Genomic DNA, 72089 nt, shown 5'->3' on the forward strand with positions numbered 1-72089 from the left:
GGATGTATGACCCAGCGCCCATCGTATTCACCTCTATTCATAGACTTTAGTGCAATTCAAATCGAATGACTGATAAGGTATTCATCATCAACACCAGAAACAATTACAAAGATTCTTCTCTCTCCACATGAAAGTTAAGACGAGAGTTACATGCCACGAGCCTTAAGTGGTAAAGAAGGAATGAGACTGAAGCTTTCCTACACTCATTCTGGAAATCTTTGGGAGCGAGAGGTTTTCCTCGTTGCTTATCGTATCCATCTTTACTCATAGACTTTAGTGTGATTCTTATCTGATAACTATAAAGTCTATTCCACTCTCTCATTCCATAATTCTATCATTCTTTTGCCTCCAAACATCCTTACTTTCAGCCCTAGTGGGCTGAACTACGAAAGCTATGATTTTCTCATTGCACAATGAGGGTACATAGGAAGGAGAATTTAGATTCTTCATGAGCTATCTTATCTATTCCTATCTTATTTATTGATCAATCATTCTTCATTCATTCAATCTATACTATCTTTTGAGGTCAATCATACTTCTCCTTGGACTCCTTGTCTATCCTTTTAGGACTTCTTAACAACAGTTTGTCTCCTCGATCGAGAGTTATTTGGGATACAACCTCAAACACTTAATTCAATCTTTATTTTTGGATTTACCTTATAGTGCGGCCTACTAGTCCATGTATTGGTAAATGCCTACCTTGCTCTTCAATTAAGAGTCTGTATCCTTCTTGGATCCAAGAATCTATTCTTATTTGATCTTGAACTATTTGTCTCCCCAATAAGTGATACCATCCAGTACTTCAATCATGCCTTGAAGTGGTGTTTGTCTTGTGAGCCCCCGTTGCTTAGACAAATCTCTCGCTTTCTCTCTCTCTCTCTCTCTCTCTCTCTCTCTCTCTCTCTCTATTCTCGTAGTTCCAAACTACGATTTCTCTGACTTTCTCATTGCACAATGAGAATATGTTGGCACGAGGATGTAAATCCCTGGGGAGCATACTTCTAATTATTCCTTATTCCGCCTTAGGGCACCATTCATACCTTTCACTATTCATTATCTACCTTCGATCATAAATTGTTCACCCAGTGACATACTATTCCTTTTACATCGAAATACACCTCCTTTGGGATTCCATACATACCCTTTTAGGACACCTAATGTAGTCCGCCTTTCTTCCTAGAGTTGTTTGGGCTACAACCTTAAACATTCAATTCCTTCCTTTTTAGGCTAAGAAAATCCCTCTGCTGGTCCACGTATCGGTTAGAGTTGTTTCCCTCTATGGTAGAAATCTCATTTCTCTTATGGATTCCAATACACTTTCAACTTATATTTCAAACCATACTTTTTTAGTCACTTATCACTAGATACCCAATTCTCTGACTTCGGTCACTTCCTTCCATTCATCTCCATGATAGATTATTATTCTACCTTCATTCACTCGATGTGATATATGAGTTATCTTCGAGCCAAACACACTCTTTGTGCTCCTTCTTGCGTCACCTTGTGAACCAATAGATGTTTGGGCTACAACCTCAAACATTTAATTCCTTCTTTTTCGGTTTTACCTAATAGTGGCGGCCTACTAGTCCGCGTATTGGTAATATCCAACTTACTCTTGGGTTCATCTTTTCACCCTTGTTGGAGTTCAAAACACTATTCTTTGGTTCAGACCATACTTCTATCACACTTCTTTCTGCCTCCCGCCACTAGTTCCTTGAACTACAAAGCTTTGAATTCCTTATTGCACTATGAGGATACGTAGGCATGAGGGCCCCAATCCTCACCGAGCACTTTATCTATTTCTCTTTCCTCTTCCCATTCTTTTGCAAGTATCTTTAGATATAACACATATTCGAGCGGGAAGAATCAAAACGGTTCCTATGGAGTACCATGGATGTTTGGGGTGCTAATACCTTCCCCTTGCATAACCGACTTCCTTACCCATCATATCTCTTTTCCCCCAGGTTTTATCGATGTTTTCCCTTCCCTTTGGGGATAAATAAAGTTTGATGGTGACTTTGTTGTATGTTCGAGCATGCGATACGTTCGGGTATATTTCTGCTAGCTTCACATGTCAAGGATAAACTCAAAGGAATAATATTTGTCATCGGTTTGGGTGAACATATCAAGGATAAACCACCTGGGGAAAGAGGAAGACTATCAGTTACCTATTAAGGTAAACATATCAAGGATAAACTCTTGGGGAGAAATAGAAATTACAAATATCGGTTACTAGGTAGAAGACCAAAGATAGAGAATATATGTCATCGATTAGGATGAACATATCAAGGATAGACTCAGTAGAGGAAATGGAATTTACAACCATCGATTACCGGGCAGAAGACCATAGAAAAAGAGAGAAACAGTCACTAGTTAGAATGAACATATCAAGGATTAACTCAGAGGGGAAAGTAGGATTTATATCTACCATTTTCCGGGCAGAAGACCATAAATAGGAGAAAATCTGTCACCGGTTAGAGTGAACATATCAAGGCTAAACTCTCTGGGGAATAAAAATAAGGATTACGACTACCTTTTTACTGGGTACAAAACCAAAAGGGAAGAATATCTGTCACCGATTAGGATAAACATATCAATGATAGACTTACTGGGGAAACGTGAAAATGAATCCGCTGGGGAAAATTGAGGAAGTAGATTACATTTTACCAGGTATTGGGTAACAATAATATAGTCAACAGCGAGAAGAATATTACCAGTTACTGGGTAATAGACTCTCGGAGACCAAAAGATCTATCTGGGTAAAAACTAGAAAGAAACGGTCAATGAAAGACTCAACCCAATGAGGATATAACTAAGGGGAAGTGGTTCCATCCAGATAATAAACTGGGGAGGAAACTGAAATAATTATCATCCACGAGGAAATAACTCAATAGGGAATGAGAAAGGATAAACTCTTTATGCTTAAGGAGTTGACACTCTACAATTTAAGGAGGAGAGACACACCAAATCTGCATGGAAAATAATATCACCAAAGCAGGGGATCAGAAGAAAAATTAATGCGATAAAATGCATTATGCTCCTGTGGCCTTTCAGTCTCTCCGGATTCTTTTCCTCTGGGGAAACTATATTCCCCATAAAGATTATTTTAACATTCATATCATATGCATCATGAGGTCTCTTAGGGACCAAAATTTGTTTCTTGATGTTGTTATTTAAGTCCATTCTACTGAGTTGATACAAATATTTTAACCTTCACATCCTCAGCTAGAATGTCCTTAAATAGGGGCAGCTGTAAGACCCTAATTTTGACCCTAAGATCCCTCATGATATCCCATCATTTGCATTGGCTTTGGGATCACACCTTGACATCCTCCTTACCCCTTATTCATGGGGTTTTCATTGGGAGAGATCACCAAGCACATTTGATTGTATCATAATTTATTTTCTTTTGTTTACTAACCAAAATTACAAAAATATGTCCATGTATAACTTTGTTTCTTCTGTAGGTAGTGTGTGCATCCACCTATGCCCTATCAAGCTCACAACTAGGGTTTGAGACCCTCATAGCAAGAGATCAATCAAGGAATGGTCCAGTATTGGTTCTAAGAAAAATATATGGATCCCCATGTTCATTATTTGTCATTTTGATCAAGAATTTGAAGTTGTTTAGCCTTGGAAACCCTAATTCATCTACGTATCTTGTGTGACTTCCTCAACAAGTTTCTTCAATAATTGGTAAAATATATCAAGGTATACTTCATTATACATCATCTTAAGCATATTTTATCCTCCATGAGTTCTAAAGATCAAGATAACTTCAAGTTCGCAAAGTGGTTCAAAAAGGTTGACCAGAGAAAGTCAACTGGTCAAAAGTGGCGTTCCCTAGACCGTATCTCCTACAATTTTGTCGTATGAAAATGATTCCAAGAGAACATTTACTCTTTATGGCATTCCAAACAACTTTCATGTTGAAATTAAGATCTAGTTTTTCTTGTAAAGTCATTTTTTAGGGTGAAACATTATAGGTCATTTTGTATGTGCCCTAGTTACGAGGTCAAATTCCAAGGACCATAACTTGCTCAATTTTTATGACATGAATTCCATCCAAGTTTCATTATCAATTTCAAGGTAACTTATTAAACTTTGATTCTTTGAGTAATGTCAAATTCAACTTTTAAGGGCATGTGCCAAGAGGAAACATTATAGGTCATTTTAGGCCATCACCATTGAACAAGCAATTTTCTTCAACTTCTAAAATGCATAACTCCCTCATGAAAAATCAAAATGATGTCAAATTTGTGACCAAACTGAAGAGGAATGAAAGAGATACAACTTTGGTGAAGAAACCATTTGCATTTGGAGCTCATAACAAAAGTTATTCAAGATGGAAGAAGTGGTCATTTGACTTTGTAAGAAAATTTTCAACTATGTTTGATTTCTCCAACTTCCACCTCAAAATTCATCATGATCCAAGCTCCAAATGGAAAAGTACTCAACATTAAAGTTGTTCCCCTTGATGTCACCTTTCCAAAACGTCCAAGATCATAGCATTTAGAGCATTTTTCAAGGACTTGTGCATGGTAAATGTTTATGGTCCCTTTTGGATGAATCACATGCCCATTTCTCAAATACAATTGCATGGCCTCATGTTAAGCTTTCAACATCATTCATGAACAATTTTGAACCTTTTCCAATCATTTCATGAGCCTATCACACGCCCATGCAAGGATGCACTAACATTTCTATTTTGGACCAAATTTGGAAAGTGTGTGAAAAGCAATGCAAAATCCTATAAATACATTGCCGTTGTGATTAGAATAAGGACCCCCATTGCCCAAGCTTTAAACTGCATCTTCCATAACCTCTATTGATAGGAGAACCTTGATGATTTCACTTGAAATCAAGCTTCAATTCCACTTCATTTTTGGGATTAAAACTCCAAGGATCCAAGCCTTTTGATCATCCTTTTTATCTCCTGCAAGCAAGTAGAAGCAAGCCCAAGCCAGTTGAGATCCAAATCGAGCTTCATCACTGCAAACAGAAGGCGAATTTTGTGAAACATTCTCTCTTTGATTCTCTCTCAATTCTCCATTGTTTCAAGTAATTTTTGGTTGGCTACAGTCCTACCAATGTAGGCAAAAACATTGAGTTGCTTTAAGGTCAAACTGAAGAAACTCAGACCATGCACCTCAAACTTAAAGTCCACGTATCTTTCAATATACTTGGATTTGGGTGAAATTGAGGCTAGATTTGAGCTCTTGAGATTTTTCTTCAAATTAGTGTATTCACTTTTTATTTTAATGGTGGTTGGTGGTGGACCAGTACGGTGAGGTCCACCGGAGAGGATGACCAGAGTTAGGGCCCCAGTGGTGCGTTGGCATCTTCCCAACCATCTGATCAATTTGAAATGTTTTAATCTTGGCCCTTGGTTCTGATTACCACGCGTGTGATGCATTAACTTAGGTTCATCATGGAACGCGTGCGCTTGGCCATCAGATCTGCCATCTCGATTAATAAGGGAGATCTGATGGCCCTTGTTTTTTTGTATTTTCTGAATTCCCGTCTAATCCACTTATTTTATTTTATTCGTAGAAATTTCATTTTTAATCCAAAAAATATGGGACTTTCACCAAAAATCATTAAATATTTTTCCCTTCCATATTATGAACTAAAATTATATTTTTGGATTAATTTTGGTATTTTTCATGAATTATGTGTTTTTGTGCATATTTTTAATTGTTTAAAAATCCTTCTGACTTTCTAATAATCATGAAATTTTTTGTCTAAGGTCCTTTGACCTTGTTTGACCTAGGATAAATCCCTTGGCCATTTATTTGGTGTTTTGAAGGGATTTTAGGTCTTGTCCAAATTAAAATGTATTTTAATTCATTTTGAATGTGATTTTTAATTGATTAAAAGTTTAAAAAAAAATTTATCCATTTTTATGGTCTTGTGATTTTTGACTTTCTGTTTGGGCCTTGGTCATGGTTGATTTGACTATTGTTTGATCAAAACCATTGTATTTAGGGGATTGATGAAATGTACATTTCATCTCCCAAAATGAATGGATGGTATTAATCAAATGAATTTCCTCTCATGATCAATTTGTATTTCTATTTCCCCTTCCCTCTTCATCTTCATCCCTATTCTTCCCCATTCCCTTATTTGACCAATAAAATCTCTATTGTCTAAATGCTAATTGGTTCATCAATGACCTTGTGTCAGATGAATCAATACAAGTCTGACTGAGATAGGTCCTTCCCATTTTCTTTTAGTGTGTCGTATGTTTTAGGAGTTTGGTTCTTCGTATCAAATCTCTAACATGCATTAACATTATATTTGTATTGCCCGACCTCAGATAGTTGTAACTTCTATATAAGTCCAATTACGATTGCTTAACATATAGCTAAATTTGACCCTCAAAGCATAAAATTCTAGTAAGTGAGATTGTAAGTCTCCCATTCTTCATTGTATTGTGTGGAAACTTGAATTATTTTCCTTTCATGAGAGCTAGTGGCATACTTGTTGAACTATCCAAGTTGGAGCCCTTCTCATGAAAGATGACTTGGTTTAAGGATTCATACTTGTGAATGAATGGTTGAGTATTCTCCAAAGAATGACTTAATCAATTAAATTCAACACTAACATTTGACTAACCGTTGACTAACTCTAATTCATTTTGCTTTTATTTTCAAGTCATTTACTTTATGCAATTTAAATTTCAGTCATTTATCATTCATTGTCATTTACATTTCATGCAACTTGTTTATGTTTAAGTCCTTTTTCACTTTGCTCATTTGAGCCATATCTTGTGATTGTATATATTTGCTTGTGTGTACTGATTTCGTTTGTGGTCTTAGGACCCTAAAACACCTAATAACAACAAAAACCCTAAAAAACATTTGGTGGGATGTTAGATTTGATCTGAGATTTTGGACTTAGAATTAGACAACCTTCCCTATGCTAAAAGACTTGGCCAATGCCAACATCTGAGACGGAGCTACCTTTGAATGTGCATTCATCTGATACAAGACTTTTGAGTGCCCCTGATTCATCTACTAGTCTATATTTGTGCTTAATTTTTATCTTGCTATTACTATCTATGTCTGATATTTTGTTCTGAGTTGATCAAAGAATATTTCATCTGATACATTGGAAGACACTGAAGACTGCTAGCTATTAGAGTGCTTGCTTGGATGTGGCTATCTTTGTTTGATTCCTTGGTATTTATGATGTCTATATATTGCTCATTGCTTATTGTTTATTGCTTGATCAAAGTCCAAAGGAAAATGAGTTTCTATATAAATTTCTTGTCTGTTGCATTGCATCCCATTGGTCAGATCTTTTCAACTCTGAAACCTTTACATTTTGCTTAGGGTAGTCTCTTCATCTCTTCCCACTTATTAAATTTCAAAATCTCTCCATCTATTAAAAAACTTCCTTTTCTTGTGATTTCAAACTTATACATGTTTTAATGATTAGAAACTTTGACCTTAGGCCACTAAATTTTCAAACTTTTCTTAAATCAAAATTGTAAATAAACTTAACCATATTGACTAAAATTTCAAAAAGACAAAAAGAACTAACAACCCCAATAAAATTTTTGGTCTTTTGTTCCCTTTTACTTAAACTTTTGTTAAAATCAAATCATCGACTTCTTTGAAACTTTTACCACAACCTATGGGGTTTTGATCCCTCCTTTTTATGTTGGTACACATGCATAAGACCGAAAGTCTTGTCAAACACAAAAAGATAATCAATGAATTCTTTTCTCATCCCCACACCCTTTATTTTATCAAACATCATTTATACCCAAAAGCATATGCACACAAAAAAGGGCTCCCTAGGAGTACCTAGGACATTTTGGGTGCTAACACCTTCCCTTTATGTAACCAACCCCCTGACCTGTAATCTATGGCATTTTATTAGTTTTGATTTGAAAACTTCTTATCTTTGGGTTTTGTTCATACTTTTCCCTTTTCCTTTAGAAACAATAAAAGTGCGGTGATGACTCTACTGAGGGCAAGTTTATCCATAGCTTGATGGTCACGAATTTACCGTTATAGAAATTAAGTGGAAATTCTACTGGGGAGTAGTCCTCAGGGGGTTTAGCTTACTTTTTTATGTGTATATATTTGTATATTTGATGTTTGTATATACTGTTTGTATGATATAATATGTTTTTTATGCTTGGTGATCTCTGTGTGGTGAGATAAGTTCTAGCCCAAACTTGAGTGCAATTAAGATTGGAGGATGGTATAGTCGTATTCAACTTGTGTGGAGTATTCCTTAACAAGTTGGCTTGAGATCTATCTAATCAGTGGAGACCTCGTTAGAGTTACTGATGCCACATAATTTATTTATGGATATGCATTACTTTCTCTGATTTGGGGTCCGAGAAGCTAAGGACCATAGAACATTTAACCCAATTATGCCTATTTATGATGTAGTACAGAGATTGTTCAAGTGTAGACTTGATAACAATTGTTACGTGATACTACACATAGACGAGTTTCTCTTGAGAATATTATGGGTTGATGAGTCATCCATCCTAACCTATAATATCTGATAGACGAGATTAAGACTCTGAGCACTTTTATAGAACATGATCTATAGGTTTTTATCCTTAGTATACTCCTTTGGGATGGTTCTTCACCTGACTTCATGCTCGTGACTCACAACAAACCCTTTGATTCTCGATTGATCCGATCAAGTCTAATCATTATCAATGGAACTTCGGTGTTGATAAGGTGCAAACCATAATCCACCAAAATGGATGATTGATCTTGATGATGACTTGATCCATCCCTTGACCTTTATTTGTGTTTTCCTTGTGTGTGATCCCTTGTTTGCGATTGTTGTATTCATGCATACATGCACATCATAAAATTCATCACAAAAAAATAAATTTCAAGGAAACTAAGGTCTTAATTGCAAATATTTTCAGACCATGGATTATGGACGAAGGAACACTAAGAAGTACAGTTTCATATGTCCTGACTTGAAAGAGCTAAGGAAGTTCTCATCCTTTATATTAGATCCCTCGGGCTTCAAGCAACATCACAGGAAGCTCTTATATGTGTTATCTATTGATGTGGTTGAAGGACTTCTGAGTGTTTTGGTTCAGTTCTATGATCCTCTCTATCGGTGCTTCACTTTTCCAGATTATCAGCTTATGCCTATGTTGGAGGAGTATGCTCATCTCTTAGGTATACAAGTATCTAACAAAGTACCTTTTAATGGATTGGAGGAGACCCCGAGATCTAATGTCATAGTTGAAGATTTTCATCTAAAGAAATATGAGGTTGATTTCATTTGGTGAAAAATGAGGAATCATGGGGTTGACTTCTGAGTTTCTCATTGGTAGAGCTATTGTTTTTGCTCAAGCCGGTAGCATGATATCTTTTGAATCTATATTGGTATTTCTCATTTATGGCTTTGTTTTGTTCCCTAACATTGGCGATTTTATTGATGTTAACGCCATTAGAGTTATCTAACATGCCTCTCATTGGTACACAAGGAGGAATCAACTACAACCCTTCTTTGGCCTGTCATCAACTTGGGTTCCCCTTGAGATATAAGCCTAATAACGTTCAGTTAGAGGGTCTATTCTATCAGGAGGGTAAAGATCCCAAACTTTTGAAGAAAAGGATGATACATGCTTAGCATAATGTGCATAGGAAAGGAAGATCCGAGCTTGGTCCACGTAACTGTGTAGCCTTGGAATCTTACACTATTTGGATGAAGAAGTGAGCATTGGAGCTAAAGATGTCGTACGCTTATGAAAGACCTATGTATTTGGTTGTGGATGAGCCATCGACTCTCCCTAACGAAGATGTAGAGGAGTTGGAAGACGCACTTGCCAAGATGAAGCAAGAGAGGGATTTGTGGGAAGAGTGGTTCCATGCTTTGAGCCGAAAGCATGAACAATCACAGCTTCCGGTGCTTGGAAGAAGATACTTGATCAGCTTGTCCTCAAGAAGGCTCAGATGAAGACATCCTTTGAGTCCGAGATTAGACACATCGGCAGAAAATACACTCCTTTAGCCAGATCATCTGACGTAGTTGCTAAGGATCCTTAGGATGATAGTTTCATTTTTTCTCTTGTATTTGTACTTTGGTTTCTGAAGTTGTACTCAGTGTAATCCTTCCAAATTTTATGAATAAAAGGAGATTTTATGGTCAATTGAATTATTAATGTTCATTATTATTATTATTTGCAAATAAGGCTTCATATATTCTTTTAAACTAAAAACAATCAAAAACATTGCATATCATGCATCATTTTGCATAACAAGTTTCTTCCGCCAGATGTCTTATCAATTCTTCTTTTGTGCATCAGGCAAGCTGACTCACCGTTATAACACTTGTGCTAATCAACTACGAAGAATGGAGCACCTAGAGCAAGAGAATAGAGAGTTAAGGATGATATCTCTAGACTTATGATGATGATGGAGTCAGTCTTTGCTGCTCAGAACCAGCCATCACCATCTCCTGCAACTCCTCCTCTACAGAGGAATGTTATTTCCGAGATTGCTTCGCTGTCTGTAACTGTGACAGCTACCAGCCAGCCCATTCTTGTTATGCCTGCTGGATTCCCTTTGGGAATGCCACCAAAATTTCGTGCCAGAAGGGTATGCACCTACGTTTGTTTCTCTGCCAGCATCTAGCCCGGTCATGTCAGTGCCTCCTCCAACTGTTCATACTCTTCCTCGTGTTGAGGAGACTATCTACCACTCTGATCCGTATGAAGATCCAAATGTCTATGAGAAGATGAATGAAATGAATGATCAATTTCTTGAGTTGTACAAAGAATTGAAAACCCTGAGAGGGAAAGACTTGTTTGGGAAAAGTGTTGTTGAACTGTTTTTGGTTCCCAATGCTAAAATACCGGTGAAATTCAAGGTCCCAGACTTTCAAAAAATACAAAGGGAATACATGTCCGTTGAGCCATCCTATTATGTATGCCAGGAAAATGTCTACTCAAACTGATAATGATCAGCTGCTGATTCACTACTTCCAAGACTTTTTAACTGGAGCTGCCCTTAGATGGTATATGGGCATGGATAGTGCTAGCATCCGTACTTTCAATGACTTAGATGAGGCCTTTGTCAAGAAGTATAAGTACAACGTTGCTATGGCACCAGATAGAGACCAGTTGAGGTCTATATCTCAGAAGGATAAAGAGACATTCAAAGAATATGCTTAGAGATACAGAGAATTAGCTGCTCAGATTAGTCTGCCTCTTGAAGAGAATGAGATGACCAAGAGCTTCTTGTAAATACTAAGTTCGTTTTACTACGAATGCATGATTGCTAGTGCCCCCAATGATTTTACCGAAATGGTAAACATGGGGATGAGACTAGAGGAAGGAGTCCGTGAAGGATGCATGTCTAAAGAAGAAGCGTCAGCTAACAAAAAGTATGGATGGAGTTTTTCTAAGAAGAAGGAAGGAGAGACTAATGCAGTATCAACAGGTAGGCAGAGGAGGCCTCATGTAAGGAAAAGTTCTCAATCTCGTCAACATCAACACCAAGTTTCTTCAGTAATTCTAGGTTTTTCTAACCATTCCAACAATCAATCAGTTCCAATTCAACAACAACATCATCAACAACATCATCAACAACCACAACATCATACCAACTACAACAACAACAATCATCAGCAGCAGCAAAATTTTGAGAAGAAGAAGGTCTCCTTTGACCCTATTCCTATGACATATGCAGAGTTGTACCCGTCTCTAGTACTCAAGAATCTTATTTCGACGAGACACCCTCTGTAGATTCCTGAGCCACTACCATGGTGGTTCAAGCCTAATCTTCGTTGTGATTTTCACCAGGGAACCCCTAGTCATGATATAGAGAATCGATATTCGTTAAAATATGAAGTTCAAACACTTGTGAAGAGTGGTATGGTGTCCTTCGAGGACAGATCGCCAAATTTGTTGCTTGCTCATGGTAACACTTTTGTCAACATGGTGGACGACTGCCCAGGGAATTTCATAGTTTTTGACATACGATTTATCCGGAGATCTCTGGTGGAAATGCATAAAACTTTGTGTTTAATTAGTGATTGTGAACATGACCATGATGGTTGTGTCATTTGCAGTGTTAACCCCCTGGGGGTGTATGATTGTCAAAAGGGATATCTAGAAGTTGATGGATGAGAATGTAATCTAGATTCAACAGTCGAGGGGTATGGGAAATGATGTGAACATCATAGTGTTAGTATTCAAGACCCCTGAGTGAGTAGTCATTCAGTTTGATAGCAGTGACAACAATAATGTCAACAGATCAATATCGCCGTTGGTTATACAGTTAGTGGGCCTTGTCCCCTATGCATCCGATAAAGTTGTGCCATACCAGTATAATGCCACAATGATTGGAAATGGCCAAGAGGTTCCTCTCCCAGTTGCAGATTTAGTGGTAAATGTTGCAGATATTGCAAAGGTGACCCGTAGTGGTCGTGTGTTCAGTTCGATATTCTCGAAAGTTGTGGAAGATGTGTTAGTGTGTAAGAAGGAAGAGAGTCCTGCAGTGAATCCAGCTAGTACTCCAATGTTTCAGTCTGGTGAATCCAACAAATTGAAGGCTAACAAGGATGATGAAGTATTACGATCGATAAAAAGAAGTGAATTTAACATTGTGGAGTAGCTGCTCCAAACACCGTCAAAAATCTCTGTGTTGTCATTGTTGATGAATTATGAGGCACACAGAGAAGAATTACTGTAAGATCCCTCATGCAATTTCATCATATGCATTGGCATTGGGATCATACCTTGGCATCCTCCTTACCCCTCTTTCATTGGATTTGTTTTGGGAGAGATCACTAAGCCCCATGTGATTGTATCATACTTGTATATTATTATTTAACTAACCAAAATACAAAAATATGTCTTTGCATTTGCCTAACTCTTTTGTAAGTAGGGCATGATCTCCATTGATTCACCAAGTTCATGTCTAGGGTTTGAGACCCTCATGACAAAGAGCACAACCATGAATTGATCCAAGAATGGTTATGAGAATCATATATGAGTTATAGTAATTCCTACATGTTATATTGATCAAGTTTTCTTCAAGGGTTTGTGGATGATTTGCCTTGGAAACCCTAGTTTGACTAGGTATCTTGAGTAACTTCTCCAACAAGCTATCTCACCAATTGATCAATTTTTTTACAGGACACTTAAAAATTAATAAATTTATGCATATATGAACTACCATGAGCCAAGAAAGTCCAAAGAATTGAAGGTTAGCAAGTTGGTTGATAGTGGTTGGCCATATGAATTCATCTGATCAAAACTAGGTCTCCCTATCTCCTATCTCCTACACTTTTCACCATATGAAAATGATTCCAAGAGCAACGTTACTCTGAATGACATTCCAAACAACTTTCATGTTGAGACCTAGAGCAAGTTTTGCTTGGAAAATCATTTTCTATGTGGAAACATTATAGGTCATTTTGTCTAAACCCTAATTTGAAAGTCAACTTCCCAAGGCCATAACTTGCTCAATTTTGATGAGATGAAATATTTCAAAGTTTAAAAATCAAATTCAAGGTGTCTAATTCAACTTTTATGTTTGGAGTTAGAGCTAATTCAACTTTTATGAGCATATGATATGAGGTTACATTATAGAGCTAATTCAACTATTCAAGGTGTCTAATTCAAAGTGATTTTTCCAAACTTCAAAAAGGAATAACTCTATCATTTCAAATCCAAATGACATGCAATTGGTGACCATTTTGAAGGTCTTTGAAAGAGATACAACTTTGATGAAGACACTTTTCTCATTTGAAGCACATCAATGTGGAATATTGAGATATATGGTTTGACACTTAGAAAAATTTTCAACATGTTGAAATTTCCAAACTTCCATCTCAAGATTCTCCATGATCCAAGCTCCAAATGAAAAAGTATTAAAAATGAAAGTTGTTCCTCTTGATCTGACCTTTCCAAAAAGTCCAATTTCATCCATTTTGGACAAGATTTGCTAGGGCCGTGTATGGCTGGAACATTGCCTCATCATTTGGCAAAAATCAAACTTTAAGCTTCCATTTACAATTGCCTAGCACTCCAATTTGATTTCTGACTTGTTCACACTCAATATTGGATCAAATGGAATGATCTCATGGGCCTGTACACTCCCATGCACACATGCATCACTCATTGCCAATTTTGGAAAGTCATTTGGAAGGTGCGCAAATATCACATGATCCAGCTATAAATAGAGCTTCATATGCTCAAAATTGAGGACCCCTTCGCGCCAGCTTTGATCCCAAACACCAAACCCTTCCATTTTAGAGGATAATCCTGAGAATTTCCATTGGAAATTGAGTTGGAATCTCACTATTTTGAGATTCAAAACTCCAGGGATCCAAGACCTTTTGTGCATTCTAAGCTACTTCTGCAAGCATCCTGAGCAAGATCAAGCACGAGCCAAAGCAAGAACAAGTGAATCCAGACCTGCATTGAAGGTATTTTCCAGAAAATTTCATATCTTCGATTCTCTCTCAATTGCACTCAATTCTCTTGGATCTTTGGTTGTCTGAAGTCCTACCAATGTAGGCAAGAAAATTGAGTTTCTTAGAGGTCAAATCGAAGCAACTCAGTTGACACACCTCAAAGTTCAACTCCTCATATTTTTTTATATATGTGGAGTTAGTTAAAATTGAGGTCAAATTCGTGTTTTACGCCATTTTTTCTTTCAGATCATGTCCTTCTTTTTCATTTATGATGTGGTGATGAATGGACCAGTCTCGCCAAGGTCGCCTGAGAAGACGAACGACGCTTTGCTCCGGCAATGATGTGGCACGGTCAAGAGCCATTAGATGGATTCAAAATGTTTTAATCATAAGCGTGCATATTGATTACCAAACGTGTGGATGTTTGACTCAGGCGCATCATGGAACGCACGCGCTCAACCACTTGATCTAGCACCTCAATTAATGAGGAAGATCAAGTGGTCCACGTTTTTTTGTTATTTTCTGTTTTTCTTTTATTCCTTGTATTTTCATTAATTCATATTAATTTTAATATTGATCCAAAAAATTTGAGAGTTTCACCAAAAAAATTCAAATAATATCCTATTTCATATTCTGAATTAAAATTATTTTTTGGATCATTATTAATATTTTTCAAGATTTAATTGATTTTTCATTTGTTTTTAATTGTTTAAAAATACTTTTAAGTCTTTAAAAATTCTGAAATTTTTTCTTCAAGGTCCTTTGACCTTGTTTGACCTATGATAAATCTCATGGCCATTTATTTGGTGTTTTGATGAGGTTTTAAGAATTTAACAAACCATATTAAATTTAAATGCCTTATGACAGTATTTTTAATTTGAATAAATGCCAAATAATTTTGTTGACCAATTGTGATGACTTGTTTGTGTTTGACTCTTGTTGTTGGGCCTTGGTCAAGGTTGATTTGACTTTGTCGTGTTAATATCATTGGATTTATGGGATTGATGGAATGTACATTCCATCTCCCAAAATGAATGGATGATATTAATTTGGTAAAAGTCCTTCTTTGACCAATTTGAGTTTTGATCCATTCCCCTCCCTCTTCATCTCATTCCCCTTCTTTATGCATTCATCTCATTTAACCTATGATATCTCAAAGTCCTAAAGCTAGTTGATTGAAAAATTAACATGAGTATGGATGAGATTAGGCCACCTCTTTTGCATATTCTTTTTGTGTGTGGTATGTTTCATGAGCATAGTCCATTATACTATGTCTCTAACATGCATTAACATCAAAATTCTATTGCCCAACCTCAAATAGTTGTGTATTCTACATAAATCCAATTATGATTGCTTAACATAACGCTAAATTTGTGACATAAAAGGCATAACATTCTAGTTAGTAAGATTGTAAGTCTCCCCTCTTTCGTGGTATTTGTAAGACCCCAATTTTGGCCCTAAGATCCCTCATGGCATCATAACATTGCATTTGCATAGCCTCAAGGATCATAAGCATCTTGGTCCCCTTTGCCTTTGGGTGGGACTTCTTGAGAGTGGTTTGAGATCACCAAGCATGCTTGAATTGTATATTATTGCTTTTCTCATTTTTGTTTACTAACCAATAGCATAAAAATATGTCACTAACATCTTTTGTTTGTAGCTTGAGCAATCACAAGGTTCAAAGCTTCTAAGAGATCATTGATGCAAAGATATGGCCAAGTGAAGAGGAAAGCAACCACGATAATGGTTCCCAAAGCTCTCATCCATCAAGTATGCCTCCCTAGCATCTCAACTCATCATTTTTATCAAATCAAGTCAAAGGGTTTGAGGTCTTCTTCTTCAAGGAAACCCTAATTCATCTATGTACAACAATGCCTTGCTCAAGAATCAATCTCATCCCATGGTCAAAAATAATCAAGGGAAGTTCTTTAATTCATCATTCCAGGCATATTTGAACTTATTTGAATGCCGTTAACCATCAATTCATCAGGATATGAGTTGTGAACTTGAGAAGTTGATCAGTCAATTCATCTGACTATTTTGAAATGTACTGAGACCTAACTTTTTATGTGTTGGTCAAATGGAAATGATTCCAAAAGAAAAAATGTTATTAAGGACAATATGAACAACTTTCATGTTCATAAAAAATTTATTTGAAGCTTGGAAGGTCATCATCTGTTCCAAGACATTATAGGTCATTTTGACTGAAACCCTAATTTTGGGTCAACTTCACAAGGACACAACTTATTCATTTTTTATTATTTTGAGGTGGGATCAAGTGAATTGGAAAGCTTGCGATGTCTAATTCAAATGTTATGTTGAACAAAATTTTAAAATCTCAAAGGAAATACATGTGATAATGCAAAACATTATAGGTCACTTTGGACCAAATGCATTGAAAGGCAAAAAAATCCAACTTCAAGTGCCCATAACTCTTTCATCAAAAATCCAAATGATGCAAAATTTAAGTCCATTTTGATTATCTTGAGAAGATCTACAACTTTGATGTTGGAGGTCTTTTAATTGGAGGCATATATCATTGAAACAGAGGGGCTTGGACATTGGCCAAATTTAGAAACTTTGCCTTTACATGTTTTGCACATTACACTTTAAACTCAAAATTCACTAATTTGCACACTTCAAATGGATTTTTTCCCAACATAACAATTGTTCCTTACATCAAAACCTTTCCAACCATTACTCGCATGACCATATTTGATTTTGCAATTGGTATTTTCGAAGAGGAGAAGCTTTTGGTTCAATTATGCATAACACTTCAAAATTCCATGCACAAGCCAATTCCCTCCAAGTTGCACGTCCATTTCACTTTGGTATGATTTCAGATTGCATTTGGAATTGATTTTGGGCCCTGTGGATGATCATGCAAGCCCATGCAATGGAATGTCCAACTTCATGCACACGGATTGAATCACCCTCTCCTTGCCATTCCCTCTATAAATAGAAGCTCTATTCCATTCAAAATTCACCCTAGAATCAACCTGAATTGCTGCAGAAATCAAAACCCAACCTCTCACTAAAGAAGCTATTTCACCTTTCTTCAAATTTTTAGATCTAAAATTCAACTACATCTGGTTGAATCTTTGGATCTAAAGCTTCTAAACCTTCATCATTTAGCTCATTGATCTTCTTTTTTGGAAGAGGAAGCAAGGAAGCAAGCTCAATTCTCCATAATCCAAGTTTATTCTTCAACTGGTATTTTCTTCGAATCTCATCATCCATTGACCTATTTGCTTGGATCTTGTGTTGGCTGAAGTCCTGTCAATAGAGGCATCATGACTGTGCATTTAATTTTTGAAATCCATTAAGTTCATGATGAACACCACAGAACTTCCATCTCTAATTTCTCTCAATATAGAGATCTAGAGTGGAATTGAGTGGCACAGGGATGATGTACATCATCCCAACTTTCCAAAGATGTATAGATCGTGTATTTTGGTTAAGGTTGGGTTGTCTGCAATTTGGCCGGAAAACACAAGCTCACCGGAGAAGAAGGTGGCTCCGGTGGCCGTCCCATTTCCAGTTTGATTGTGGATCGTTGGATTGAGTTTTCCAGATCTAATCCTGGCCCTCGCTTGTTATGACTCATTTTAAATCATTGGGTAGCGCATTGACTTTGGTCTATGGTGGAAGCGTGCATCTGGAGCGCATGATCTGCCAGCTCAATTAATGAGCTCAGATCTAACGCTCCTGGTTTTTTTGAATTTCCAATTTTCTGATTTAATTTCTTTTATTCCAATAATTTTCAAAAATCAATATCTTCTTCATTTTTAATCCAAAAAATATGGGACCAATTGCATTAGTCTCCAAATAATTTCTAGTTTTTTAATTTGATATTTAATATTTTTTATTTTGTCATTTGATATTTTTTGTGTATTTTCTCTTTTCTGTTCGTTTTTGAAATTCTAGTTATCAGACTTTGGATGTCACACTGGTTGTTATGACATCCAATTCTGCACAGACAGGGATTATGCAGAACTTAATTGTAAGTGCAGTAAATAACACAAGTAATTGTTCACCCAGTTCAGTCCAACATGACCTACATCTGGGGGCTACCAAGCCAGGGAGGAAATCCACTATTAGTAGTATCAATTCAAAGCTAAACTCACCCGTTTACAACTTATCACTTAATCCCTACCCAATGCAATTTCAATCTTGATCTAAGATCAGAGTTCCTACTCACTCCCCCTCAATCACCTCAGTGATATTAAAAACACTTTGAAGTCACACTTCAAAAACAACTCTTGGTTATGCTTCACAGCTTAAACCAAGATACACAGCACTCACGCTTAAAAGCTTCGAGTGACACAACACTTACAACTCAATGAACACCCTATGCCAAAGCAATCATCTACTTGATAATGACTTGGCTTACAAGATACGTCTAATTCTAGACTCACAAAAATACAGCAGTGAAGTAAGATGGACACACTAAATCTTCACGCCTCAAAATCCCTGAAACTGAATGGAGGAATGCCTTCCTTTTTATATTGCAGCACCTGGGCTTTTGCACCTGTATTTTCCTGAATTTTAGGTCACATACGTACCCTCAAATTCAATATTTAGGTTGCTAACAAATAGGCTATTTGTTAGGTTCATTGAATGTAGCTTGGTTGTTGATTTCCTGGATTTTCTCTAAGCTGTTGACTTCCTAAAGAATAGCCTGAGAAAGCTGTAACAGAAAACTGAACAACCTACAATTTAGCATATGCTGTCAGGAATGAATGTCACGACATTCATCTTGACATCAAGGTCCATATGCTGAGTCTGTTTTCCCAGAAAACAGACTGTACAAATCTGCTGACCTGTACATGATCAATATGACCATATTACAGTACCAGCTTACATTAGTAAATGTCAAAGTGTCCAACTTAACATTTACACACTTGGCCTTAAGTTAGTTCTGTTATTCTCTTGAAGAACAAACTAAGTAAAATGCTGAAGTATAGCAGAACACCACTCTGCCCAATCTTCAGTAGCTGCTGTTAATGATGAATGTCACAACATCCAGTTTGACATTCAATCAGTAGGCCTTATGCCAGGTCTGGTTCTTCCTTGATAACCAGACTGCAAGTGAATACTAAGTTCTAACAGAACTCCTGATGTTCTATTCCTTAGTATCTGTTGACAGGTATGAATGTCACAACGTCCAGTTTGACATTCAATAAATCCTGTGTTAGCTAGTTCTGCAGTAACTACAATGTAGTCACATATGCATGTCATGACATCAGTCAAGACATTAGTGTTTTACCATATAATGCAGCCAATTAAACACCTACAAACTCCCCCTTTGGCAAATTTTTGGCTAAAACACTTTGATCCCCATAACAGAGTTCATAGCAGCGGAAACACTAGCAGGAAATAATACTAGCTAAAAACACTCAGAGTGGCAGCACACTCACACACATGGAAGTTAAATGAAAACTTCACATAGCAGCACACACATGTTAGAAGTTGCACCTAAACTTCAACATCAGCTGCAGGGGAGGTTCTTCAGATCTGTCATGAGAGTCTGTTGTAGAGACCTACTCTGTTTGTAAGGGATTGATGGTTATTACTCCCCCTTTTTGTCACAAATGTTGCCAAAGCCAACAACATAGTCAGAGCACAATGACAGAGTTCCAGACTTGGTTTTACTTCACAGTTTCAACCAAGTTAACATCCACTTGATCTTGCTTCACAGCTTCGATCAAGTGATCACCCACTTTTGCTTAACAGTAGGTACCACCATATCAGATGCCATGATGTTGTTTCTGACATCCAGAACCACTCCTGCATGGACAGCATCCTTGAACTCCTGCAGGTACAGTGCCCTTCTCTCTGTAGGGTGTCTCCTTACCCTCTTGTATTCACCCTTGTTGCACGCAGCATAGCTATGATATGTTGACCAATCATAGTCTTGTACAAATTGTTTAATAGGCAGTGATATTAAACAATTTACCCCAAACATCAGTGGTTGCTATAATGTCTCAGAGAGACATATTCCCAGTTTGCTCCTTAAGTTTTCAAACTGAGTAGCATCCAGAGCCTTTGTAAATATGTCATCCAGTTGAAGATCCGTGGCTACATGTTCCAAAGTGATCACCTTGTCTTCCACCAGATCTCTGATGAAGTGGTGCCTAATGTCAATATGTTTGGTCCTGCTGTGTTGGATGGGATTCTTGGAGATGTTGATGGCACTGAGATTATCACAGAATAATGTCATGACATTTTGAGTGACATTGTACTCAGTGAGCATTTGTTTCATCCACACCAATTGGGAGCAGCTGCTTCCAGCAGCTATGTATTCAGCCTCTGCAGTGGACAGAGAGACACAGTTCTGCTTCTTGCTGAACCATGATATGAGGTTTTCTCCTAAGAAGAAACATCCACCTGATGTGCTTTTTCTGTCATCAGCACTTCCAGCCCAATCAGCATCACAGTACCCAGTTAGGACAGGCTCAGACCCATGTGAGTACAGCATCCCATAGTCACATGTCCCATTGATGTACTTGAGAATCCTTTTGACTTGATTCAAGTGACTCACCTTGGGCTCTGCTTGGTATCTGGCACACACTCCAACTGCGTAAGAGATATCAGGTCTACTAGCAGTTAGATACAGCAGACTACCTATCATGCTCCTGTACAGGCCTTGATCCACACTAGGCCCTCCATCATCTTTGGTTAACTTCAGATGAGTAGGAGCTGGAGTTCTCTTGTGCCTGGCATGATCCATACCAAACTTCTTAACTATGTTCTTGGCATACTTGCTTTGGGAGAGAAACATAGAGTCCTCCATTTGGTTTACTTGCATTCCAAGGAAATAGGTCAGTTCTCCCACTAGACTCATTTCAAACTCAGATTGCATCTGGTGAACAAATTTTTTAACCATTTGTTCTGACATTCCACCAAAGACTATATCATCAACATAGATTTGAGCTATCATGATTTTGCCTTCTTCATCCTTCACAAACAAGGTTTTATCTATGCCACCCTTTCTGTATCCATTTGAGGTCAGAAATTCGATTAGCCTTTCATACCAAGCTCTGGGTGCTTGCTTCAACCCATACAAGGCTTTCTTCAACTTGTATACATGCTCAGGTTGGTTAGGATCACAGAACCCTTTGGGTTGTTCCACATAGACTTCTTCATTCAGGTAGCCATTCAAGAATGCACTCTTCACATCCATTTGGAATAGCTTAAACTTTAGGATGCATGCTACCCCTAACAGCAATCTGATGGACTCAAGTCTAGCCACAGGAGCAAATGTCTCATCAAAGTCTACTCCTTCAACTTGAGTGTATCCTTGAGCTACTAGTCTTGCTTTATTTCTAGTAATTACTCCTTTCTCATCAGATTTGTTTTTGTAGATCCATTTGGTGCCAATGATGTTGGACCCTTCAGGTCTTGGAACCAGCTCCCATACTTCATGCCTTGTGAACTGCTCGAGTTCCTCTTGCATGGCAATGATCCAGTATTCATCTGTCAGGGCTTCTTTCACATTCTTTGGTTCAACCTTGGAAACAAAGCAGGAATTTGAGTTTATTCCTCTTGACCTGGTGGTTACACCACTGGTGGGATCCCCTATGATAAGATCCTTAGGGTGGTCTTTCTGAATTCTGATAGATGGCACTTTGGTGGTTGCCTCTGCTTCACATTCAGGAGGAGGTTCCTGTACTTCTTCAGACTTGACTGGACTGTCAGTTTGACTGTCGAGGAATGTTTCAACATCCTCCATGACATCGGTTCCTTCCTCTTTATCATCCACAATGACATTTATGGACTCCATCAGGACATTGGTCCTGTAGTTGAACACTCTATAGGCTCTGCTGTTAGTGGAGTATCCCAGAAATACGCCTTCATCACTTTTGGGATCTAGCTTCCTTCTCTGTTCACGATCTGTGAGGATGTAGCATTTACTTCCAAAAATATGAAAGTACTTCACAGTGGGTTTTCTACCCTTCCATATTTCATACAGAGTGGAGGAGGTTCCTTTTCTCAAGGTAACTCTGTTGTGAACATAGCACGCGGTATTCATTGCTTCAGCCCAAAAGTGCATAGGGAGCTTCTTTGCATGAATCATTGCTCTGGCAGATTCTTGAATAGTTCTATTTTTTCTTTCAACTATTCCATTCTGCTGAGGAGTTATAGGTGAGGAGAACTCATGGCTTATTCCTTCAGACGAGCAGAACTCATCAAACTTGGAATTCTTGAATTCAGTGCCATGATCACTTCTAATCCGGACCACACTACTGTCCTTTTCCCTTTGAAGTCTTAGGCACAGATCTTTGAAGACATCAAATGCATCTGACTTCTCTCTGATGAAGCTTATCCACGTGTATCTGGAATGGTCATCAACCACCACGTAGGCATACTTCTTCCCACCAAGACTTTCAACCTGCATAGGTCCCATTAGGTCCATGTGCAGCAGTTCCAGAACTCTGGAGGTTGTGGAATGTCCCAGCTTTGGGTGTGACATCTTGGTCTGCTTGCCCACTTGGCATTCTCCACAGACTCTTCCTTCATCAATCAGAAGCTTTGGCATTCCTCTGACTGCTTCCTTGGATATAATCTTCTTCATTCCCCGTAAGTGGAGATGTCCAAGTCTTCTATGCCACAGCTTCACCTCTTGTTCTTCCTTGGCTGAGGGGCATGTTGTGGAAAAGTTAGAGAGATCAGGTTCCCACAGGTAACAGTTGTCTTTGGACCTGGTTCCTCTCATAACTTCCTGATTGTCACCATTTGTCACAATGCACAGCTCCTTAGTAAACTGAACACCAAAACCTTGATCACACAGCTGACTTATGCTGATAAGGTTTGCAGTTAGTCCTCTTACTAACAGCACATTGTTCAGTTTTGGCACTCCAGAACAGTCCAGTTTGCCCACACCTCTTATTTCTCCTTTGGCACCATCACCAAAAGTCACAGAGCTGGTGGTGTGAGGTTGAATGTCTACCAGTAGATTTTCCATACCAGTCATATGTCTTGAGCATCCACTGTCAAAGTACCAGTCTTCTCTGGAAGAAACCCTTAGGGCAGTGTGTGCTATCCTAGCATACCATTGTTGCTTCTTAATGGGAACACATCGCTTACGTGTGTTATGCTTAGGTCTGACATGTGAGGGTCTGTTAGGGAATCCATGAATCCAGTAGCAGAAGGCTTTTATATGCCCAAGCCTGCCACAGTGGTGACACCTCCAATTCTGGTATATTCTCTTCTGATGATCATTCATCCTAGCTCCTCGATGTTGAGACATTGGCTTTGACATCTGCTTTAACTTCTGAACTCTAGCCTTTGGGCGTTTGTGTTCAGCTCTTTTTCCAAATCCTAGCCCAGATTTGGTTCCAGACTGCTGTCCCACTTTTAGTATTTCTTCCAGGGTGTCAGTTCCCTTATTCATCATTCTGATGGATTTGGTCATCTGGTTCAGCTTAGAGGTCAGCAGGGCTATCTCATCATTTAGCCCCTCTATGGCAGACAGTTGTTTCTGTCTCTCATCTTCCAGTTCCTTGATGAGTTTCTTCTGCTTTTCTCCTTGTGCACGCACCTCTGCACTGGTGGTACACAGCTTCTTGTATGCTGCAGAAAGTTCATCAAATGTCAGCTCATCTGCACTTGTGTCATCTTCAGAGACACACACACTGGTTAGTGCAGTGACATGTTTGGCAGATTCTCCTTCAGTTTCACTTTCAGAATCTCCTTCAGACCATGTGATAGCTAGCCCCTTACTTTGCAGTTTGAGGTAAGTGGGGCATTCAGCTCTGACGTGTCCATACCCTTCACAGCCATGACACTGGATTCCCTTCCCATGGTTGAACTTCTCATCAGAAGTTGATCTTTTCCTAATGTCAGACGGGATGTTCTTGACATTAGGTCTACCTCTTTGATCAATCTTCTTCATGACCTTGTTGAATTGCCTCCCAAGCATGGCTAAGGCTTCTGATATACTTTCATCACCTCCTGTATATCCTTCTTCTGACTCCTCTTCAGCATTTGTTATAAAGACTATGCTTTTCTTCTTCTCAGCATACTCACCTAAGCCCATTTCAAAGGTTTGGAGAGAACCAATGAGCTCATCTACCTTCATATTGCTGATGTCCTGAGCCTCCTCTATGGCAGTGACCTTCATAGCAAACCTCTTAGGCAAGGACCTGAGAATCTTTCTTACAAGTTTCTCTTCAGTCATTTTCTCACCTAGTCCACCAGAGGTGTTTGCAATCTCAAGAATATTCATGTGAAATTCATGAATAGTCTCTTCCTCTTTCATCCTCAGATTTTCAAACTTGGTTGTCAACATCTGAAGTTTGGACATCTTCACCTTGGAAGTACCTTCATGAGTTACCTTGAGGGTATCCCAAACTTCCTTAGCTAGTTCACAATGGTGCACTAGTCTGAAGATGTTCTTGCTGATTCCATTGAACAATGCATTCAAGGCCTTGGAATTTCCAAGAGCTAGTGCCTCTTGCTCCTTGTCCCACTCTTCTTCAGGAATCTGCACACTGACTCCATCTTCACCTGTCCTCATTGGATGTTCCCATCCTTTGTTGACAGCTCTCCAGACTTTGCTGTCTAGAGACCTTAAGAAGGCTATCATACGAGGCTTCCAGTCATCATAATTAGAGCCATCCAACATGGGTGGTCTATTTGAGTGTCCTAAATCCTTGTCCATGGTACTAGAAAGTAACTTCCCTAGATCTCACCCAGAACTTCACAGGCAGGGTGCCTACTCTGATGCCAATTGAAATTCTAGTTATCAGACTTTGGATGTCACACTGGTTGTTATGACATCCAATTCTGCACAGACAGGGATTATGCAGAACTTAATTGTAAGTGCAGTAAATAACACAAGTAATTGTTCACCCAGTTCAGTCCAACATGACCTACATCTGGGGGCTACCAAGCCAGGGAGGAAATCCACTATTAGTAGTATCAATTCAAAGCTAAACTCACCCGTTTACAACTTATCACTTAATCCCTACCCAATGCAATTTCAATCTTGATCTAAGATCAGAGTTCCTACTCACTCCCCCTCAATCACCTCAGTGATATTAAAAACACTTTGAAGTCACACTTCAAAAACAACTCTTGGTTATGCTTCACAGCTTAAACCAAGATACACAGCACTCACGCTTAAAAGCTTCGAGTGACACAACACTTACAACTCAATGAACACCCTATGCCAAAGCAATCATCTACTTGATAATGACTTGGCTTACAAGATACGTCTAATTCTAGACTCACAAAAATACAGCAGTGAAGTAAGATGGACACACTAAATCTTCACGCCTCAAAATCCCTGAAACTGAATGGAGGAATGCCTTCCTTTTTATATTGCAGCACCTGGGCTTTTGCACCTGTATTTTCCTGAATTTTAGGTCACATACGTTCCCTCAAATTCAATATTTAGGTTGCTAACAAATAGGCTATTTGTTAGGTTCATTGAATGTAGCTTGGTTGTTGATTTCCTGGATTTTCTCTAAGCTGTTGACTTCCTAAAGAATAGCCTGAGAAAGCTGTAACAGAAAACTGAACAACCTACAATTTAGCATATGCTGTCAGGAATGAATGTCACGACATTCATCTTGACATCAAGGTCCATATGCTGAGTCTGTTTTCCCAGAAAACAGACTGTACAAATCTGCTGACCTGTACATGATCAATATGACCATATTACAGTACCAGCTTACATTAGTAAATGTCAAAGTGTCCAACTTAACATTTACACACTTGGCCTTAAGTTAGTTCTGTTATTCTCTTGAAGAACAAACTAAGTAAAATGCTGAAGTATAGCAGAACACCACTCTGCCCAATCTTCAGTAGCTGCTGTTAATGATGAATGTCACAACATCCAGTTTGACATTCAATCAGTAGGCCTTATGCCAGGTCTGGTTCTTCCTTGATAACCAGACTGCAAGTGAATACTAAGTTCTAACAGAACTCCTGATGTTTTATTCCTTAGTATCTGTTGACAGGTATGAATGTCACAACGTCCAGTTTGACATTCAATAAATCCTGTGTTAGCTAGTCCTGCAGTAACTACAATGTAGTCACATATGCATGTCATGACATCAGTCAAGACATTAGTGTTTTACCATATAATGCAGCCAATTAAACACCTACAGTTTTTAATTCATTTTAAATAGTTTTTGATATTCAAAAAATACAAAAATATTTTTCTAACCTATTTGAATGACGATGAATCTATGAAAAGTATTCTCATCAATTTTTTAATTGATTTGAGATTTATTTGAGATTTTAGTTCAATTAGGTTATTATTATCCATTTTTAATTGATTAAAAATAGTTTTTGGCTTTTAAAAATGCTAAAAAAAATTGTCAAATTTTGTTTGACCTTGTTGAACTTGAGATAAATGACTTGGACCTTTCAAGGTTGATTTGAAGTGATTTTGAAGTTTGACCTTTCTTTTCTTTTTAATTCAAGTTTAATTTTAAATATTAAAAAATGCCAAAAATATTTTGTTCATTTCTTGACTTCCAATCTTCATCTCACTTCTGTTTTTGATTGTTTGACTTTGACTTTCAATGTTATTGGTCAACATATGATGATTGGTACATTTTATTTCATTTAATGCATTTTGTATTCTTGCCATTTTTATTTTCATTATTCATTTCTTCTTTTTTTTTTCTTCTTTTTGATCAATGAGTTGAAGGTTGATAAGTTAGCATTGATTAGAGAGACTTAACCTTCCTTGATCCAAATCTAATTCATCTTGATCAATTGATCAAGTGAATGGCTTTGCATTAAGGATAGGTTGTTTCCTAAATCATGCAAAAGGCTTAAACCAATACAAGATCATTTCTCTTTTTCTTTTTGGCATGGCAAGTTGTTGGAACTTGGTTCACTAATCAAGACTTTTAACTTGTGTTGTTGCCTACATTATTATTGACCGGCCTTAGATAGTTGTGACATCTACATAAGTCCAATTACGATTGCTTAACATAGCGCTAAATTTTGCCTTATGGCACACTAACTATTAACCACTAACAATTAACATTTTTTTTAACTTTACTTTTATGCAATTTACTATTATTGCACATATTATTCATTTGCTTTTTCCTTTTCTCATTGGAGCACATGTTTATGTTAATGCCATTTGCCTTTTACCCACTTGGGTATATAATTGTGTATATATCTCTTGTGCTTGTGTTTGTTTGTTTGTTGTGAACCAAATGCCAAGAATTGGACAAAATGGACTTAGATTTTAGGACCCTACCTAAGGAAATGGAATGTGAAGAGAAACTAGGCCTCATGCCTTTAGAGTTCTTAAATGTCAAAGAGCAACTAGGCCTCCTGCCTTTAGAATGCTTAAAGCTTGAGGATGAGCATTGAAAGGACCTTATTCTAAACTCCCTCTTGTCCATTCTTTGATTGATTATAGAACTTTTTTATGTGTGTTTTATTGTGCTAGGAGTTCCAACTTGAGCTTGATTGAAGAACCATTGCCATGGGATTCTAAGAGAGAGATCCAAGAGACCTTGAAGTCCTCCAAGAATTTACTGATTGTTGATTGCTTGAGTTTATGTTTGTGATTGCTTATTCCAAAGGATGGGAGCTACTTGGATCATCAATATGATCTCAAGAGAGGAACTCCTTTTGTGGTTTTGTTTCTTATCTCTTACCTCTTGTATGCTTAGGACTCTAGCCATTCTTCTTCTTCTCTCCACTCTAACCCAAGTCAAAACTTTTGTGAAAACCTTTAACCTTTGTTTTCAACATTAGAAACCTAAGCCTTATGCTTTTGATTTTAAAACTTTCTTTTCATTATACTTATTTTGAATTGAACCTTTAAATCAACTTTGACTATTTTGTATACACTTATAATTGGTAAATATAACCCATTCAAATGTCTTTTTGTGGTTTCAATGGCCACTCTCTTAATTAAACTTTTTCATAACCTTTAGCTATTAGGTTTGAATTATCCTTGTGGTAGATATAATGCTCACCTTTATCCTTAGTGATGGACAGTGAGTCTTCCATGCTTATTTTAGGGTTAACCCCTCACTAGCATGTTGAAGATATCCTCACATGGTAGATTTATGGTTTTAGGTTTAGTTTTGTCCCTTGGATAACAAAAGACCTTAAGGCTTTTGGCCAATCAATTCACCAACTTGTTTTGAGATTTTTACCCCGAACTACGAGGTTTTGATCCTAATCTTTTTAAAGATGGTACGTAGGCAATGGGTTCATCCATTTAAACACAAAATGTAAATAACTTGTATATTCTTTTCTCATCCCTTCAATCATGTTTTCACAAAAAAAATTTCACAAAATACCAACCTTACAACAAATATGAAAAGGGCTCCCTAGGAGTACCTAGGATGTTTTGGGTGCCTAACACCTTCCCATTGCATAACCAACCCCCTTACCCAGATCTCTGACATTTTTACTAGTTTTTGATTCGATAAAACTTTTAGGGTTTTGTTCGCTTTCTAACCATTCCTTTGGATAAATAGAAGTGCGGTGGCGACTCGACTTGTATGGTTTACCTTAGATTTAGTCAATATCTCTAATGGTAACGAATACCCCGCTACAGTATTGTGTGGAACCTTGGCCTTCTTTCCTTCCTTTGGAAGATGTCTTGGCTTAAGGATCCATGCTTGTGATAAGTGGGTTGAGTGTTCTCCAAAGAATGCCTTAAAATTAAAAGCAAAAGCAAAATAATACTAACTTCTAACTCATTAACAACTAACTTTTAATTTCAAGCCATTTAATTTAATGTCATTTAATTTTAGTCCTTATTCATTTTCCATTTTTCTTATCATTCTAATTTTTTATCTTAATGCAATTTTCACTTTGTCCACTTTGACCATATTGTGTGATATATCTTGTTTGTATATACTTTGCTTGTTTGTGTGGTCTTTGACCATTAATGCACATAATAACAAGAAAAACCCTAAAAATACTTGTGTGTAGACTGTTGGCTTGATCTTGGACAAATGGACTTAGAACTTAGGCAACATTCCTACGCTAAAGGATTTGGCCAATGCCAACTTATTGAGAAACCAAGTGCTTGCAATTTAGAACTTCATTTGATACATCATTCAAGATCCCTCTGAGTTCATCTGCAACATGATCATTGTGAAGCTATTATTTTGAACCTGTGACATATGGAATTCATCTGCTACATGGGCTAATTTGAAGAAGATCATGAAGTGGCTAAAGCTTGGACGTGGCTATCTTTATTTGATGCCTTTTCTCTTTAAGATAATAAAATTGTGCATTTGTGTGTCGCTTGTTTCTAAGTGTCCAAGGGAATTTTAGGTTTCTATTGACATTCTTGTCTATTGGATTACTACCCATTTGGTCAGATCTTTTCAACTCTTAACTTTTAATTTTGTGCATAGGATTAGTCTCTTCATCTTCTCCCTATTTCTTTAATTTCAAAATCTCTCCCTCCCTTTTCAAAATCTTCTTTGATTGAACTCGATTTGTCCTAAACCATTTTTAGGCCTTCGTGCATTTCAAAATTAATTTTTAGTAAAAGCAATGCATCCACTTTGAAATTTGTATCACGAACTACGAGGTTTTGATCCCTCATTTTTATGTTGGTACTTAGGCACAAGTCCGAAGGGCTTGTCAAACACAAAAATATAATTAATGAATTCTTTTCTCATCCCCCCATTCTATTTGTTTGTAAACATCATTTTGTACAAAATACATATGCACACAAAAAAGGCTTCCTAGGAGTACCTAGGGCACTTTGGATGTTAACACCTTCCCTCTGTGTAACCAACCCCCTTACCTGTAATCTCTGAGATTTTATTAGTTTTGATTTGAAAACTTCTTACTTTTGGGTTTTGTTTGTACTTTTTTCCTTTTCCCTTGGAAACAATAAAAGCACGGTGGCGACTCTTGTTATTTGATTTCTAGCTTACCCATAGCTTGACGATCATGAATTTACTGCTACAATTACAGAGAGTGTTGGAACAGGCTTATGTTGAACACGATGTTACTGTGGATCAGTTTAACCACATTGTTTACAATATCACTTCTTGTAACAATCTAAGTTTTTATGATGAAGAGCTTCCCGAGGAAGGCAGAAATCATAATTTAGCGTTGCACATTTCGATGAATTACAAGGAGGACATGTTTTGGTTGATACCAAATCATAATTGGATGTATTTCAAAAGTAAACTCTGTCAAGACTCTCCTATCACGGTGCCCCGATGAGGTACATCGACATAGTTGTTAAAGCGTTTGGCGGTTCTTGTAAAACTGTTATTGGAGAGGTGGACCTTCCTGTTAATATAGGTCCGAGTGATTTCCAAATAACTTTCCAGGTAATGGATATCCACCTGGCCTATAGATGCTTGTTGGGGAGACCATGGATTCATTAAGTTGGAGCTGTGATGTCTACTTTACACCAAAAGCTAAAATTTATGAAGAATGGCAAGATTGTCGTTGTTGTTGGAGAGAAGGCAATGTTTGTGAGCCATTTGTCATCTTTCACATATGTTGATGCCAAGATGGAAGTTGGAATGTTGTTCCAAGCTTTGTCCATTACTGATAAATTGAAGAAAGCTGGGGGCACCCATGTCTTCTTTAAAGGATGCACATGAGGCTATTCAAGTTGGCATCATTGATAAATGGGTCCATGTTGTGGAAGTCACAGAGAACAAGAATAGAGCAGGACTTGGATTTCAACCAAGGGCATTCAACACCAATGTCAAGGTTATGTAACTTGTATTCCTTAGTGGAGGGTTCATTATTGAGAATGATCAACACCCAACTGCCATTATTGAGGACATAGGTGATAAAGACCAAGCTTGCGCCAACTTTGTGACGCATGGCCAGAATTGCAACAATTGGGTTTCTATTGATGTTCCGACTGTCAGTCACCGTTCTATGTAATTTTTATTTTTATTTTAGAAAAAAATTCCTTCTCCTATTCCTAATGGAGAAGTGAACATTGTTGGGCATTTTCCTTATTATCATCAATGAAATACAATTTTATTCATCCACATATATGATGTTTTATTTTTACTTTTTGCTTTTTATGAAAATGTTAATCAAAAAAGACCATAAAATAATAATAATCTTTCCATCTGCATAATATTTGTTTGCACTCTACTTTTCTAAAATCAAAATAGCAAATAATTATGCAGGTTGGATCTCAAACCCATTAAATACAATGATCTTACTCCTTCTCCAAACTTTAATTTCCCTATGTTTGAAGCTGACGAAGAGAATGATGATTAAGAAATATCTGATGAGTTATCTCGTTTTGAGCACGTAGAAAAAACATTCAGTTGTTCGAAGAGCAAATTGAATTAGTCAACTTAGGTTCCGATGATGATGTGAAAGAAGTCAAGGTTAGGTCTCAACTGTGTCCAGAGGCTAAGAAGGGGTTTGTTGATCTTATTCGAGATTATTCAGATGTGTTTGCTTGGTCCTATCAAGACATGCCTGGTTTGGATTCCAATATTGTTGAGCATAGATTGTCATTGAAGACAGAATGCTCTCCAGTCAAGCAGAAGTTGAAAAGAACCCATCCTGATATGGCAGTAAAAATCAAAGAGGAAGTGAAGAAGCAGATTGATCTTGGTTTCCTTATTACCTCCGAGTATCTGCAGTGAGTGGTCAATATTGTGCATATTCCAAATAAAGATGGAAAAGTCCTCATGTGTGTTGATTACAGAGATTTGAACAAAGTCAGTCTAAAAGATGATTTTCCTCTATCACACATTGATATGTTGGTAGACAATATAGCTAAACTAAAAAAAAAATCGTTTATCGATGGATTTTCCGGTTATAATCAGATCAAGATGGCACTCGAAGATATGGAGAAGACCATATTGATTACACCCTAGGGAACATTCTGCTATAGAGTGATGTCTTTCGGTTTAAAGAATGTTGGTGCGATGTACCAAAGAGCTATGATCACTCTTTTTCATGATATGATGCACAGAGAGATTGAGGTTTATGTTGATGATATGATTTCTAAATCATATGATGAAGAAGAACAAGTTGAGCATTTGTTGAAATTATTCCAGCGTTTGAGGAAATACAAACTTCGTTTGTGTAGCGGTAAATTCGTGATCATCAAGCTATGTATAAGCTAGAGATCAAATAACAAGAGTCGCCACCGCGCTTTTATTGTTTCCAAGGGAAAAAGGAAAAAGTACGGAACAAAACCCAAAAAGGTAAGAAGTTTTCAAATCAAAACTAATAAAATGTCAGAGATTACAAGTAAGGGGGTTGGTTACACAGAGGGAAGGTGTTAGCACCCAAAGTGTCCTATGTACTCCTAGGGAGCCCTTTTTGTGTGCATATGTATTTGGTACAAAGTGATATTTACAAACAAATAGAATGGGGGGATGAGAAAAGAATTCATTAATTGTATTTTTGTGTTTGACAAGACCTTCGGTTTTGTGCGTACGTACCAACATAAAAATGGGGGATCAAAACCTCGTAGTTCGTGATACAAGAATATCAATAGAAACCCAGAATTCCCTTGGACTTTTTAGAATCAAACAACACACAAATGCACAATTATATTATCTTGAAGAGAAAGGAATCAAATAAAGATGGCCACATCCAAGCTTTTCCATTCCATGATCTTCTTCAAATTAGCCCATGTAGCAGATGAATTCCACAAGTCACAGGTTCAAAATAACAGCTTCACAATGATCATGTTGCAGATGAACTCAGAGGGATCTTGAATGATGTATCAGGTGAAGTTCCAAATTGTAAGCACTTGGTTTCTCAATAAGTTGGCATTGGCCAAATCCTTTACCATGGGAATGTTGCCTAAGTTCTAAGTCCATTTGTTCAAGATCAAGCCAACAGTCCACACAAAAGTTTTTTTAGGGTTTTTGTTGTTATTATGTGCATTAATGGTCAAAGACCACACAAACAAGCAAAGTATATACAAACAAGATATATCACACAATATGGTCCAAGTGGACAAAGTGAAAATTGCATTAACATAAACAATTAGAATGATATGAACAATTACAAATGTATAAAAGCTAGAATTAAATGACATTAAAGTAAAGGGTTTGAAATTAAAAGTTAGTAGTTAATAGGTTAGAAGTTAGTATTGTTTTGTTTTTGCTTTTCTTTCTTAGACATTATTTGGAGAACACTCAACCCACTTATCAGAAGCATGAATCCTTGAGCCAAAACATCTTCCAAAGGAAGGAAAGAAGGCCAAGTTCCCACACAATACCATGAAAGAGGGTAATTATGCCTTTTCTGTCACAAATTTAGCGATATGTTAAGCAATCGTAATTGGAATTATGTAGAAGTCACAACTATTTGAGGCCGGGAAATAGAATTTTGGTGTTAATGCATGTTAGAGACATAGTATTATGAACTATGCTCATGAAACATACCACACACAAAAAGAATATGCAAAAGGTGTGGCTTAATCTCATCCATACTCATGTTAATTTTTCAATCAACTAGCTTTAGGACTTTGAGATATCATAGGGCAAATGAGATGAATGCATAAAGAAGGGGAATGAGATGAAGATGGAGGAGAATGGATCAAAACTCAAATTGATCAAAGGAGGACTTTTACCAAATTAATATCATTCATTCATTTTGGGAGATGGAATGTACATTCCATCAATCCCCTAAATCCAATGATATTAACACGACAAAGTCAAATCAACCTTGATCAAGGCCCAACAACAAGAGTCAAACACCAACAAGTCATCACAATTGGTCAACAAATATATTTGGCATTTATTCAATTTAAAAATACCAAAATAAGGCATTTAAATTAAATATGGTTTGTCAAATTCCTAAATCCTCAACAAAACACCAAATAAATGGCCATGAGATTTATCATAGGTCAAACAAGGTCAAAGGACCTTGGAGAAAAAAAATTCATAATTTTAAACGACTTAAAAGTATTTTTAAACAATTAAAAACAAATGAAAAATCAATTAAATCATGATAATTATTAATAATGATCCAAAAAATAATTTTAATTCAGAATATGAAAGAGAAAACATTTTGAATTTTTTTGGTGAAACTCTCATATTTTTTGGATTAATATAAAAATTTATATGAATTAATGAAAATAAAGCAATTAAAATGAAATTCAAATAACCAGAAAAAATGTGGACCACTTGATCTCCCTCATTAATTGAGGTGGAAGATCAAGTGGCCACTAGCGTGCATTCCATTGTGGGTCTCGAGTCAATGCGCGACAGGAAAGGTAATTATAATGCACGCTTGTGATTAAAACAATTCAAATGAGATAAATGGCTCAGAACCAAGCCAACACACCACCGGCATCCAAAGATCGATCGTCTTCTCCGGCGACCCTGGCCGGACTGGTTCACTCATCACCATAAAAAAATGAAAAATGAGGACATGATCTTAAAAAAAATGGCGTAGAGCACGAATCTGACATCAATTCATCCTAACTCCAAGTATATTGAGAGATACATGGAGTTGAAATTTAAGGTAGATGAACTGAGTTGCTCCGATTTAGCCTCAAACTAACTCAATCTTCTTGCCTACATTGTAGGACTCCAGACAACCAAAGAATCAAGAGAATTGAGCAAGATTGAGAGAGAATCGAAGAGATGAAACTTTTTGGAAAATACCTTCAATGTAGGTCTGGATTCAATTGTTCTTGCCTTGGATTGTGCTTGATCTCACTCAGAATGCTTGCAGAATGGGAATAGAATGCACAAAAGGTCTTGGATCCTTGGAGTTTTGAATCTCAAAACAGTGAGAATTCTAACTCAATTTCAAGTGAAATTCTCAGGATTATCCTTTGGAATGAAAGGGTTAGAGGTTTGGGATCAAAGCTGGCGCGAATGTGTGTTCAATTCTAAGCGGAAGGGGCTCTATTTATAGCTACAACAAGTGATAATTGCACCTTCAAATTCACTTTCCAAAATTGGCAATTGATGATGCATGGGTGCATGGGCACGTACAAGCCCATGAGATCAATGCTAAAGGTCCACAAATGAATGTAAGTGAGTCACAAATCAACTTGGATTGCAAGGCAAGTGTGTGTGAAGATTTGAAGTTTGATCCTTGCCGAATTATGATACCTTGTTTATGCCATACGCAACCCTAGAAATTCTAGTCAAAAATGGATGAACTTGGACTTTTTGGAAAGGTTGGATCAAGAGGAACAACATTCAAGTTAAACACTTTTCCATTTGAATCTTGTATCATGATAAATTTTAAGGTGGAAGTTTGGAAATTTCAACATGTTGAAATTTTTTCTAAGTGTCAAGCCATATATCTCAATATTCCACCTTGTTTAACTTTTTATGTAAGCTTCAAATGAGAAAAGTGTCTTCAAAAAAGTTGTCGATATTTCAAATACCTTCAAAATGGTCACCGATTTCATGTCATTTGGATTTGAAATGATAGAGTTATGCATTCTTGAAATTTGGAAAAATCATTTATTCAACGGTATAGGTCAAAAGTGACCTACAATTTAGCCTCATATCACATGCTCATAAAAATTGAATTAGCTCTCACTTCAAACATCAAAGTTTAAGTATACATCTTTAATTTGATTGTGCAACTTGGAAATATTTCATATCATAGTAATTGTGCAAGTTAGGGCGTTGGAAAGTTGACTTTCAAATTAGGGTTTTGACAAAATGACCTATAATGTTTCAACATAGAAAATGATTTTCCAAGCAAAACGAGATCTAGGTATCAACATGAAAGTTGTTTGGAATGTCATTTATAGTAAGTTTTATCTTGGAATCCTTTTAATATGGTGAAAATTGTAGGAGATAGGTTCTAGAGAGACCCAGTTTTGATCAGATGAATTCATCTGGCCAACCACCATCAACCAACTTGCTAACCTTCAATTCTCTTGACTTTATAGGCTCATGGTAGATCATATATGCATAAGATGATGAAATTTTAAGTGTCCCTTGAGAGATTTGATCAATTGGTGAGATAGCTTGTTGGAGAAGTTACTCAAGATACCCAGTCAAACTAGGGTTTCCAAGGCAAATCACCCTCAAACTCTTGAAGAAAACTTAATCAATATAACATGTAGAAACCATTGGAACTCATATATGATGCTCATAACCATTCTTGGATCAATTCATTGTTGTGCTCATTGTCATGATAGTCTCAAACCCTAGATATGAACTTGATAGATCAATGGAGATCATGCCCTACCTACAAAAGAGTTAGGCAAATGCAAAGACATATTTTTGGTATTTTGGTTAGTAAAATGATAAAAATACAAGTATGATACAATTACAAAGTACTTGGTGATCTCTCCCAAAACAAACCCAATGAAAGAGGGGTAAGGAGGATGCCAAGGTATGATCCCAATGCTAATGCTTATGATGAAATTGCATGAGGGGTTTTAGGGTCAAAATTGGGGTCTTACAGCTGCCCCTATTTAAGGACATTATAACTAAGGAGGCGAAGGTTAAAATCTTCATGTCGACTCAGTAGAATGGGCTTAAATAAAAACATATAGAAACAAATTTTGGTCTCTAAGAGACCTTATGATGCATATGATATGAAACAAATTTTGGTCTCTCAGAGAGACCGAAGGTCCGCAGGAGTATGATGCATTCCGTAAGGAAAACTCACTGGGGAGACAGATGCTCTGGGGGATAAAAGAGTTATGCGCAGGCCAGGCTACGACTAAAAACTACTTAGGGAACTCGAGGGATTCCATGCAAACATGGAAAAGACTCAGCCGGGAAGCTAAGAACATCTGCTGGGATGCGAGTAAGTCAGGATAAAACTGAAATACTTGAATAATGCAGGGAAAAGCAATCTTACTAAGGAAATACGCACTTAACTCAACTGGGGATAAATAAATTCAACGCAGGAGGAGAAGAAATCTATTATCTACTACCTATTACTGGGTAAGGAGATAATAAAAAACTGATAGAGAGGACATCCGTCATCGATTAGGATGAACATATCAAGAATGACTCGCTGGGAAACAGCGAAAGGGAATACTCATTACCTGTTACTGGGTAAGAATAGCCTTGCTGGGGAAAATTGCAAAAAAATATGATTTATAACTACCAGTTATTGGGAAGAAGACCAAGGGAGAGAGTATCCGACATCGGTTAAGATGAACGTATCAAGGATAAACTCAACAGGGAAGAAAATCCGTCATCGGTTAGGACAAACATATCAAGGATAGACTTGTCTGGGATTGTCAAGGAGGATACCCGTCATTGGTTAAGATGAACATATCAAGGATAAACCAACTGAACAAAAAGTAGGAATTACATCTATCGAATGCTGGATAGAATACCGTTAAAGAGAAAATTCGTCACCGGTTAGGATGAACATATCAATGATAGACTCTGTGAGGAGATAAAAAAAGGAATTACATCTACCAGTTACTAGATAGAATACCACGGGAGAGTATCTATAACTGGTTAAAGTGAACATATCAAGGATAGACTCTGCGGGAGAAATTAGGGTTTATAACTACCGGTTACTGGGTAGAATACCGAAAAGAGAAGGGAACCTATCATCGGTTAGGATGAACATATCGATGATTAACTCTCTAGGAAACAAGAATGGGGATTACAAATAACTTTTTAATGGGTAGAATACCGCAAAGAGAATATTTGTCATCGTTTCGGATGAACATATCAAGGATAGACTCAAGCAGGGGAGAGAGAGAGATACCCGTCACCAGTTAGGGTGAACATATCAAGGATATACTTCCTAGGGAATCAGATCCACTAGGGACTCTACTGTTGAGACACTTTTGCCGGGTATTGGGAAAGAAGTGACAAACTGCAAACTAAGAAGAATATTACCAGTTACTGGGCAATATACTCTTAGGGAACTCAAACTATCTATCTAGATAAGAGCTAGAAAGAAACAGTCAATCAAGACTCTATCCAATGAGGACATAACTCAAGGGGAGTGGTTCCATCCAGATAAACAACTGAGGAAGAAACTGAAGTAATAATCATCCATGAGGAAACAACTCAGTGGGGAAGAGGAGAAAGGTTAAAGTCTTTCTGCCTAAGGGGCTGACGCTCTACAATTGAGGGAGGACAGACACCAGAATTTGTATCGGGATAAAGTACTTCCATACAGGGAATGAGAATCTCAAACCAAAAATTTAATTAGATATACGAATATGCAATTATATGAATGTATATGTATATATATGATGATTATGCTGACAAAAAGATCATAAAGGATACAAAGGTGTCGTAAAGAAATTGAATCATCGGTACAATCCTCGGTCAATCCACAAAATATGGAGACAACTGCTGGAGTACAAAGAGATCAATAATCCGAAAAGGATCAACCCTAACTAGGGAAGGAAAAGATCTACTGAGGAAAGAGAAATATCACCGAACCTGTGGGGAATTTTAGGCCAACACCATAAAAATGGGGAGACAACCCAACAGGAAAAACAAACTGCTCGAAAACCAGGAGGAAACTCTGACTGGGGAGAAAGTCGACTGGCGATTGGCGGGGAAACCCATGTGATCTACTGGGGAGATCAATCTTAATCTACTGGAGGTTAAAACAAACAACGACCCTGCTGAGGAATACACAAACTCAGCTGGGGGAAATTCACAAACACCGATGGGTAGGGCAGAAACTCTGTTGGGGGAGACAAGCCGTAGGGTACCTGAATCAACCAAATCAGCTAGGGAAAAGGAACTACGCTCCACTGGGGGAATCAAAAACTCCGCCGAGGAACTGAATCAGCAACCATCGTCTAGGGATACCAAAAGAGTGAACTTCTTGGGGAACCTCTGATGTTTCACACTCAAAGACTTGTTATCCATCGGAATGTTGTTGATATTACCTTCAATTGCTTTGGAAAATTCTTGGTTTTATATGCTTTTAAGAAAAAGATATTTTTATTAAAAAATTTAAATTTTCAAAAAATGATCATAATAAAATTTAAACTATTGGCTGAAATAAATAAGACTAGAAACAATTGGATAAAAGCTCAACTTTATTTGATAGAATGGTAGTCTGTAAATGGCAAGACTCCATAGATTTTACAAAGTTGAAAATGTTAATTTACATGGACAAGGGTTACATTGAATACAAATGATCCTTCATCCTTCTACCAACTTTTGATATTCGATGTGCTCTTGACTGTCGTCGGGGTGATGAATTGATGCCAACCCTTATGCTCAATCAAGTTTTCCAAACACTGAAGATCAGTAGAATGCAGTTACTTGCCATAATCCCTAATTTTTGCATAAGTTGCCCCAGGGTGGGGTACTCAACTTATCGGGAAATTCTTTCTGTTTTTATGTCTCTAATTTTTGCTTGGACCGCCCTTTCGGGTTTTCAACTTAGCGAGCTGTACTTTTTTCTTTTTTAAGAGAAGTCTTTCTTGATTGCATCTTCGTTCACAGGACGAGTGAACTCTTCACCATCCATAGTTGTAAGAATCAGAGCACCGCCTGAAAAGGCTCTCTTAACAACATATGGACCTTTATAACTAGGAATCCATTTTCCCCTAGAATCTGGCTTGAACGATAAAATCTTCTTGAGCACAAGGTCACCTTCTCTGAACACACGAGGTGTGACCATCTTATTAAAATATTTCTTCATCCTTTGCTGATATAACTGACCATGGAACATGAAAGTTAATCTCTTCTCTTCTGTTAAATTCAACTGATCAAACCTGGTCTAACACCATTCAGCGTCAGTCAACTTGGCTTCCATGAGCACACGCAATGAAGGAATCTCAACCTCTACGGGGAGTACTGCTTCCATACCATAAACAAGAGAGAAAGGGGTTTCCCCTATTGAAGTGCGGATAGATGTAGGATACCCACGCAAAGCAAATGGGAGCATCTCATGCCAATCCTTGTATGTGACAAACATCTTCTGGATAATCTTCTTGATGTTCTTATTTGCGGCTTCAACAGCCCCATTCATCTTGAGTATTGTAAGACCCTAATTTGACCCTAAGATCCCTCATGGCATCATATCATTTTGCTCATTGCATTTTGCCTCAAGGATCATAGCATGTGTGGCTCCTTACCATGGGGTTGGGACTTGTGTGAGTTGGTTTGAGATCACCAAGCATGCTTGAATTGTATATTATTGCTTTTCTTATTTTGTTTACTAACCAAAAGCACAAAAATATGTCACTAACTCTTTTATTTTGAAGCTCAAGTGATCACATGTGCCCTTGCTCCTAGGAGGCTCCTATTGCTCTATGAAGTGGCTAGATGAAGATGAGAGTAAGCATGAAAATGGTCCACAAAGTTCCTAATAATCATATATGTCCCCCAAGTATCTCAATTTTCCAATTTGATGAAGATAAACCAAAGGGCTTGAGGAGTGTTTCTCAAGGAAACCTTAATTCAATAGTGCATTGACCGTGCCTTGCTCATGAAGCAACCTCAACCTATGATCAAATTCAATCAAGGGAAGTTCTTTAATTCATTATTTTATGCATATATGAGCCTATTTGAGTATCCTCAATCATTCATTCATCAAGATTTGAAGTGTGGCCTTGAGAAGTTGACCAGTTAAGTCATCTGACCAATCTGAGATCCACTGAGACCTAACTTTTGATGTGTTTGTCAAATGAAGATGACACCAAGAGAAACAATGTTCTTAAGAACCATATGAAAAACTTTCATGTTAATAAAAAATCCATTTTAAACTTGTAAGTTCATCATTCATTTCAAAACATTATAGGTCATTTTGACTGAAACCCTAATTTTGGGTCAACTTCCCAAGGACATAATTTCCTTATTTTTTTATGATTTTTCGGTGAGACCAATTGCATTGGAAATATTAAGATGTCTAATTCAAATTTTATGTTGGAAAAAATTTCATAATCCTAAAATAAACACATGTGATAATACAAAACATTATAGGTCACTTTGGACCAAAACCATTGAATTTGAAACATGTCCAACTTCAAGTGCCCATAACTTTCTCATGAAAAACCCAAATAATGAAACATTTGAGTCTAAATTGATCATATTGAAAATATATACAACTTTGATGTTGAATGTGTTTCCATTTGAGGCTTGCATATTTGAAAAATAAGGGCTTGAAGTTGGTCACGTTTGGCAAAACATTTCAAAGGGAACTTATACATGTCTTGTCCATTGCTTTGGCTGACTTGTTTTAAATGAGTGTGTTTCGCGCTTGACTCATGACTATGGTACTCCAGCGTCTGTGAGCCATTGGATGTGTCCAAGTCATTTAATGAATCCTATCCAAGCACTGTTGATTTTCCTTATTTTCTTTTTTCTGCTTTATCTTCTTTTATTCCTTTTTATTTCAAAAATTCATCACTATTTTAATTGAGGTTACAAAAATATGAGACCAACACTAAAAATTTTCTTGAAAAATCTAGTTTTATAATCTAATTTTTAATGATTTTTGTGACTTCATTTAATATTTTTTGTGAATTATTTTGCTTTTAATAGTTTTTAATTCATTTTAAATACTTTTTGATATCCAAAAATTCCAAAAAATATTTTCTTAACACATATGGATCATGATAAGTCTATGGAAAATATTCTCATCAATTTCTTATTTGATTTGAGAATTATTTGAGATTTTATTTCATTTGTGTTATATATTATTGTTTTTAATTGATTTTAAAATAGTTTCTGTTTTCAAAAAATGTTGAGAAAATTTGTCAAATCTTGTTTGACCATGTTAGACCTATGATGATTCAATTGGACTTGTTAAAGTCGATTTGAATTGAATTTGAGGTTTTACCATATTTTGTTCATTTTATTTTATGTTTTATTTTAATTCCAAAAATACCAAAAAATATGTTTGACTTTGTTGACTTCTAATCTTCATTTCTCTTTTGTTTTACATTGATTGATGATGATTTGATTCACATTTGATCATTGTGTTTTGATTATGTCCTTTGAATTCTCCTTTTGTTCTTTCCATTTCATTTCATCTTCATCTTATTTTTTCTTTTTCTTTTGGCCAATGAGTTAATGATTTATGGGTAGTCTTGACATATGAGAGGCTTTACATTCTTTGATCCAAATCAAACTCAACTTGATCAAATATCAAGTGAGTTGCTTTGTGTCCAAGATATGTTGCTTCTTGGTCAAGCAAAAAACTTAAAATCCATACAAGGCTTTCCTTCTTTTCTTTTGCAATGGCAAGTTGTAGGAGCTTGGCTTACTAGTCATGATCTCCTACTTGTGTTTATTTGCCTATAGTTTTATTGACCGACCTCAGTTAGGTGTGACTACTACATTAGTCCACTTACGATTGCTTAACATAGTGCTAAATTGTCTTATGACACACTAACATTAACTACTAACTACTAACTACTAACTTTAACTCAAGCATTTAATTTCTTGTTCATTAATTCATATTGTTTTTCCCTTTGCTCATTTGAGCTCATATTTTATGTTTATGTCATTTTCCTTTTGCTCATTTGAGCTCATTATTGTATATAAATATATTGTTGTCTTGTGATTGTTTTGTCTTTGTTTGTGTGAACCCAATGCAAAAAGGAGAAAGGACTTAGAATTAGGACCTTACCTATGCTTAAAGGAGTTCAAGAGAAACTAGGCCTCATGCCTTTAGAATTCTAAACTTGTTGAAGAGAACTAGGCCTCAAGCCTTTAGAATGCTAAAATTGAAGAGTTGACTTCAAAGGACCCCTAATCTAAACTCATTATTTGTCCATTTCTCTTATTGTGTTGTGAACTTTTTTATGTTTGCTCTTGTGTGATAGGGGTTCCATCTTGAGATAGTAAGAAGGACCATTGTCATGAGTAGCCAAGTTAAGAGAGACAGGCCGAATGGAGATCCTAGGAGCTTGAATAGAATATTTGATTCATTGCTTGAGTTATTTGCTAAGTCCAAAGGAAAGGAGCATCTTGAATCGTCTTATTGATCTCAAAAAAAGGAACTCCAAGGGTTTTATCTTTTCTCTAATCTTTGAATGTTTAGGACTAGCCCTTCTCTTCTTCTCTCCACTCTAACCCAAGCCAAACTCATTTTGTGCAAACTTTGACATTGTTTTCAAAACTAAAAACCTAGGCCTTATGCCTTTGACTTTTCAAACTCTTTTCATTAATACTCATTTTAAATAAATCTTAAGTCAACTTTGACCATATTTTGTGAATACTTCTAATTTGTAAATACAACTCACTTCAAGTTGTTTTTGTGGTTCCAATGATCACCTTTGTTAAAACCTTTTCATAAACATTAGTCATAGGTTTGAGTTATCATAGTGGTTGATGTAAACCTGACTTTATCCTTAGTGATTGGACTATAAATCTTCCATACTTATTATAGGGTGGATCCCTCACTAGTATGTTGAAGCTCTCCTCACATGGTGGATTGTTGGTTTAGGTTGAGTTTTCTCCCTTTGATAACAATAGACCTTAAGGTTTTTGACAAATCAATTCACCAATATTTTTTTGAGATTTTTACCCCGAACTACGAGGTTTTGATCCTACCTTTGTGATGGGACGTAGGCAATGGGTTTATCCATTCAAACAACAAAGTTGTAAATATAATGTATATTCTTTTCTCATCCCCCCAATCTTGTTTGCACAAATCTTTTCACAAATACCAACCTACAATACACATTTTACAAAAAGGGCTCCCTTAGAGTACTAAGGATGTTTTGGGTGCTTAAAACCTTCCCATTTCATAACCAACCCCCTTACCTAGATCTCTGACATTTTTATTAGTTTTTGATTTGGTAAAACTTCTACCTTGGTTTTTGTTCGCTTTCTAACCTTTCCTTTGGATATATAGAAGTACGGTGGCGACTTGAATTGTATGCTTACTTTTGATTTAGTCAATAAATATAAAGGTAATGAATACCCCACTACAGAAAAATGGCGACTCTTCTGGGGAAATGACTATATTCTCCCTAGTGGGTTTAGCCTACTTTTTGCCTTTGTTGTATTGTATGTTTATATTTATTTGTGACATATTTTGTGCAAATTTGGGATGACTGTATCGTTTGTAATGTATGACTTGCTTGACATATCAATTGCTTGTGTGCTTGGTGTAACACCCTTCTAAAATACCCCAAATATTTAATTAAAACAACATATATAAATCAGAGTAAGTATGCAATTAAGGGTGTCACACAAACACTTCACACACCATTCACCATAATATTTAGTCATGCTCATTATTTAACTCAAAACATAAAGCATTGCACAATCCGCAGCGGATAGAGATCAAATCGATCATTCAAAACATGTAACACATTACATGTAAAATTATTCAACAAGGTAAAACGTCCCATCCCGATGTTACATCTATCAGAGCATGACCCACTAAGGAGACTACACTAGACTCCAAGCACTAGCTTCTACTCAATCACTGCTCGTTACCTGAAAAATAGTTGTAAGGGTGAGTTCCTCAATCGATATAATAAGCATTATAAAATATCATGTAATGCTAAGTAAATTAACACATTTCATCACCCTAATCATATCACACATTCAACAATGGTAACATCAACTCATAATCATCATCATACTCAACTCAACACAAAACACACGTATAATATTGGAATACATCCATTCATATTATACGCCATACATACATTATGCAATGAGACTCCATGCATGCGGTATCGACTATTCGTGAACATATAGTTCAACCTCACCGACCAAATCCAGGTACGGCTACCAAGCTCACTAGTCCCACTCATTTGAGACCTAGTGACTCACTCACTAATTCCTCACCATGGGAATTAGCTACCACCCCAAGGGCCATGCTATGCACGCTAATTCACCTAGCATGCAAACATCAACAACAGTCCATAATGACTAACTCACTAATTCCTCACCATGGGAATTAGCTACCACCATAAAGGCCACAATATGCATGCTAAATCACCTAGCAATGCAAAATCATCAACAATAATCCACAATGGACATATGCTCACACTCTAAGCCATAAAACAGTCCATTCCACATAATACATACAATCACAGCATTATGCATACAATCATACATCATCAGCATATTATCACAAAATCATATCATGTCATGCCAATTAATAATCACAGTATTAGCACACTCTACTAATACCTACACTGCTCAAAACAGCGGGAAATGATCCCTACTACATCATACATCAGCTAAAATTACATAACTCAGCTGAACAACCAAAATCTGCACAACAACAGCCCAGAAAAATCACAAATCTGCCCATACGCGTATTGCCTAGTCCCATACGCGTATGGCCCATTTCTCAGCCAAATCCCATACGCGTAACACCATCTCATACGCGTATGCTACGCGTACCACTTCCCCATACGCGTACCACCAGAGGCAAAACTACGTTCAAAACATCATCTTCTTCCTTCATACGCGTATGGCCTCACCCCATACGCGTACCACTCACATGCTACGCGTATCACACGCGTATGGCGCGTATCAGCGCCAGTTTTCTCCCCCCCCCCAGGTCATCCCATACGCGTATTGCCTAGTGCCATACGCGTATGACCAGAAACCAACTTTTCCAGATCTGCTATGGTTTCCTCTGCTACGAAATTTCTCAGATCCAACCTCTCACAGTCCAATTTTACACAGTATTCGTTCATATCATTTCACACAAATCATACCATATTCAATTTCACCAATCCTAACATTATTATCTCTAATTCCTACGAATTTCCTTCAATTATGATCCAAATTTCGTTCATCCAATATTTCACAAATTTCAGCATACATCATTCTAATCAGAGTCAAATCAATGGTTCATCACTACCCATTACATGCTATCCCATAATACCCATTAAACGATGATAAACCCCCTTACCTGAGTTAATCCGGCAATCCTTTAGCTTCGAGCTCTTCCTCTCTTCAACCCTTGTTCTCTGGCTCTTTGCCCTTTTTCCCTTTTCCACTTTTGAGTCGTTTCTCTGTTTTCACGTGAAAACCTTTTTTTTTACCAAATGGGACTCTTTTTACTGATTCCAACATTATATTCCAATAATAATAATTATAATAATAATCCAATTATAATAATCCCAATAATATTCCAATAATAATCCAATTATTTAATTAAATTAATAAATATACTATTAACTTAATTTAAATAATTATCTTATTTTTATCGGGGTGTTACACTTGGTGGTCTCTTGTGAGATGAGTTCTGTACCCGAACTCGAGTGCACTTATGATGGGAGAATGGCGTAGTCTTGTCAACTTGTGTGGAGTTATTCCTTAGCAAGTTGACTTGCAAGCCCATTCACTTGGTGGAGGTCTCGTTGGGATCAATAATGTCACACGAGTAGTCATAGTTAGGCATTACTCTTTCCAATATAAACCCTAGAAGCCCAAGATCTTAGATTACATAGCCCATCATGGCCTATTTTAGGACGTAGTGCAAAGTACGTTCAAATGTAAGATTTGATACGATTGTTACGCGATACTACACTCATGAGAGTCTCTCTTGAGAATATTTTTGGAATACGAGTAGTCGTTTTATCCAATAATATCCGAAAGATGAGATGATGATTATGAGAACCTCTTTTAGAACATGATTGTCAGGTTTAACCATAGTACACGCCCATTTGGTGGTTCTTAACCGAGACTCCGTGCTCGTGACTAGCAACAAACCCTTGATTCATGGTTGATCCGTTCTCGTATATCCTCAATATCAATGGAACTTGGGTGTTGATAAGGTGTAAACCATAATCCACCAAAATTGATGATTGATATTGAGGATGACTTGATCCATCCTGTGACCTTTATGTGGTCTGACTTGCTTGATCCTTGAGTGTGATTGTTGCATCCATGCATTCATGCATTCATTTGCATCCATATCATCAACAAGAAAATTTTCAAGGAACTTAAGAGGTCTTTTTGCAAATTTTTAGACATGGATAAGCAAAGAAGGAATACGAAGAAGTATAGTTTCAGACAACCCGACTTGAAAGAGTTAAGGAGTTTGACATCTTGTGTATTAGATTCCTTGGAGTTCAAAGCTTGCCATGGGAAGCTTCTGTCTATTCTTTCTACTAAGGTGGATGAAGGTATGATGAGTGTACTAGTGCAGTTCTATGATCCTCTGTACCGTTGCTTCACTTTTCCGGATTTCTAGCTTTTGCCTACACTTGAGGAGTATGCTTATCTTGTGGGTATACCTATTCTGGATCAGTTGTGGTTCAGTAGATTGGAGAGGGTTCCTTCTTCCCAAGAGATTGCTGATCTGCTTCACATAGATGCATCTGATATTGTTGCTCATATGACTACCAAAGGTGGAATTCAAGGTCTCCCATATGATTTTCTCATTACCCAAGCTACTCTGTTTGGGAAGGCCATGAGTGAGGACGCCTTTGAAGCTATATTTGTACTTCTCGTCTATGGACTAGTGTTATTCCCCAACATCGACAAATTTGTGGATGTGAACACTATTAGGATTTTCTCTACTCTTAATCCCGTTCCGACTCTGTTGGGTGACACTTATTTCTCTTTGCATATGAGGAATGCAAAGGGTGATGGTACCATTGTGTGTTGTTTGCCTCTGTTGTATAAGTGGTTTATTTCGCACTTGCCTCAGACGCTCGCCTTCAAGGAGAAAAAGGGATGTCTACGGTGGTCCACGAGACTTATGTCTCTCACTAATGATGATATCTCTTGGTACAACCGTGTGTATGATGGTGTGCAAATTATTGATTCTTGTGGTGAATTCTCCAATGTGCCTCTTCTTGGTACATGTGGTGGACTTAACTACAACCATATTTTGGCTCGCTGTCAGCTTGGGTTCCCCTTAAAGGATAAACCTAACAACATTTTGTTGGAAGGTGTATTCTTTCAAGAGGGTAAAGATCCCCAGAACTTGAAGAGTAGAATGGTCCACGCTTGGCGCAAGATTCATAGGAAGGGAAGGAAAGAGCTTCGTCCGAAGAATTGTATTGCTTTAGAACCCTACACCACTTGGGTGAGGATGAGAGCTTTTGAGTACCGTATGCCTTATGACTATCCGAGACATACCCTTATGGTTATGGTTGGGCCTTCAACCCTCCCTAACCAAGGAGTAGAGGAGTTGAGAGATGAAGACTGTTCGCGTGCTTAGGTTCGTGAGCGAGAGGAACTTCTTCAACAGCTTAGAGACAAGGATGCAGTGATAGAATTCCTGGAGCATCAGGTTATTGATGAGCCTGATAATGTGGTTACTTTTCTTCTTCCTCAGTCATCCAGGTTTTGGAAGAGGAAGTATGATCGACTTGCCAAGGAGAAGGCAGACATGGAAGCAGCTTATGAGAGAGAGGTGAAGAGGCTTCGTGCAGCTTATCTTTCGGTCTCAAGAGCTTTGGACGATTGTTTCTAGGGCTCCATAGGATGTTTACTCTCCTTTTCTCTTGTATTGTATTTGGTTACCAAAATTGTACTTCTTCATTGGTGTAAAATTTTTTCCAAATATTATTGCTATGAGTATTCCATATATTTCTCAAAAGATTAATATTTTCAAATATTTGCAACTAGATCTCTATAAAGTTCCTCTGATAAAAAATAATATCATATGCACAAACATTGCATGCATCATATGCATAAGCAGGTTTTGTTCAGCTCTTGCTCAGTGGTCTAACTCTTTGCTCTTTATTTATTTTGAATACAAGCTGACGCATCGGTATAACACGAGAGCCAATCTTTCAAGACTGATGGAGCGTCTAAAGCAAGAGAACCGGGAACTGAAATAGGAGGTAGCTAGGCTGACTACCATGATGGAGTCAGTGTTGGCTGCACATAGCCAATCATCTCCAACTCCTGTAACTCCTCCCGCGAGGACAGTTATTTCAGAGGTAGCATCCTCAACTGTGCCTGCCGCAACAACTCATTTTGCGTCTATTATGCCAGCCGGGTTCCCCTGGGGAATGCCTGCTAATTTTGTGCTCGAGGGTTTTGCTTCAACTCACGCTTCTCTGCCGTCATCTAGCCCGGTCCTTGTTGTGCCACCTGTCGTTGTTCACACCTTACCAAGAGTTGAAGACATCATCTATCACTCTGAGCCATCTAAGAGCCCAAATTTTTATGAAAAGATGGATGCGATGAACGACCAATTCCTTGAGCTGCGCAAGGAACTGAAGACTCTAAGGGGTAAAGACCTCTTCAGTAAGAGTGTTATTGAGTTGTGCCTTGTGCCCAATGTGAAGATCCCTGTTAAGTTCAAAGTACCTGACTTTGAGAAATACAAGGGAAATACTTGCCCTCTCAGCCATCTTGTGATGTATGCTCGTAAGATGTCAACGCAAACAGACAATGATCAACTCCTTATCCACTACTTCCAGGATAGCTTATCCGACGATGCACTCAGATGGTACATGGGTCTGGGTAATGCGAATATCCGCTCCTTCAATGATCTTGGCGAGGCCTTTGTCAAGCAATACAAGTATAATGTGGATATGGCTCCCGATAGGGACCAACTGAGGGCGATGTCCCAGAAAGAGAAGGAGACTTTGAAAGAGTATGCCCAGAGATGGTGTGAGTTGGCCGCTCAGATTGTGCCACCCCTTGAAGAGAAATAAATGACCAAAATCTTTTTGAAGGCTTTGAGTTCTTTTTACAATGAGAGGATGATTGCTAGTGCTCCCTCGGACTTCACCGAAATGGTGAATATGGGAATGAGGCTAGAGGAAGGAGTCCGTGACGGACGTCTGTCTAGAGATGAAGGCTCTTCTGCAAAGAGATATGAGGGCTTTGCGAAGAAGAACGAGGGAGAGGCACATGATGTGTCTTCCCATATCAAGAGAAGACCCTCTGTAAAGAGGAAGAACGTGCGTCCTGTCGTTAGACAACACCAGGTGGCTCATATAACACCTACTTTTAGAGAAGTGCATCATCAACAATAACAACATCAACATCGTCTACAAAAGCAGGCCTACCAGCCTCGAAACAACAATAACACCAGCACCAACTACGATAGGAAGAGGGTCACTTTTGATCCAATTCCGATGACATATGCTGAACTCTATCCGTCTTTGGTTGATAGAAAGTTAATTACTCCACGTGACCCTCTCGTTGTACCGGCCAACCCTCAGTGGTGGTACAAGCTTGAATTACATTGCGTATATCATTCCGGTGCTCCCGGACATGATGTGGAGAATTGCTATCCCCTGAAGACCCAGGTTCAAGACCTTGTTAGAAGTGGGATTTTGTTTTTCGAGGACGTAGGTCCTAATGTTAAGAAGAACCCATTGCCCGAGCATGGGAAAGCTATTGTGAATATGGTCTAGGGTTGCCCTAGCAAATATAAAGTCTTGTATGTCAATGATATCAGGCAATCTTTGGTCGAGATGCATAGACTGTTATGTGGATATAGTCATTATGAGCATGACCATGACAGGTGTCAGGTGTGCACTATCAACGAAAGAGGATGCCGACTAGTAAGGAAGGACATCCAAGAGATGCTGGATCAGGGAATGATCTAAATACTTTAGAATTGCAATGAGGACGAAGTTGATGTAATTTCTCCTGTGTTCAGAATACTAGACCCTGCTGTCGTCAAATGTGATGGAAACAAGAAGAAGGTTTCTCCCACTCTTGTGATAAAGCCAGCGGGCCCTGTCCCGTATTCATCAGACAAAGTTGTTCCTTACAGGTATAACACAGTAATGCTAGAAGATGGAAAAGAGGTGTCGTTGCCCTCAACTTCCATAGTAAGCATTTCTGACGTCAGTGGTGTGACCCGCAATGGTCGTGTTTTCTCGGCTCCGCCAAAACCCCCTAAAGACGTATTGAAGAAGACTATTGTTAATCCTTCCGGTTATGTGGGGACTTCTTCCAATCCGGCACTTGTTGTGAAGGGCGTTGACCCTGTTGTTGATAAATCTGTTAAAACTCCTGTCCTGGTTGGCCAACATGGCATTTTGAAAGCGGACTGTGATGAGATGTTAAGGCTCATCAAAAGGAGCGAGTACAATGTTGTTGATCAGCTGCTACAAACTGCATCAAAGATATATGTGTTATCTTTGTTGATGAATTCTGAACCATACCGTGAAGCTTTGCAAAGGGTGTTGGACGTGGCATACGTGGATCACGATGTCACTATTGAACAGTTTGATAGCATTGTTGCAAACATAACTGCTTGTAACAATTTGAGCTTATGTGATGCTGATCTTCCCGAGGAGGGAAAAGAGCATAATTTGGCTCTACACGTTTCAATGAACTGCAAGGATGACGCCTTATCCAATGTGTTGGTGGACACAGGGTCATCGCTCAATGTGTTGCCAAAATCCACCCTGGCCAAACTTTCTTAGCAGGGGCCTCCCATGAGGCAGAGTGGAGTGGTAGTAAAAGCTTTTGATGGATCGAGGAAAACTATGATCAGTGAAGTAGAACTTTCGATCAAAATTGGACCTAGTGATTTCCAGATCACTTTCCAGGTCATGGACATCCACCCATCATATAGCTGTTTGCTTGGCAGACCATGGATTCACAAGGCAGGTGCCGTGACATCCACCCTACACCAGAAGTTGAAATTCGTTAAGAACAAGAAGTTGGTGATGACAGGGGGAGAGAAGGCTCTCTTGGTTAGCCATTTATCTTCCTTTTCCTACATAGACGCTGAGGATGAGGTTGGGGCTCCGTTCCAAGCCTTATCTATTACTGAGCCTTCAAGGAAAGGACCTTCTTCATTTGCTTCCTACAATGATGCTAAGTTGGCCATTGAGCATGGTGCAACTACTGGTTTGGCGAAAACGATCAGATTGGAAGATAATAAATCCAGGGCTGGCATAGGGTACTCTTGAGGCATTTCCAATAAGCGTGGGTTGTTCAAGAGTGGAGGTTTCATCCACACTGTTGAAGATCAAGAGGCTGCTGCCATAGACGAAAATGATGAAGAGGAAGATCTTGGCAACTTCGTTATACCTGGTGGAATCTGCAATAATTGGGTCGCTGTTGATGTTCCAACAGTTATCCACAAGTCCCTGTAATATGTTCATTTTGTTTAAAAACCCTTCTCCCGTGCCAAAAGGAGAAGTGATGACATTGTTGGAACATTTAATTAATACTATGATATTCATTCAAAAATTACATGTTAAATGTTTGGTTTTCCAAATTATTTTTCCTTTTTGCTTTTTGAATGAAATTGGTGATCACCATAAAACCCTAAAAAGAGAATAAAATCAATCTTTTCTTATGCATAATGATTTGCCTTGTTTGAATTCTGAAATCTCTTTCTATACTCAAAATCATTATGCAGGTTGATCAAACCCATTGAACATAATGATCCAACACCATCTCCCAACTCTGAGTTCCCTGTGTTTAAGGCCAAAGAAGATGATGTTGATGAGATTCCTGATGAGATTAACTGTCTTATTGAGCACGAGGAGAAGGTCATTCAGCCGCATCTTGAGAATCTGGAAACAATCAACTTGGGGTCTGAAGACTGTGTTCGCGAAGTGAAGATTGGGGCACTCCTGGAAGAGTCTTTGAAGAAGGGGTTGATTGAGTTGCTACGAGAATATGTCGACGTCTTTGCCTGGTCGTATGAAGAAATGCCTAGTCTAGATACTGATATCGTGCAACATTTCTTGCCTTTGAAGCCTGAGTGTGTGCCTGTGAAGAAGAAGCTCAGAAGAACTCATCCTGATATGGTAGTGAAGATTAAAGAAGAAGTTCATAAGCAAATTGATATGGGGTTTCTAGTGACTTCTACATATCCTCAATGGGTGGCCAATATTGTGCCTGTGCCTAAGAAAGATGGAAAAGTCCGAATATGTGTGGACTATAGAGACTTGAATAAAGCTAGTCCGAAAGATGATTTTCCTCTACCACACATTGATATGTTGGTAGATAATACAGATAAATTCAATGTCTTCCCATTTATGGAAGGACTTTCGGGTTATAACCAGATTAAAATGGCACCTGAGGATATGGAGAAGACAACATTCATCACACCTTGGGGAACATTCTGTTATCGAGTGATGCCCTTCGGTTTGAAGAACGCTGGAGCCACGTATCAGCGAGCGATGACTACGGTTTTTCATGATATGATGCACAACGAGATCGAGGTATATGTTGATGATATGATTGCAAAGTCGAGAATGGAAGTTGAACATGTAGAGCACTTGTTGAAGCTTTTTCAGCGTTTGAGGAAGTACAAACTCCGCTTGAATTCGAACAATTGTACATTTGGAGTCCGTTCCGGCAAGTTATTGGGCTTTATTGTCAGTGAAAGAGGTATTGAAGTTGATCCTGCCAAGTTCAAAGCAATACAAGAGATGCATGCGCCCAAAACTGAGAAGCAAGTCCGAGGTTTTCTTGGCCGCTTGAATTATATTTCAAGATTTATATCCCATATGACTGCCACATATGAACCTATATTCAAGCTTCTCCGAAAAGATCAGCGTCATGATTGGACCGAGGATTGCTAGAAGGCCTTTGATAGTATTAAAGAGTATCTGTCTGAACCTCTGATTCTGTCCCCGCTTGTTGAAGGGAGACCATTGATTATGTACTTAATTGTTCTTGATGACTCTATGGGTTGTGTATTAGGTCAGCAAGATGAGTCAGGGAAGAACGAATATGCAATATACTACTTGAGTAAGAAGTTCACTGATTGTGAGTCTCGGTACTCAACGCTTGAGAAGACATGTTGTGCTTTGGCTTAGGCCGCTAAGCGTTTACGCCAATATATGTTAAATTATACGACTTGGTTGATATCCAAAATGGATCCAATCAAGTATATCTTTGAGAAGCCTGCTTTAACTGGGAAGATTTCCCGTTGGCAGATGTTGTTATCTGAGTATGATATTGAGTATCGAGCTCAAAAAGCTATTAAAGGTAGTATCTTGGCTGACCATTTGGCACATCAACCAATTGAAGATTATCAGTCTTCAATACGACTTCCCGGATGAGGAGATTCTATATTTGAAGATCAAAGATTGCGATAAGCCTACGCTCGATGAAGGGCCAGAGCCTGGTTCGCAATGGGGTATGGTATTCGATGGCGCTGTTAATCAATATGGAAATGGTATTGGGGCAATGATTATTACTCCCCAGGGCACACATTTTCCTTTTACAACTAGGCTAACTTTCAAATGCACGAATAATATGGCGGAATATAAGGCCAGTATTATGGGTTTGGAAGAGTGTATTGATCTAAGGATCAAACATCTTAATGTTTATGGTGATTCGGCCCTTGTTGTTAATCAGGTTAAGGGTGAATGAGAGACGAATGAACCCAGCCTCATCCCATACAGAGATTATGCGAGGAGGATTTCAATTTTCTTTACTAAGGTTGACTTCCATCATATTCCTCGAGATGAGAATCGAATGGCAGATGCTCTTGCTACACTTGCTTCAATGATTCAAGTGAAGTATTGGAATGAAGTCCCCAATATCACCGTGATGCGCTTGGATAGACTAGCTCATATGTTTGCAGTTGAAGAAGTGAAAGATGATAAGCCATGGTATTATGATATCAAATGCTTTCTCCAAATTCAGATTTACCCGCCTGGGGCATCTGTTAAAGATAAGAAGACTTTGAGGATATTATCTGGCAGTTTCTACCTTAATGGTGATATGCTTTATAAGAGGAATTTTGACATGGTTTTGCTCAGATGCATGGATAGACACGAAGCAGACCCGTTGATGACTTAACTCCATGAGAGTTCATTTGGTACTTATTCCAATGGACATGCCATGGAAAAGAAGATGTTGAGAGCAAGCTATTATTGGCTGACAATCGAGTTTGATTGCTGCAGATATGTGAAGATATGCCATAAGTGTCATATTTATACGGATAAGATTCATATTCCCCCGACACTTCTGAATGTTATTTCATCACCATGGCCTTTCTCCATGTGGGGAATTGACATGATTGGCATGATAGAGCCAAAGGCGTCGAACGGTCACCGTTTTATTCTCGTAGCAATTGATTTCTTCACCAAGTGGATTGAAGCGACATCGTATGCGAATGTGACCAGGAAGGTGGTTGTGAGGTTTATCAAGAATAAACTCATATACCGTTATGGTGTGCCAGATAAGACCATTACTGATAATGGATCTAACTTGAACAACAAGATGATGAAAGAGCTGTGTAGCGAGTTCAAGATTGCGCATAATAATTCTTCTCCCTATAGACCCAAGATGAATGCGGTTGTTGAAGCGGCTAACAAGAACATCAAGAAGATTATCCAGAAGATGGTTGTTACATACAAAGATTGGCACAAGATGTTGCCATTATCCTTGCATGGCTATCATACATATGTCCGCACTTCAACAGGGGCAACCCCTTTCTCTCTTGTATATGGCATAGAGGTTTTGCTCCCCGTGGAGGTTGAGATCCCATCAATAAGAGTCTTGATGGATGCCAAGTTGACTGAAGCTAAATGGGTTCAAAGTCGTTATGACCAATTGAACTTGATTGAAGAGAAGAAATTAACTACCATGTGCCATGGTCAGTTACATCAGCAAAGGATGAAGAAAGCCTTTGATAAGAAGGTCAAGCCTCATGTGTTCCGAGAAGGTGACCTCGTGCTCAAGAAAGTTTTGTCTTTCGAGCCCGATTCCAGGGGCAAGTGGACTCCAAATTATGAAGGTCCATATATTGTTAACAGAGTCTTTTCAGGCGGTGCTTTGATACTTACAACTATGGATGGGGAGGATTTCACTCGTCCTATGAATTCAGATGCAGTCAAGAAATACTTCGCCTAAAAAAACAGAATAGTTCGCTAAGTTGAAAACTCGAAAGGGCAACTTAGGCAAAAATGAGCGTCTTGGTGGATTGAAAACCCAAAAGGGCGATCCAGGCAAAAATTAGAGACATGAAAAAAATGAATATATCTATCCCGCTAGATTGAGTACCTCACACTAGGGCAATCTAGGCAAAAATTAGGGATTTGGCAAGTAACTGCATCCTAACAAGACTTTGTTCCATAAGTTGTCATCTGTCAAAGATTCTCGCTCAGTCACCGTCAACTGAAGCTTCAAATACATTGGATTCAGAGTTGGTGGAGAAATGGTCATTATGTTCAATGTAGCCTTTTTCCCAATATATATCACCAATTTCAAATTTGTAAAGATCCATGGATTCTGGCCATTTGTGGATTACCATTCTATCAAATAAATTTGAGCCTTTATCCAATTCTTTGCACTCTTATTTGTTTCTGCTTAACAAATGTTTGCATGTTTTTAATTGATAAATATCATTGTTTTAAAAAAAATAAAGCTTTTTTAAACTTTTTTCAAACAAACTGAACATTCACAAAGAGTGATAGGATAAATGGAATGTCTTCAGTGCTCTCCCAAGGATAGTATTATCTCCTGAAAGGTAAGACATTTGTTCATGTTCTCTCATGTTTGTATCCTCTTCATCATCTTTCAGGTTGTCTCCTCAGCGAGCGCAGAAAGAACAAAACCTCAGATCCCCAGAGAGTTTGAGTCTATCATTTGTGTTTTGTTAACTATATGGTTGTCATCCCTTGTGTGGACTGACCTAAAATCCCTTATAGATTGATAAAAATTGATATGCTATCTATTCATGAGGAAGTTTGTCTTTCCCTAGTGAGCGGAAGTTCCCAACATGAGTAGAAATCCTCAACAGGAGTGAGCATGTGTTCCCTGCAAAGCTATCTTTCAGATATCTCCTCAGCAGTAGTTGCCTAGAGCAGTTGGTGAAGGGTTTGTTCCCCTTTTTCATCCCTAGCATAGCATGTGCTGACGTAGGATTCTTTTCCGATCCCTTTAGCCAAAACAGTTCCTCCGGAGATACTTGTAGTTATCCCCAAGAGGTTGGCTTACAACTTATCCCCAACAGGGTTGCTCACAGCAGACTGTCCCCAGTTGGATCGCCTACAGTCTATCCCTAGTGGAGTTTCCTGATCAGAGCCTATTAACTTGTTCCCTCTCTGTATTGGAAAAAGTCCTCTGAGTTGAGCTTTTGGTGAAGATGTTGTGTCCTTCCCCAGCGGAGCAGTTGGTTCTCTCTCCCCTTGGCAGGGATGTCTCTCCAACATTTTGAGAAGGAAGTTGTTTTGATTGATAGAACTTATGTTTGGTGGTTGGTCCCTACAGAGTTTCATATCATTCCTTGATAGGTTCCCCATTAGAGTTTCTTCTACGATGGATCTTATCTATGTTGAGCTCCATAGTAGAGTTTCCTCTATGTTGGATCTTGTGTTTGTTCAACGGTAAATCCTTGGCAGCAACTTTGTATGTTCCTCTCTGAGTGGAAGACATTTTCCAGTATTGAGGAATTTTTAAGGAAGATGTGTTGTTTCCTTCCCCAGAGGAGTAATTTGTCCATTCTCCCGTCAGCAGAGATGCCCCTTCAGCAGTTAGAAGAGAATACTTAATCGATGTGAATCTGTTCGGTGGTTGTTCCCCACAGAATTTCATCTTCCCCTGATAAGATCCCCAGTAGAGTTCTTTTATGATCAGATCTTATTGATATCTCTGCATGTTCCCCCCGGATGAGACTTTGCCTATCCCCAGCAATGGTCTTTGTCCCCAGCGGTGATTGATGTTTCCAAGTATTTGATGCTCCCCACCAAATTTGATTTCTCTTGTGGGCCTGGCTTTTCTCTCTTGAGATGTTATAATGGATGTCTGTCCATTTATGATGAATTATGCAATTCACTTTGAATCTTCATGCACAAGCAAGTACCATGTCAATTACACGTCCAATTCAACTTAGTGTGATATCAGCTTACATTTCCACTCAAGTTTGGGCCTCATATGCGCCTGTACAGGTCCATGCATGGAGGACCCAAAGCTTCATGCACACGAGTGATCTGAAGCTCTGTTGAAATCAAAACCCAACCATACTTAAAGGAATTCTGATTTTTTATTTCTCAATTTCAAACTTAAATTTCAACATAATTAGTTGATCTTCAAGTTTCAATTCCTAAGCCTTGCATCCTCATCAAATCATGATCAAGTTGGAAGCAAGAGTTTGAGTAGATCGTGCTGCAAAAAGCTGCTCTTCAAAGGTATCTTATCAAACTGTTTTGATCTGAATCTCATCATACAATGTGAATTGCTTGTGTTCAATTTGCTTTCTGAAGTCCTCGATCAAGAAGCAGGCCAGTGGTGGTCTTTATTTCATGTTTCGAAGCATTTTAGTTTGCATACCTTGAATTTCAAGCTCAGATTTGTCACTTGATAGAAATCTTGAGGACAATCCAAGGTTACAGGGGTGATGTACATCACCCCAGCTTCATTTTGGTACCACGTTTGTGTATTTTCATTGAGGTTCAAAAACCTGCAACAGGTGGCCGGAATTGGTTGGTCCACCGGAGAAGATGGTGGTTTCCACCACCATCCCCATGTGGTTGTACCTAGGCCATTGGATCAGGCTCATACGATCTAATCTTGTCCATTGCTTTAGCTGACTTGTTTTAAATGAGTGTATTTCGCGCTTGACTCATGACTATGGTACTCCAGCGCCTCTGAGCCATTGGATGTGTCCACGTCATTTAATGAATCCTATCCAAGCACTGTTGATTTTCCTTATTTTCTTTTTTCTGCTTTATCTTCTTTTATTCCTTTTTATTTCAAAAATTCATAACTATTTTTATTGAGGTCACAAAAGTATGAGACCAACACTAAATTTTTTTTTGAAAAATCTAGTTTCATAATCTGATTTTTAATTATTTTTGTGACTTCATTTAATATTTTTTGTGAATTATTTTGTTTTTAGTAGTTTTTAATTCATTTTAAATACTTTTTGATATCCAAAAATTCCAAAAAATATTTTCTTAACACATACGGATCACGATAAGTCTATGAAAAATATTCTCATCAATTTCTTAATTGATTTGAAAATTATTTGAGATTTTAATTCATTTATGTTATATTTTATTGGTTTTAATTGATTTTAAAACAGTTAATGTTTTCAAAAAATGTTGAGAAAATTTGTCAAACCTTGTTTGACCATGTTAGACCTATGATGATTCAATTGGACTTATTGAAGTTGATTTGAATTGAATTTGAGGTTTGACCATATTTTGTTCATTTTATTTTATGTTTTATTTTAATTCCAAAAATACCAAAAAATATGTTTGACTTTGTTGACTTCTAATCTTCATTTCTATTTTGTTTTACATTGATTGATGATGATTTGATTCACATTTGATCATTGTGTTTTGATTATGTCATTTGAATTCTCCTTTTGTTCTTTCCACTTCATTTCATCTTCATCTTATTTGAAATTCTGGCGTAGTCAGATTTCAGATGTTCTACTCCAAGTCATGACATCTGATCTAACATTATAACTAATACAATAAGACAGTTATTAAACCCTATACTCATATGCACACGTTCACAGATGTCACGACATCTCCTTCTATGTCACCCTAGAATGGGGAAACACTTAGTTATGTGCATCAGGTAGAACGACTCAGCAGAGATCAATCATAGCACTCACTTCTGTTGTTTTCCTACACAGTTATCAGCACGATGTCTCAATAGTGATTTGGACATCTTTTGTTACATTATTCCAGTTTGTTGGCCATGTACTTGTATTTCCTAAAATAAAGGTTAAAAAAGTTAAACTAATTTCCACTTATTAAGGTGCTAACAAATAGGCTATTTGCTAGGTTCATTCATTGTAGATTAGTTGTTGGTTTCCTGGATTTTAGCTCAGCTGTTGGATTCCTAAAGACTAGCCTGAGAAAAATACTAAAACAGAAAAACTAATCATCCTACAATTTAGCACATGCTGTCAGGAATGAATGTCACAACATTCAGTTTGACAGCCAGAACATATACCTCATGTTGATTCTGTTATGTTCCAGACTGTGCTAAATTTTTTATACTGTAAAAGACAAACCAATCTCTACTTCAGTATCAGCCTACAGGAAGAACTGTCAAGATATCCAGTTTGACAGTTTCACAATGATCCTTTGGCCAGGTCTGTTATCCTCTTGATGACCAGACTTAAATACTGAATTGAAACCAACCTACCTATTATTCAGTATATGTTGTCAATGTTGAATGTTAAAACATTCTGATTAACATTCAAACAAAAGGCTATGTACCAGGTCTGCTATTATCTTGATAAGCAGACTGAAACACCAGCTGAGTTATGGCAGAAGGAATATAACATGCAGAAGGAAAACAAACACAGGAAATTGTTAACCTAGTTCGGTGCAACATCACCTACTCTGGGGGCATACCAAGCCAGGAAGAAGATCCACTATCAGCAGTATTAATTCAGAGTTAAACTCCCCCGTTTACAACTCTTCACTTAATCCCTACCCAATGCAATCTATACCTAGGAACTCCTAGATAGAGACCTCCAGTTTCCATTCCTATCACTACAAACACAATGTAATGTTAAAACAACTTGAACTTGCTTCACAGCTTCGTTCAAGACCACAATCACTCATGCCTACAGGCTTTGAGTTACAAATACTCTCAGCTTTGAACACTGAGAAACACATGGTAACCTTCCCACAGGTTGGGAGGTTTACCTCACACACACCCCTAAATTTTCATTCTATGAGGCTTACAAATACTAGGTTACAATATGCTATTTATAACCTAATCACCCACCTTGATTTGGGCCTTCAGAAATCGCAACAAACTTCTCCTTTGCTGTTACAAATTCAGCAGAAAACTTCTGCTACAATCAAGGTCTTCAATCTTTTAGTTCCTAAAATCTCTACATATATATCTCCATATTTAGAGCCTATATATTCTGATTGAGTCTTCAAGACCTCCACAAGGGAGTTAGGATATTCACCAAATATCCTCACTAATCCCAGAATATATACTGAATTAATTAATTCAGTTTTCTACACATGTGCGATGTCACAGGCATGATGTCGTGACATCGTACATGACATGTTGGTCCAGATGTTGAACTTTTTCAACCCAACATATTAAAACAACAAAGATGATTACATTATTTATTTTACAAAATTAATGCCAATCCCAAGGTATTAACAATCTCCCCCTTTGGCAAATTTTAGCTAAAACAAATAAGCCTCTGTCATTATCTCCACCACCACAAACACCAAAGTTGGTGTACATGAGGAAGTAGAGGTACAAGACGCAGTTGCATCACAAACCTTCCCTTCAACCGGAGGGCTTCCTGAAGAATATGTAATGCTGAGTACATAGACAATGTAACTCAGATCACAAGACACAATTGTCTTCTTAACTCAAATCACAAGACACAAGTGATGTACCTAGTTAGTGACTTTTGTGCCTGAAGCCAACTTCTGTTTGCTACCACATTTTGCTTGCTTCTGGTACATTCTGAGGACAATATTTCTCTCCCCCTTTTTAGCTAAACATTTACAAATGAACCCTTCACAAAACCATATCCAGGCGCAGTTTGCCCAAACCTTGACATACTCCTTGGTTTAGAGGGAATGAAATGTTTCTCTTGTGAGAAGAGGAGTGTTGTTACATCCTTTAAATAGTCCAGCCCGTGCTTAGGAATTAACGGTAGGAATAAATGCTTGGTCAAGATTCATTAGTGTTTGCTGGGGAACAGTCAGAGAATCACCAACAAAATCTCAGACTATATTTGAATACCTTTTATAGCTCTTGACTGTTTCTTTTCCAAAACAACAGTTCCAGTGCATGGAGACTATTCCATATATGCAGTCAGACACGTTGCACGCGATGTCTTAACATTCCACGCGGCTTTTGTCTGTATTTTTCATGTATTCTTCCTATCATCATTACCTAGGACCATTTTCGTACCTCCAGTAGTAGCTTGACATCTGGCACCACTACAACCAAAATCCCACACATCAGTAGATGGTTACTCCCCCTGTAACACACAACTGTAGCCCTCAGGCTTATTCTGATATATCATAATTAGACACATCACATCCATATTTCCTAATGATGGTAAGCTTCAGAAGGAAATAACAGTATTGTCCAAGACAATGTCATGACATCCGGTCAGACATTCTTGTGCTCACTCAGCATTGACATGCACCACATCATCCCAATAACTAACAAGGTGTCATACCTTGTTATCTGAGAACACATAGACCACTAGCTTGATGATTACTTGCAGCACAAGGACAGAACTCGCCCTGACATGAACAACCAACTCTCCTCTTGAAACTTGGTGATCACACATGAACATATCCAACACCTCAAAGTTGGACCTTCACATACTTCTTGATTCAAAGAGAACTCAGACCACTTGATGAATGGAAAACATAAGACGCATCTTCATGTCTTTAAGAGCACCCCCTCTGTTCAACCCTCTGGGCTGAACACATCCACACTCTATGTCAATCTCTCTTCTGACCAGAACAGAAAACCACTTCATAAAATGTTCTAACATTAGTTAGGACATCCTTCACAACATAACAAAGAACACCATCTGATAGTCTTCAGATATCACTGAGTCACCAGCTTGATCCAGAAGAACCCAGACATAAATTGGGACATATACATTTTCATCCCATTACGAGAGATAATCTTCCATAGATAGCTCAGAACTCCTACCACAAGCTCCAAGGGATGAATAGAAAACACCTCCTTTTGTCTTCAACTTACTACTTTTCTGTTCAAAAGTAATTTGTCTCAGACTTTCCTCAAGAATAATCAGCTGCCATATGTTGATTATCTTGATACTTCGAACTCACTTCTGAGATAGACCAAATACCACTGGTTGATTACCTCCTTCATGAGTCCTCATATGAGAAAGTCAAATGCCACTTTTTGACCTCTCCACGTTTATCAGACTTCTCCCAAAGATATTCTGACCTTCCAAGTGAGACTTGAACTTCAAGCTACATGTCAAACAAAACTTAGATTCTCTAAGACATGAACATGTAACATCCTCTCCATCCAGCAACTCCAAAGAACTGCACTGGGAACGATCCTTTTGAAGTACCCAATCTATAACTCTGTAGACCCTTCTATCTTAAGTTGATGTGCCACTTCACCAACTAAGATTCTGATGTTGAACCAAATGTCACAACATTGTGTTTTAACATCTAGCTGTTGAATTCAGCTCCTTCTTCTGCCACTTGAAAGAACTTCCTCCCATCACAGAACAAGAGTTCAACGTTCTCATAGACTTGATTGTGGAACCAAGTTTGAGTAAACCACCTCCATCCTGCAGGTTGGCAGTTAAGTCATCCAAGCTCACACCTTGATGAATCCCTGCTTCTTCTCCAAAGACATCAGACACTCTAATGCATGAGTCTTCAGAAGGACCTGTTAGAAACTAACCCTTCAGCTATACCAAGGATTCCACTTCCTAAAGCAAAGCTGTTTCCATGATGTCAAGACTGCCGCAACTTGTTCTTGACTCCATAGTGTGCATTAGCTAATGCACTCCCTTACCTAGATCAGAAGAAAACTGATCCAAGTAACCACCATCAGGACTATGATGTTTTCTTCTGCTTGTACACACCAAGGCTGAAGATGTTTCTTGCCAGGAAACCTTTTCAGAGATCACATACTTTTGCTGCCACCAAAGTGATAGATCCTAAACCAATGTACTATCCTTCCTGTGATTCTGCACAGGATCTTGAAGATGAGATGTTCCAACATCTTTTAAAATATCATTTATCTTGAGCTCCAAGGATAATCAATTTAAATACTTGTACTTGTCCCAAGTAGACATTGATCTTAAATCCTTTCCCAATATTCCTTTCAGATACTTTCACCATAAGAATACTTTGAAACTACTCTTCTAGTGTCAACATCTTCTGCTTGCAAGCACCTCAACAGTTTTGGAAAGCTTCCCAGATTAAATTCACCCTTAGGAATGAGAGAGATGAATTCTTCCTTGCAAATGTGTCACACACCCACCAGAACCCATGTGACACAGGTCAACAGCCAATCAGACCCTAGGCTGACCGAACGTGAGGAGGTTAACCAAAACTCCCCCTTAAAATAACAATCATGGAAACTCCACACCAATATCCCAGCATTGTACACATATGTCTCAACATGACATACACCATCCCGTGGCAACTAACTCTATGAGTTATACCTATACATACTCCAATCACACCAATCAGACTCCAGTTGACCAGAAGTACTAGTGAAACAAACAGCACCAGCCAATAGCAGATATGCATTGCCTTAGCATACTACTTTAACCAACCTCTGAATCTTCATATTCTCACTCCTTGAAATAACTGCCACTTCTGAGCGTGGTGTTTGAATAACAAGATTCATGGTCCCAAATGTAACACCCCAATAAAATAAGATAATTATTTAAATTGAATTAATAGTATATTATTAATTTAATTAAATAATTAGATTATTATTATTGGATTATTTTAATTATTTTGGAATAATAATTATTATTGGAAAATATATAAGTGTGAAATGAGGAAAGAGAATCCCATTTGGTAAAGAAGTGTTTTCACGTGAAAACAGAGAAACTGCAGAGAAGAGGAAAAGGGCAGAGGCAGAGCAAGAGGAAGAAAGTTGGAGAAGAGGAAGAGCTTGAACTCAAAGAATTGCCGGATTATCTCAGGTAAGGGGGGTTTATCGTCGATTAATGGGTATTATGGGATAATATGTAATGGGTAGTGATAAGCCGTTGATTTAACCCTAATTGGGATTGTATATGCTGAAATTGATGTTGGATAAACTGTGTTAAAAACTGTAAATTGAATCGATAGTTGTGTGAGTCGTAAATGTTAGACTATGGCACGGATCTAGAAGGGGGGGGGGGGGGGTTGAATGGATCCCAATTAAAAACTTGAATCGGCGCTACAAATGTAAAAGACAAATTGGTTTTTAGAAATGTTTTAGGTGCGGAAGCGGCCGGGGAAAACCGGATATGCGTTAAGCTAACGGAACTTTGAAATAACTCAGAAATCTGAGTCTGCGCGCGAACGGTCGACCATAGAGTCGGCGTGCGCTGACCCGTGGGGCACGCGCCGACTGCATGCGTCGACGCAAGGCATTTTGCGCTGACCCATGAGTTAAGCGTCGACCCTATGCGTCGACGCAAGGGGTTTTTGCGCTGACTCCCTCCAGTTGAGCAGAGCCTTTGCGCCGACCCGCGAGCTTTGAGCTGACCCCTATGGTCGACTCAAAGCCTTCAAATCTTTGTTCGTAGACGTGCATGATGGTCTTTTGTCATCATCGAAACTTGATATCGTATGTTGCAGAGTGGAAAAATGGATATTTTAATGTTGTGTACATAATTGAGAGCTGGCCTATGTTGGCACATGATGTAATAGGGATTATATCCCGCTGTTGTGAGCAATATAAGTATTAGTAGAGAGTGCTAATACTGTGTTTAATTGACTTACATGATAATGATGTGTTGATGATGCATGATGGCATGCATAATGATGTGAATGTATATATTATGCCTGTGTTGTGAATGGACTGTTGTATGGCTTAGAGTGTGAGCTTATGTCCGTTGTGAATTGTTGTTGATGCTGCATTGCTAGATGATTAGCGTGTATAGCATAGCCTTTGGGGCTGTAGCTAATTCCCATGGTGAGGAATTAGTGAGTGAATCATTGTGGATTTGTTGTTGATGTTTGCATGCTAGATGATTAGTGTGCATAGTCTAGCCTTCGGGGCTGTAGCTAATTCCCATGGTGAGGAATTAGTGAGTGAGTCATTAGATCTCAAATGAGTGGGACTAGTGAGCTTAGTAGCCGTATCTGGGTTTGATCGGTGAGCTTGAGCTATATGTTCAAGAATAGTCGGTACCGCATGTGTGGAGTCTCATTGCATAAATATCCGTATGGCGTATAATATGAATGGATGTATTCCAATATTATACGTGTGTTCGTGTTGTTGTTAAGTATGATTTGAGATTATACTTGTGTTTTATGTTGGTGTTGAGCATGATGTTAAGTTGATGTGCTGTTACTGAATGTATGTTGCAATTAGGGTGATTGGTGTGTTGAATTACTTAACATGACATAATATTTTATAATGCTTATTTATCGATTGAGGAACTCACCCTTACAACTCTTTTTCAGGTAACAAGCAGTGAGTTGAGTAGAAGCTAGTCTTTGGAGTCTAGTGTCGTCCTTAGTGAGTCATGCTCTGATAGATGTAACATCGGGAGGGGATGTTTTAGTTAATTTGATATTGGTTGTTGAATAATTTACATGTATTGTGTTACATGTTTTACATTGATGTTGGATTTTATTCCGCTGCGAATTATGCAAAGGATCTTATTTGATTAAATAAATGAGCATGACAGTTATTTTGAAATATGGTGTGAATGATTGTGTGACACCCTTCGGGGCATAATTACTCTGATTAATATGTTGCTATTTTAATTGAAATAATTTGAGGTATTTAGAAGGGTGTTACATAAGTGGTATCAGAGCATAGTCGGTCGAGTCGAGTCGTAATTATTCTGTTTCCCTGTACGGGATAGGTGTTGTGTAACCCTATCAGTACTTATTGTTTTAGCTTGTTGGGTTTTCAGAATAGAGATGGCTGGAAGAGGTAGAGATGATGCTGCGATTGCTGAGGCTCTGGGTATGCTAGCTGGAGTACTTGGAGGGAATCCGAATGTTGTGGGAACGGGAGCTGCTCGTCAACTGAGCGAGTTCCAGAAGAACAATCCTCCAATGTTCAAGGGAGCATACGATCCAGATGGCGCTCAGAAGTGGTTGAAGGAGATCGAGAGAATCTTCAGAGTGACTGAGTGTGCCGATAACCAGAAGGTCAGGTTCGGTACGCATATGCTGTCAGAGGAAGCTGATGATTGGTGGGTTGCTACCCGCACTGAGTTGGAAACTGCTGGTAATGCTGAGATCTCTTGGGCTGTGTTCAGAGAGAGATTCCTGAGGAAGTATTTTCCAGAGGATGTTAGAGGAAAGAAAGAGATAGAGTTCTTGGAATTGAAGCAGGGTAACAGGTCTGTTACTGAGTATGCTGCTAAGTTCACAGAGCTGTCGAAGTATTACACTCCCTATAGTGAGGCTACTGGGGAATTTTCCAAATGTGTGAAGTTTGAGAACGGGTTGCGTCCCGAGATCAAGCAGGCGATTGGATATCAGCGAATCAGGGTGTTTTCTGATTTGGTTGACTGTTGCAGGATTTTTGAACAGGATTCCAAGGCCAGAGCAGAGAGCTATCAGCAGAGGGTTGATAGGAGAGGTAAGAATCAGATTGATCGTGGGAAACCGTATGCAGCTGGCAAGGGTTTCCAGAAGCAGAGTGGGATGAAGAGGCCTAGTGGGGGAGACTCTAGTGCTCCTGTTAAGTGTTATAGATGTGGTCGGGCTGGACATCGTGTTCATGAGTGTACCAGTGCTGAGATGAAGTGTTTCAAGTGTGGAAAAGGTGGTCATTTGGCAGCAGAGTGTCGGTTGAAGACTGTGACTTGTTTCAACTGTGGAGAGTTGGGTCATATCAGCCCGCAGTGTCCTAAGCCGAAGAAAGAGAATCAGTCGGGAGGCAAGGTTTTTGCTTTATCGGGTTCTGAGACTTCTGCAGATGATCGTTTGATCCGAGGTACGTGTTATATTAATGGCTTTCCTCTTGTGGCTATTATTGACACAGGTGCGACTCATTCTTTTATATCTTTGGATTGTGCTGTGAAACTTAAGTTAGAGATATCTGAGATGCTTAGTAGTATGGTGATTGATACTCCTGCAAAGGGTTCAGTGACTACTACTTCAGTTTGTTTAAGTTGTCCGTTGAGTATTTTTGGTAGAGACTTTGGAATGGACCTTGTGTGTCTTCCATTAGTGCAGATTGATGTTATCTTGGGTATGAACTGGTTGGTGTTTAACCGGGTTTCTATCAATTGTTTTGATAAGACTGTGATATTTCCTGAGGAGGAGGAAGGAAGAAGTTTGTTTCTATCAGCGAGGCAGGTGAACGAGGAAGTGGCAGATGGGGCAGAGTTGTTTATGCTGTTAGCGACTTTGGAGGCTAAAGGTAAACTAGTGATTTGTGATCTAGCAGTGGTGTGTGATTTTCCTGAGGTATTTCCGGAAGAAGTGAATGAATTGCCGCCAGAGCGTGAAGTTGAGTTCTCGATTGATTTGGTACCTGGTACTAGACCGATATCGATGGCGCCGTATCGTATGTCTGCTGTTGAGTTAGCTGAATTGAAGAGTCAGCTGGAAGATCTGTTGGATAAGAAGTTTATTCGTCCGAGTGTGTCACCGTGGGGTGCACCAGTGTTATTGGTTAAGAAGAAAGAAGGTACTATGAGGTTGTGTGTGGACTACAGGCAACTGAATAAAGTGACGATCAAGAATCGGTATCCCTTGCCGAGGATTGATGATTTGATGGATCAGTTGGTTGGTGCGAGTGTGTTCAGCAAAATAGATTTGAGATCGGGATATCATCAGATACGTGTGAAAACTGAGGATATTCAGAAGACTGCTTTCAGAACAAGGTATGGACATTATGAGTATTCTGTAATGCCTTTTGGCGTGACTAATGCGCCTGGAGTATTTATGGAGTATATGAATAGGATTTTCCATCCGTACCTGGACAAGTTTGTGGTGGTGTTTATTGATGACATTTTGGTGTATTCGAAATCTGAAGAAGAGCATGCTGAGCATTTGAGAGTGGTTCTAGGAGTTCTGCGAGAAAAGAAGTTATTTGCTAAACTGTCTAAGTGTGAATTTTGGTTAGAAGAGGTTAGTTTTCTTGGTCATGTGATTTCAAGAGGTGGTGTTGCTGTTGATCCTTCTAAGATAGAAGCGGTAGCTAAGTGGGAAGCTCCTAAGTCTGTTGCTGAGATTCGAAGTTTTCTTGGATTGGCTGGTTATTATAGGAAGTTCATTGAGGGATTTTCTAAGTTGGCGTTACCGTTAACGATGTTGACTAGAAAGGGGCAAGCGTTTGTTTGGGACTCAAAATGTGTAGAAGGTTTCCAAGAGTTGAAGAGAAGGTTGACTAGTGCTCCTATTCTGATATTACCGAGTTCGTCGGAACTATTCGAGGTTTACTGTGATGCTTCATTGTTGGGTTTAGGTGGTGTGTTGATGCAGAATAAGCAGGTGATAGCTTATGCTTCAAGACAGTTAAGGGTTCATGAGAGGAACTACCCGACACATGATTTAGAGTTGGCAGCCGTGGTATTTGTTCTGAAGTTATGGAGACATTATTTGTATGGATCAAGATTTGAGGTTTTCAGTGACCATAAGAGTTTAAAGTATTTGTTTGATCAGAAAGAGCTGAATATGAGACAGAGGAGATGGTTAGAATTTCTGAAGGATTATGATTTTGGTTTGAATTACCATCCGGGTAAAGCAAACGTGGTGGCTGATGCATTGAGTCGGAAATCATTGCATATGTCTATGTTAATGGTTAAGGAATTGGATTTAATTGAGCAGTTTAGAGACTTGAGTTTGGTGTGTGAGAGTACTCACCATAGTGTTAAATTGGGAATGCTGAAGTTGACGAGTAATGTTTTGGATGAGATTAGAGAGGGTCAGAAATCCGATATGCTTTTGGTTGATAAGTTGACTCTAGTGAATCAAGGTCAAGGTGGTGAATTCAGAGTTGATGAGGATGGTATTTTGAAATTTGGTAGTCGGGTGTGCATTCCGGATGTTACTGAACTTAAGAAGAGTATTCTTGAAGAAGGACATCGTAGTGGTTTGAGTATTCATCCTGGAGCTACGAAGATGTATCATGATTTGAAGAAGTTATTTTGGTGGCCGGGAATGAAAAGAGAAATTGCAAATTTTGTTTATTCTTGTTTGACTTGTCAGAAGTCGAAGATTGAGCATCAGAAGCCGTCTGGGCTAATGCAACCGTTGGCTATTCCAGAGTGGAAGTGGGATAGTATCAGTATGGATTTTGTTTCTGGTTTACCGAGGACAAATAAGAATTTTGAAGCTATTTGGGTGATTGTTGATAGATTGACGAAGTCGGCTCATTTCATTCCGATCAGAATGGATTATCCGTTAGAGAGATTAGCCGAGTTGTATATTGAGAAGATTGTAAGTTTGCATGGTATTCTGTCTAGTATTGTTTCGGACAGAGATCCTAGATTTACATCGAAGTTCTGGGAAGGTTTGCAGAGGGCTTTGGGAACTAAGCTGAGATTGAGTTCTGCATATCATCCGCAGACTGATGGTCAGACTGAGAGGACGATTCAGTCACTAGAGGATCTTTTGAGAGCTTGTGTTCTGGAAAAGGGAGGCGCTTGGGATTGTTATTTTCCTTTGATTGAGTTTACCTACAACAATAGTTTTCATTCGAGCATTGGTATGGCACCGTTTGAAGCTTTGTATGGTAGGAGATGTCGGACACCTTTATGTTGGTATGAGTCCGGAGAGGGTGCTGTGGTTGGACCGGAGATTATTCAACAAACTACAGAAAAGATTAAGATGATTCAAGATAAGATGAGAATTGCTCAGAGTCGTCAGAAGAGTTATCATGATAAGAGGAGGAAGTCACTTGAGTTCCAAGAGGGAAATCATGTGTTTCTTCGTGTTACTCCGATAACTGGTGTTGGTCGAGCGTTGAAGTCAAAAAAGTTGACACCTCGATTTATTGGTCCGTATCAGATTTTGGAGAGGATAGGAGAGGTAGCCTATCGTATCGCTTTACCGCCGTCACTTGCGAACTTGCATGAGGTTTTTCATGTGTCTCAGTTGAGGAGATACATTCATGATCCGTCGCATGTAGTCCAAGTAGATGATGTACAGGTGAGAGATAACCTGACTGTTGAAACATCACCTATGAGGATCGAGGATCGAGAGTTGAAGCAGTTGCGGGGTAAAGAGATTGCCTTGGTGAAGGTAGCTTGGGGAGGACCAGCAGGTGGCAACGCGACTTGGGAACTGGAGAGTAAGATGAAGGAGTCTTATCCAGAGTTGTTCGCTTGAGGTATGTTTTCGAGGACGAAAACTCTTTTAGTGGGGGAGAGTTGTAACACCCCAATAAAATAAGATAATTATTTAAATTGAATTAATAGTATATTATTAATTTAATTAAATAATTAGATTATTATTATTGGATTATTTTAATTATTTTGGAATAATAATTATTATTGGAAAATATATAAGTGTGAAATGAGGAAAGAGAATCCCATTTGGTAAAGAAGTGTTTTCACGTGAAAACAGAGAAACTGCAGAGAAGAGGAAAAGGGCAGAGGCAGAGCAAGAGGAAGAAAGTTGGAGAAGAGGAAGAGCTTGAACTCAAAGAATTGCCGGATTATCTCAGGTAAGGGGGGTTTATCGTCGATTAATGGGTATTATGGGATAATATGTAATGGGTAGTGATAAGCCGTTGATTTAACCCTAATTGGGATTGTATATGCTGAAATTGATGTTGGATAAACTGTGTTAAAAACTGTAAATTGAATCGATAGTTGTGTGAGTCGTAAATGTTAGACTATGGCACGGATCTAGAAGGGGGGGGGGTTGAATGGATCCCAATTAAAAACTTGAATCGGCGCTACAAATGTAAAAGACAAATTGGTTTTTAGAAATGTTTTAGGTGCGGAAGCGGCCGGGGAAAACCGGATATGCGTTAAGCTAACGGAACTTTGAAATAACTCAGAAATCTGAGTCTGCGCGCGAACGGTCGACCATAGAGTCGGCGTGCGCTGACCCGTGGGGCACGCGCCGACTGCATGCGTCGACGCAAGGCATTTTGCGCTGACCCGTGAGTTAAGCGTCGACCCTATGCGTCGACGCAAGGGGTTTTTGCGCTGACTCCCTCCAGTTGAGCAGAGCCTTTGCGCCGACCCGCGAGCTTTGAGCTGACCCCTATGGTCGACTCAAAGCCTTCAAATCTTTGTTCGTAGACGTGCATGATGGTCTTTTGTCATCATCGAAACTTGATATCGTATGTTGCAGAGTGGAAAAATGGATATTTTAATGTTGTGTACATAATTGAGAGCTG

The sequence above is a fragment of the Lathyrus oleraceus genome, chromosome 2, assembly GCF_024323335.1.
Source record: "Lathyrus oleraceus cultivar Zhongwan6 chromosome 2, CAAS_Psat_ZW6_1.0, whole genome shotgun sequence".
Classification (NCBI taxonomy): domain Eukaryota; kingdom Viridiplantae; phylum Streptophyta; class Magnoliopsida; order Fabales; family Fabaceae; genus Lathyrus; species Lathyrus oleraceus.